At 33.7% G+C, this 60,948-nt stretch overlaps 2 protein-coding genes and 1 pseudogene across 2 annotated transcripts; 1 reads left to right on the forward strand and 2 right to left on the reverse strand.

Annotated features, from left to right (window-relative positions):
* Positions 1–3,997: 3,997 nt before the first annotated feature.
* Positions 3,998–5,377, reverse strand: LOC140887801 (cytokinin riboside 5'-monophosphate phosphoribohydrolase LOG5-like). The gene is made up of 7 exons (XM_073295290.1): positions 5,254–5,377; positions 5,030–5,127; positions 4,891–4,921; positions 4,702–4,801; positions 4,478–4,548; positions 4,235–4,378; positions 3,998–4,120 (listed from the first exon to the last, which is right to left on the reverse strand). Exons 1-7 carry the CDS (start codon positions 5,365–5,367, stop codon positions 4,010–4,012), a joined length of 669 nt encoding a protein of 222 aa, XP_073151391.1. The 5' UTR covers positions 5,368–5,377; the 3' UTR covers positions 3,998–4,009.
* A 32,918-nt stretch (positions 5,378–38,295) lies between these two features.
* LOC140891895 (uncharacterized) lies at positions 38,296–40,857 on the reverse strand. Its single transcript, XM_073300564.1, has 3 exons — positions 40,203–40,857; positions 39,169–39,288; positions 38,296–38,532 (listed from the first exon to the last, which is right to left on the reverse strand). Exons 1-3 carry the CDS (start codon positions 40,758–40,760, stop codon positions 38,515–38,517), a joined length of 696 nt encoding a protein of 231 aa, XP_073156665.1. The 5' UTR covers positions 40,761–40,857; the 3' UTR covers positions 38,296–38,514.
* Positions 40,858–42,019: 1,162 nt separating this feature from the next.
* Positions 42,020–45,175, forward strand: LOC140891011 (F-box/LRR-repeat protein 10-like; annotated as a pseudogene).
* Positions 45,176–60,948: the final 15,773 nt, after the last annotated feature.

Consider the following 60,948-nt stretch of genomic DNA (forward strand, 5'->3'; position numbering starts at 1 on the left):
TAATTATTAAAAAGATAAAATGATAATTTAGTATTTTTATATAAAATATAACCAATCAAATCAAACAAACCATAATCTATCAATCAAATAAAATCTTATATTAACTATCATTTTTTATTTATTTTTTATTATAATATATTACTTATCTTTATATTATTTATCTTATCTATCACCTCAAACGGACCCTTAGGCACCGTTTGGTTTGAGGTATGGTATAAGTAATATATACATGAGTAGTATAATGTAATAAAAAATAAATAAGAAATGATATTTAAAATTTTGATTGATAGATTATGGTTTATTTGATTTGATTGATTAAATTTTATATAAAAATGTTAAATGACTATTTTATCTTTTTAACAATAAATAAAATAAAAATTATATTATTTATAAGTGGTAATATAGTAATTTGAATTTAATGATTTGATTAATGTTAGATAAATAATTAATATATAGATAAATAATATAATAAAAAAAACGTAAGATGAAATGACAAAGAAAGTAATCTGATATAATATTTTCTGATTCAAAGCTAAAACCGCGTATTTTGCGCACCATAGTGTTTTTGGAATTAAAAGGAAAACAGCAGAGTCAGGAGTCTTCGAGTGACTTGACTTGGAAGTCTTCTCCCACTCAATCATACACACCTCTTTCTTTCCTTGCAATTTCTTCCCACCTTCCCTTGAGTATGGGACTTTGTCCTTTTTTGTCTTTTTAAAACGTTCACATGATATAAAAAGGGATAATGCTACATGTACATGGAGAGTTACATGTTGGTTTCACAATGTATTTGAAATTATATGATTATTTTTGCACTTTATTTAGAATAAATCTTTCAAAAATGCATGTAGGATAATCATATAATTTCAAGTACATTGTGCAACCCAACGTGTAACCCTCCATGTACATGTAGTATTACTCTATCGAAAAATGATAATATTTATAGACACCGATGTCATCTTCAATTCTACATTAACACTTGTTGGGAAAAAAAAATCAAATTAAGACTCTGAATTGACTAATATTTTAAAAAAAATGATAGACGGTACCACGGCTTAGTGATTAGAAGATTAGGCGGATCGTTTAGACTTTTTTTTTTTTTTTTTTTTTGTCTAATTTCTAATTATTCTTGTTCATAAACTCAAAATACATGAAATATTTATCATCTTCATCCGACACGAATTTATTGTAAAACATGTCAAATAATGTTTTTTTTTATTGTTCATAAACTCAAAATACATGAAATATTTATCATCTTCATCCGACACGAATTTATGGGAAAACATGTCAAATAATGTTTTTTTTTTAAAAAAACAATTTAAAAAATAAAAAAATATCATATATTAATCTAGACAGCCTTCTAAGTGAATTTCGAGCAGTCTAGCCGGCCTAAACGATCAATAAATGTAATAACATTCATAAACTTCAAATGTCTAAAAATCAGGACGACGGACAACCGCCTAGCGCCTAGGTGGTCCTAGGTGTCACCTTTTAAAACACTGAAATTGACGATAACTAGAGATGTCAAAATGGGTTAGGCTCGTCGGTTGGCCCGTCCCGCCATACAAAGTAGGTGGAATGGGTTGGCAATTTCTCAACCATTCTAAAAGATTGGTCGGTCCGCGCCGCGCCGCCCCGCCCCGCCCCGCCCCGCCTAATGGTGAGTTGTGGTGGATGCGTGTTGGCCCGCCAAATTATACGTAACTTCATCGGATTGACACGTTCCGTCACCTAAAATAGGTGGGTTGGATGGGGTTGGTGTTTTCTCAACCTGACTTAAAGATGTGTAAGCCCGTTACGCCCTGTCTAATGGTGGATTGCGACGGATTGTGAGTCTTCCCTATCCGACCAGCTCGTTTTAACACACCTAAGATAACATGAGCAAAATATAAAACATGTAAATGAAAAAACCAAAAAATGTGATAATTCAAAAGATTTCTCTCTAAAAAAATATATCTAAAAGATTTAAGATGGTGTTGATTTTAAAATCATCTCCATATATATTAAGGATAAAAGAACCGGTGTCTCTCGTCTATAGCTCTCGCTCGTCTTCAAACAGACCACTAAAATTATTATTTGAACATGTCTATTTTTTGTGAACCGACGAGTTCAGACCATTTTTAACGGTTCTAATATTAACATATGTGAACTATATGTAATACCAGCATCATGAAAATAACTACTTCCTTCATCCCAATTATTTAAGCTTCATTTACTTAGGGCAGACATAATTGACAAAATTTCCGACCCTTTCCGATTCCCAACTCGTTTCTGTCTCGAATTTTTTTCGTCCCGAGTGGTCGGGATCCGATCAATTTCGGGATCGGGATCAACAACTCTACCCGACGAAATTATTTTTTGATATTTATATTTATCTGTTTTAATATTAATGTCGAGTTATAAATTTTCATTTTGTTTTTTTATAATTATAAATAATTATATGTTTTAATTGTGTTAATCAAGTAGTTGTTACTTGTTTTAGTTTATTATTAATGTACTATGAAAATATTTTAGTTTTTAATGGTTATATACAAAGAATTTAACTTATTTTTATTATACTAAAAAATTATTTGAGTTTCTTCATAGATTTTTTTAAAAAAAATATATTTTCATAAAAAAATTTTTAAAAAAAATATGGTTCGATATTATCCTCTTCCGACTCGATGGAATTCCGAACATTCGGGTCCCGACACTTCTCGATAGATCGAAAGAAAAAAATTCTCAATTCTTGTCAAGATGAAAATCGAATAAAGGGATTACGGAACGAGTCACCATCCGATTTCACCCCTATTTACTTATCTCATCCGTTGTAATTACGTTGCCCAGTATTTTGAATATATAACATTCCCTCTTTTACAAATTTATCCATATTTATTAATATAATTAATCATATATACAAACTAATAAAATTTTTATCAAACAAGAGCAAAATTAATGGTTTTAATTAAGATTTATAAAAGTTATATTGTCAAAACATTTTCTTAATCTAAGCACACAAAAAATTAAATTAATGCTTGAGAGAAGAACTGTCAGAGCCTTGAGTCATATCACTCTGCGTCATTTTCTATTCCATTTATGATACCGCCTATTTCAATTTTTTTCTTACTATCAAAGCGACGACCTTGAAATCATACTTTGAAGTTGAATGGAGGATTCTAATTCATTGTTTTCAAATTCTTATGAATTGTAGCTAGATTCATATCTTCGTGTTAGGTGGAGTGGCTGCACATTAAATGCAGTAAACTGTGTCTTTTCCATGTTTTGAAAAAATATAAAAAATCAAAAATTTTATCAATGATTTATTATATTTTATTTATTCATATTGTTTAGCGCATTTAATTTTTAATAATTTGTGTAAACAGAATTTTTGTTAGTAAAGTGTAAAATGATTTGTAGCAGAAGATTTCGTTCCGCTTTAATTGGTCCACTATTTCCGATTTCTAAATTTTACGTAAACCAGGCCCAATATTAAGTTTCTTGGAACTTCATTCCCACCACAACACCGCCACAACTTCAAGTGTTTTACCCATGGACATGCATGGGACAATTACAGCCCATGTGGCTATACATGTGATATTGAATTTTGCATGCTCTTCGAATCGAACAAGTAAGTATTCACAGCCTTAATGACTACACATGATATGTTGAAACTAGATACATTAGGCTATGTAACAGTTGGGGGATGTAGGAAACTAGCATGTGGATGTACCCATAACCCACCAATCTAAGTAGAAGAAGAAGATGATGATGATGCTCGTATGGCATCATTCAACATCCATGAAACAATTCATTACCTTGAAAACATTGGCTAGATGAAATAAATCTAAGGCAAGCAGCGCCAGAACTGGCTACTGATGATAATCATATATAATCTTGAATTTTGAGTAATGAGAGGCAAAACCACATTGAATACAATACAAAAGACACATTAATGAGTTGCATATATATATATATGGTTGGATCAGTGATCAGAGCATATATGCCTCTTTTGGGATGTGTCATCTTTCTCTCACACCAGAGCAATTTCAGGGTGTTGCAATGCAGCGAACCCCACTTGCTGTGGCTGTTCCACCTCCCAATTCAACCCCATCACCACTTCATCTTCAACAGCCACGTATTCCTGTACATACACAAATGTTCATCATGATTCTTATCTTGGATTTTATAAAAATTAATACATATTTCAAACAAATGAGTGATCAAAAAGAGAGGTGATTGATTGTTAACCAATTACCTCGAGTTTCTGAATGAGGTCTTTGGCGTTTGGTGCAGACACAAAGATGTGACGCTGAGAAGGCTTTATGAAGCCATCATCCACTGCTTTGTCGATGAAAGTGAGAAGATAGTTGTAGTAGCCATCCACATTCAGCAGCCCCACCTGATCCCATATGAAACCAGATCATGTTCATGTGCTTAATTTACACTATTTCACACACAAACAAGAAGTCAAGAAAATGAAGAAAAAACACGAACTTACAGGCTTATCATGGATACCAAGCTGAGCCCATGTAATAACCTCCAACAACTCCTCCAGAGTCCCATAACCACCTGCAACGTCCGCAGCAAACCCACGTGAGATTGGACTAAAAAGAACCATTTCCCAGGAAAGGTGAAATCTTGCCAAATTCTATCATGCATGGATGGAAGGATACACAGTACAAAACAAATGAAGGAGCTAGCTAATTATGGTGTCCACCAAACCTGGCAAAGCAATGAAACAATCAGAGTGTCGGGCCATCTCGGCCTTTCTTTGGTGCATATCCGCAACCATTCTCAATTCCCCAACAGTCTCACCAGTTTTCTACATCACCGCCACCCAAGAGATAGAACTTTAACAGAAGTTATTTTGTCATAAAAATCAAAACTACAAGCTGGCAGTAACTTACTTACCTCTTTTCCAACCAATGGTTTCGGTATAATCCTGCGATTCAAACATAACCCAGAGTAATTAACCGGTAAGATAAAAGGCCAATGAAATCAAGAAAAAAAAAATCAAAATGCATCGGAAAGTATATATAATAATACACACCCAAGAACATGTCCGCCGCCTCGATGAACAGCTTGGGAAACCAGACCCATCAGCCCAATACTCCCTCCGCCGTACACAAGATCCAACCTTTTCGCCACCTTTATGTCAATAATTCAAACAACTTATGGGTAATCGCATTTCATGCATGCTGAGAGCATATATCAGCAGCTGAACATATATGGAGGTCAAAATAAACATGGGAATTGAAGTTATTATTCTAGTACCAGTTCTTGCCCTAGCTCCAGCGCTGCTTCGGTGTAGCATTCCCTCTTCCCCGAGCTGCTCCCGCAAAATACACAAACCCTTTTGAACCGTGATTTTGCATGGTTCTCCTCCATTGCTGATCTCTTGTTTTAGCTATGGTTTCGCCTCCTCTCACTGTATATTAATTAATAATTAGAACACACCAGCAACTATTTATAGAGTCATTTATTTGGAATAACTTTAGAACAAATTGGCCATAATTACAAAGATAGGTACCATGCATAATATTAATCACTGTTTGGTTTAAATGATGAAATAAACATAGATAAATAATTTTATTATAATAAAAAAATAAATAATATAATTAATTTAATTGATTAAATACAATTTTTTTTAAATTAAAATGATAAATTATTATTTTATTTTTTAAAAAATAAATAAAATATAAAATAATATTACATATAATTGATAATACAATAATTTAAATTTAATTATTTGATTAATGTAAGATAAATTGTTAATGATTTGTTTTATGTAAAATTAATAATTAATAGATAAATAAATAATATGTAGAGAAGAACGCAAAATTGAATAAAATAAGTTATATATATATTAACAATAATATCTACTAAACGGTGACTTAATATATAGTAATACCAACAACAAAAATAAAAATAATACAAACAAATTTACAAATAATAGTAATAATACGAAATGCAGAAGTAAAAGGGTATTAATATATGTTCCCAAGCCCCAAGTTACTAATTCGAGCAGCTTTTTTACATCATAGAAATTATTGGCATTCCAAAGTTTTTTTTTCTTTTTAAGGTATTGGCATTCCAAAGTTAATATATAAAAATATAATTTTTCTCAAGCATAGCATTTGAGTCGTTTGACTCCCTTGAAATTAATTATTGGCATTCGACTAAATGCCTGTAAATTATTCATTACTATTGTTATATATGTTGAAAAATATTATTATTATTAATATTATGTTGAATATTGAATGTTGAATGTTGAATATTGAGTTGTAAAATGTGGAAAATTAGTGTGTGATGATGTAGATGATAATGTATTTATTTTTGGACTAATCTCAAATGTGGATCTATAATAGGTCTTCATTTGTGATGAAAAATACAATTGAATTGAGAGAAAAATATTTGTGAAGTGTAGAGTTTGATATATTTTGAGTTTTGAAGTTTTTACTTTTTACCATAAATTTTTACTTTTTCACAACACGTTATCAGCACGATCGCTCGAAGATTTTCGACGCTCCAAAACACAAAGAGAAGATAAAAATATTCAACATGTAAGAATTTTTATTTTACTGTTTATATATTTTTATTGTGTATATATTTAATATATAATATCATGTTATGTTTTTTTTTAAAAACTTGTTATAAATCATGGGAGAATGTTAAGACGACATCCCACACTCCCTGTAAGGATACGACAAGTATAAAAGTCTCTAAAGTTTTTAAACATTATAATCATATTTGTATAATTTCACAATATTATATAAAAGATTATCTACGACACCGATCTTATAATAATGTGATATGATATACTATACCTGACTTTATACTAACTTTATTAGTATAATTTCATAATATTATATAAAAGGTTGTCTACGACACCGACCTTATAATAATGTGATATGATATACATAATTATTTAATTATGATTATCATTATATGCATTGCATCATTATCACAAAATTTTTATTCAACACATACTCGATTATTCTTACCCCCAACGGTCACAAACGGTCATAAACGGCTAGTTTTTTTTGCCTATATATATTATCACTCAAACTCATTTTCAATCACACCAAAATTCATTCTTTCTCTCAAAATATTTTATCCTCGGTTTTTTCGAAGATGGAGATGATGGCATTTATAAGGATATTTTTCATAACGACTATAATCATCATGCTCACGAGTTTTGTATTCACCGGCGATTTTCCACCACAGATTTTTTATCTATTTATATACGCACTTGTAATCTACGTTCTTCCATTATTTTGTATTGTCATACTAATAGAAATTAACTAATAAAATGCATTGTTATTTTTTTAGTACCACCATGTCAAACTTGACAAAGATTGAATTCGTTTCGCTCGATATCACCGGAAAGAATTACATGTCATGGACTCTCGATGTAGAAATGCATCTTGAGTCTTTGGGTCTATGTGATACCATAAAAAAAAATAATATATCATCCTCACAAGAAAAGGCAAAGTTTATGATTTTCTTACGTAGACATCTTGCTGAAGGATTGAAATGTGAGTATCTCACAGAAAAAGACCCAATGGTTTTATGGAAAGGTCTGAAAGAAAGATTTGAGCATATAAGGGAAGTTATACTCCCGACCGCCCGTGATGAATGGAATATGTTAAGATTCCAAGACTTTAAAAAAGTCAGTGATTATAATTCAGCGATGTATCGAATAATCTTACAATTGAAATTCTGTGGACTTGAAGTCACAGAGATGGAAATGCTTGAAAAAACATTTTCCACTTTTCACGCATCGAATATAACTCTACAACAACAGTATAAAGTGCGTGGATTTTCGAGATATTCCGAACTAATCGCATGTCTTCTTGTGACGGAAAAGAACAACGAATTGTTAGTAAGAAATCATCAATCCCGACCCACTGGATCAACGGCATTTCCTGAAGCAAATGTCGTAATGAAAAATGAAAACCAAAATCAAAGGCATAGACCAGATTTTGGTCGTGGACGAGGTCGAGGAAATGGGCGTGGACATGGACGTGGACGTAAAAATTATCGCGGTCGTGGTCGTGGCCGTGGATATGAAAACAATCGAGGTAGTTATTTCAATAACTCATCTCAAAAGAATGTCACGAATCACCCACCAAAAAGGCAGCATGAAAATACGAGTGAAAATGAAAATCACTCAAAAAGATCTGAGAGTGTTTGTTATAGATGTGGCACTCCAAGACATTGGTCACATATTTGTCGAACCCCTGAGCACCTATGTAAGCTCTATAAAGAATCGACAAAGGGGAAAGGAAAAGAGACAAATTTTGTTGAAGATAGTGACCGTTTAATTGGTTCAACTAGTTTCAATGCTGCAGATTTTTTGAATGATTTCGAAGATTAAAATATTGGTGGGACTACATTGTAACAAATTTGTATTTTTCATGCATTCTTGTATTTTAAAGCATGTTATATTTTGCATTTGTATTGTAATTAATTTTTCTTTATTGCATTTTTTGTGAAGTTTGATATGGAAAATGCTATGAGCAAACATGAAAATAATATCATGAAAATTTGCATACCAGATAGTGGTACAACACACTATTCTGCGAGATAAAAGATATTTCTTGGAAATAAAACCAACAAAAACAATGGTGAATACCATATCAGGCCCTGTAGACTTGATTGAAGGTTGTGGAAAAGCACATTTTTTGTTACCTAATGGTACAAAATTTCTGATAAATGATGCTTTATTCACCACAATCGAAAAGAAATTTGTTGAGTTTTAATGACATATACTCTCATGGGTATGATACTGAGACGATAACTGATGGAAATCAGAAATATATGTGTCTTACCACATATAAATCAGGAAAGAAATATGTGGTTGAAAAATTATCAATGCTCCCTACTGTATTGCATTATACACATATAAGGCCAATCGAATCAAATATGGTGGTTAATAGTTCTTCAATATTAACAAATTGGCATGATCGATTGGGACATCCTGGTTCAATAATGATGCGAAGAATTATTGAAAATACGCATGGTCATCCATTGAAAGACCAGAAGATCTTTCAGAATAATAAGTTTCAATGTAAAGCATGTTCTCTTGGAAAACTTATTATAAGACCATCGCCAGCTAAAATCCAAACTGAATCACCCATATTTCTTGAACGTATTCAGGGTGATATTTGTGGGCCAATTCATCCACCATGTGGACCATTTCGATAATTTATGGTATTGATCGATGCCTTTAGCAGATGGTCACATGTATGCTTATTGTCAACTCGAAATGTGGCATTTGCAAGATTGATGGCTCAAATAATAAAATTGCGAAATCAATTTCCCGATTATACAATCAAGAAAATAAGACTTGATAATGCTGGAGAATTTACATCCCAGACTTTCAATGATTATTGTATGTCAATGGGAATCACTGTTGAACATCCTGTAGCTCATGTTTATACGCAAAATGGATTAGCTGAATCATTGATTAAACGTCTACAACTGATTGTTAGACCAATGATTATGAAAACAAAACTTCCTATTTCTATATGAGGACATGCAATTTTACATGTTGCGGCATTAATTCGCATCAGACCAAGTGCATATCATAAATTCTCCCCATTGCAACTTGCATTTGGTAAAGAACCAAATATCTCTCATCTGAGAATTTTTGGATGTATGGTGTATGTGCCTATTGCACCACCTCAACTATAAAAAATGGGTTCACAAAGAAAAATCGGTATTTATATCGGTTATGATAGTCCATCAATCTTTCGATATCTTGAGCCTCAGACAGGCGATGTGTTTACAGCACGCTTTGCTGATTGTCATTTTAATGAAGAAATCTTCCCAGTGTTAGGGGGAGAAAAGAAATACATCGAAAAAGAAATCACATGGTATATACCATCATTGTTACATTTGGATCCAAGGACCAAACAATGTGAGAAAGATGTACAGCAAATTGTGCACATGCAAAGAATTGCAAATCAAATGCCAGATGCATTTGCAGACACAAAAGGGGTAACAAAATCATATATACATGCTGTAAATGCCCCTGCTCGAATTGAAATTCCAAAGAAACAAATTGAAGACACTCATGATGTCATAAAACGCTTGAAGCGTGGAAGACCAGTCGGTTCCAAGGATAAAAATCCTCGGAAAAGAAAAGGCATAGAGAAACACGACGATCATAAAATAGAAAATGGTGTTCCAGAAGAATCACCTGATGATGAAAATATTCTGTCAGAACCACAAACTGACGAGAATCATGAAATCTCTATCAATTATATTAATACTGGAAAAATATGGAACCGAAAAGACATAGAAGATATTGATGAGATATTTTCTTATAATGTGGCTTGTGACATCGTAAATGAAAATGAGGATCATGAACCAAAATCTTTTGGTGAATGTAAAACTCGTCATGATTGGGTCAAATGGAAAGATGCCATCCAGGTTGAATTGGATTCGCTGAATAAACGCAATGTTTTTGGACCTATAGTCCTCATACCTGAAGGTGTAAAACCTGTTGGATACAAATGGGTTTTTATTCGAAAGCGAAATGAGAAAAATGAAATAGTCAGATATAAAGCTAGACTTGTTGCACAAGGTTTTTCTCAAAAGCCTGGAATTGATTATGAAGAAACGTATTCTCCTGTTATGGATGCAATTACATTTCGATATTTGATTAGTTTGGCAGTGTCTGAAAATTTGGAAATGTGTCTTATGGATGTTGTTACAGCTTACTTATACGGATCACTTGATAGTGATATATACATGAAAATCCCTGAAGGATTTAAGATGCCTGAAGCACAAAGTTCAAAACCCAGAGAATTCTATTCTGTAATCGGCTAAGTGAGCACTTGATGAAAAAGGGATATGTAAATGATCCAATATGCCCTTGTGTTTTCATCAAGAAAACAACATCCGGATGTGTAATTATTGCTGTATATGTTGATGATTTAAACATCATTGGAACGAATAAAGAAATTCAAGAAGTTATGATGTACTTGAAGGAAGAATTCAAAATGAAGGATCTTGGAAAAACCAAGTATTGTCTGGGTTTGCAAATCGAACAAAAAGAATGTGGAATTTTTATTCACCAGGCAAATTATACAGAAAAGATCCTTAAACGTTTTAATATGGATAAATCAAATCCATTAAGTACTCCAATGGTTGTAAGATCATTAAACATAAAAAATGATCCATTTCGTCCATGTGGAGATGATGAAGTTATTCTTGGTCCAGAAGTACCATATCTAAGTGCCATTGGTGCCCTTATGTGTCTTGAAAATTGTACTAGACCTGATATATCTTTTGCTGTAAATTTATTGGCAAGATTCAGTTCATATCCAACAAAGAGGCACTGGAACGAAATTAAACATATATTTCGTTATCTACGAGGAACAACAGATTTTGGACTTTTATACTCAAAAGACACCAATCAAAGTATCATTGGTTATGCTGATGCTGGATATTTATCTGATCCACATAAGGCACGTTCTCAAACCGGATATGTATTTACTCGTGGAGGCACCGCAATTTCTTGGCGTTCACAGAAACAAACACTCGTAACAACTTCATCAAATCACGCTGAGATTATTGCGCTACATGAAGCAAGTCGTGAATGTGTTTGGCTAAAATCAATGACACAACATATCCAAAATTATTGTGGATTATCAGTAGACAAGAAGCATGTGACGTTGTATGAAGACAATGCTGCATGTATTGCTCAAATGAAAGAAGGATACATCAAAAGTGACAGAACAAAACATATACCCCCAAAGTTCTTTGCCTACACTCAAGAGCTTGAGAAGAATATAGATATTGATATCTGTTATATTCAATCAAGTGAGAACTCATCAGATCTCTTCACAAAGGCACTTCCCACGACGATATTCAGAAAGCATATATACAACATTGGGATGCGCAATCTGCGGAATATGTGAAGAATCACTCATGTTGACATGAGGGGGAGTTTACATGGCTGCACTCTTTTTTACTTACTATGGTTTTTATCCCACTGGGTTTTTCCTAGTAAGGTTTTTAACGAGGCAGTATAAAACACGTAATGAAGACAGTCATCATATCACGATCATCATCACAAGGGGGAGTGTTGAAAAATATTATTATTATTAATATTATGTTGAATATTGAATGTTGAATGTTGAATGTTGAGTTGTAAAATGTGAAAAATTAGTGTGTGATGATGTAGATGATGATGTATTTATTTTTGGACTAATCTCAAATGTGGATCTATAAATAGGTCTTCATTTGTGATGAAAAATATAATTGAATTGAGAGAAAAATATTTGTGAAGTGTAGAGTTTGATATATTTTGAGTTTTGGAGTTTTTACTTTTTACCATAAATTTTTACTTTTTCACAACAATATATATTTTTCAAGTACAAGTGTAATATTATATCAATGTAATGAAATTGTTCATACAATTGATGGGATTTGAACATAAACTCGAGATATGTAATAAACTGCGAGTAAAGTCAATGAGACTTGAACATAAACTCTAAACTTGCTTATATCAAGCATATAAACTAATAAATCTACCTATTTTAGCATAAAAACTACTAAATCTATCCAAATAAATTAGAAAATCTACCCGCATTCAATGTCTCTAACAATTAGCGACGCAAATGTTAGAACCATCGCATATTGCGACGGTTGTGTCATAAACCGTCGTTAATTTCTAAATATATTTCTGAATCTGCGCTCATTTCTAGCAAACCCTACCCGCAACTTAATCACCTAGTCGGCGATTTCGGAGCGCCCTACGCCATCCGTCATTTTTCGAGGTATTTATTTGTGTATCTACCTATATACATGTGTTTTTATACAAAATATTACTTTATACATCTTATATTTCTTCAAAATTGTGTATTTAATTATTTATTTATGATGCATATATATGTCTTTATTATCACAAATTTTAGAATTTTAATGTTTGTACGTGTTTTTGCCATGGATCTTCCCCTTTGTTGTTGCCGTAGCGTTTTGAGTTGTTTCTGCCGCTTGTTGCCGCCGCCGTAGAAGTTTGTGCCAACGCTGCAGCCGCCCTATAGTCGCCACCGGAGGTATATATATAATAAGTATAATTAAAATTAAAAATACTCAAATATATTAATTATAGTATGATATTTATATATTTATTTTGTATTATTATGATATAGGTGTGTTTGTCTTTAGTTTGGGAACAGATATTTTTTTCAATATGCAATGTGTTTGTTAAATTTATTATGCGTTTTAAAATTTTGAAAGCTAAACTATAATTAATTTATTGTTCAATATATTTCATGTGTACTTGCATGTGTATATATTATGATTTAAAATGTATTTGTGTGTATATATATTCGATGCTATTTTTTTATTTATGAAACTTGTTTTTTTTATTTTTTATTTGTATATGATTTATTTACGTAATGGCGAATAATAACAAAAATTGAATATATAATTGGGTATAAAATGGTTTCATATATAACGGTTGAGTTTTTTGCAAGTGTAGAGTCGTTTGTAGAGTTTGCGAGAAGGCATCCACTGTGTTTCTCAGGTTAAATGTGTTGTCCGTGCAACCACAAAAAATGTAGAAATAGGCAATGATTAGACGAGAATATAGTTAATGTACACTTAGGTCAACATGAATTTATACGCGGATATTTTTATTGGATCCACCATGGTAAAGAATATATTCGCCCTTCTCTTCTATATGTTAATTCCTCTGAGGTTTCCTCTTCCTAAATAAGTCTAAATGTTCAAAATGAATTTGTGGCCGGTAATTATGCTTAAAACATCTCTCATATGTCTATTGATAATGTGAGTTATTACAATGATCATGCTGATCCTTCTTACTTTTATCAGAATCTTAAATGCCGAACAAGATAATTTTGGTTTGAATTATAATTTTATCAACGTAGAATCTGAATGTGAAATTCACAATGATTATGCAAAAAATATTTATGAGACACTTGCATCGGCATCGGCAAAGATATGGGAAGGAAATCCTCACGAGATTACCCAGTTGTCACTTGTTGCTGAAGTCCTTCAAATAAAAGCGCAATGGAACATGTATGAGGGTAATGTTGATCAAATGTGTCGATTAATGGCGAAGCTTTGTCCTAGGGAGAACAATGTGTCGGATAGTTTTTAGAGTACAAAGAAATCATAAATTAGAGACTTGGGGTTGTTGGAAATAATGGATGGTAGATAAATTGGTGAATGAGGCTTTCATGCTCATTGTCCCACATTGATAAAATGTGGGAATGGATAACACAATATAATGGCCAAGGTTAGACAATGGGTTGGGGTCCCAAGGAATACCCATGTTTGTTAAGGGGAGCGGACCTAGTCTAGGCTAGGTTCGAACCATTAACCACGCGCGTGCCGCCGCTGCCGTCTGACCGACCGGCACGGGCTTGGCTTTGGCACATGTTTTAATTTTATTTTCTTCCGGAATGATTCTGCATGTACTGTCAGAGTGCATCTATTGTGTCCAAAACCAGTGTATCTTTTCGGTCCAAACGTGCATCTTTTGAGGCCGAACCAGTGCGTCTTACCAACTGAACGTGCGCGTCCCTTCGGTCTGAACCAGTGCATCTCGTCGCCCGAGTGTGCATCCAACTGATGCATCCGTCCGCATGCAACTGTCCAACGTCTATAAATAGACAGCCCCACTTGCATTCATTCTCACTAATTCACTCATTCCTTTCTTCTCTTGTCTTGCATGGAGAGTTCTGATCTCTCTCATTTTTCTTCATTAAAGAGTTTCTTCAAAACACTTTGTGTTCGAAGTTCTTTGAGTTTGTAGTGTTACTACTCAAAGTTGTCAGCGTTCTATCTTGGGAGACATTTTGCGCTAAACCCGTAAACACCTAGGCGGGGCAAATCTTTCTTAAAGATAGAGAGTTAAACTCTCGGCTCGCTGTTATTGTGCTATTGATTGCGTACTGAGGTTGTTCGTGATAATTTTGCTAACAAGGGTTGCCCGTTAAAAATTGATTCATGTGAGAATAATTGTATGATATATTGGGGAGTTGATTCAAAATTAATAGAGTGTAAGATTTGCCAGCATCCTAGATATAAACCAAACCGAAGTCGGTTGAAAAAAATGTTAATAAGCTCATTCCATTCAAACGAATGTATTTTGCTCCTGTCACATCTCGTTTGCAAAGGTTGTATTCCTTTGCTAAGACTGCATATCATATGCAATGACATTTTAACCATGTGTGTGACAGTGAATTGATGACACACTCTTCTAATTCTCTAGCATGGAATTCTCTGGCATGGAAACATTTTGATCAAACCAACCAAATATTTACTTTGGAGTGCTTGAATGAGCGATTAGGATAGTCAATTGATGGTTTCCAAGCGTTTGGTCAGTCTGGACAACAATACTCATCGTGACCTGTGATATTGACGCCATACAACTTGCCACCATGGATGTGTATGAATATTGAGCATATGTTCAATTCAAAATATTAAAGGATAGGGGGCTTATAATTTTAGACTAAAAATAATGGGTCCGCCATTGTACAGAGCCTTCTAATCCTAAGGATAAGTTGGATGTTTTCCTTCAACCTTTGATATCAGAGCTTCGATATTTATGGTACAACGGAGCTGTGACATGCAACTTGTGCATACAAAATCAAATTTCATTATGAGAGCAGCTTTGATGTGGACGATTAGTGATTTTCAGCTTATGCCATGCTATCTGGTTGGAGTACGGCAGAGAAATTGACTTGCCCATACTGTATTGAAACTTCGGACGCTTTCTCGTTACCTTACAGACATCTTGAAGTTGAATATTTTGGACTGCCGATGGCAAAAACGTGTTTATTCAAGCGTTCATGGTATGATCCAAATCCAAGACAGGGTACACATGTCAAAATAAGTACAAGCTTGTCAAAAATAACCAAAAACGCATACTTCAATATTACGAGCCTTTTGTATTCGCGGTATAGGCAATACAAGTTGTTTACTTGACGTACCCTACAAATAAAAAACAATAGGTGATTGGATGTATGTAGTGAAATTGAAACATGTTTTTACCCAGGATAAAAGTTAAACAACAACGAGCTAATATACAAAATATAGATGCACTCTAAAATCAAGAAAGTGAACACCATGCAATTGAAACACATTTTATTCTATCTACCAAGAACTCATGGATGTCCGTGTTTTGTACGAAAATTGACGTAAAGTCAATAGCCAGTGAGAATAAACTATTTGGAAATTAGAGTGAAGCATCTGAAAATGATACTAATTCAGACTGAATTAGTGTTAATTGCAATGTACCTTGATGCTAAACGGAAAATTATTATCATTTTCAGAATAAACTATGTGAAAATTCGAGTCAAGCATTATGATATTTATTCAGATTGAATTAGTTATAGCAATGTACATTGATGTTAGACGTAAAATTATTATCACATTCTTAAATATTCAAAAAATGATGCTTATTCGGATTTGCATTATTGTTGTCCATGCATAAATTGTCTTGAAATTAATGCACAGATATGGCTGAAAATGAACAAGAGCACATCGAGGACGACCCTGCAGAAGGTGTAGACCCAAACGATCCACGAGAGTTGATATATGTTGTTTCTGGGAAGTAAGTTGAATTTTTAATTTATTATTAACTATTAATAATACTTTTTATACTCAATTAATTAGTGTTAAAAATCAACTTAATATTCTATGCGGATAAATTTTGCAGATTGCAACCGAACAGTCATAGGATATCTGCTTTTATCACTTCGCAGATCAAATTGAATATTTGTGAGGAGGGTCATTCTTGGAAGTATGTTAATGAGGCTCAGCGTCAGTGGTACTGGGACCAGTTTGTGGTACGTGTGTTATTCAATTGCACAAAAAATACATACACTATAAAGGTTAATGTTGTCGTGAGCTTCAGTTTTGAAATGTGCAGGCTGCATACAAATGGAGTCATTTATTTGACACCAGAGTGAAGAATTCATATAGTCACACTATATCAACACAGTATCGCAAAACGGTGCATGGATGGCGAGAAAAAGATCGAAAACCGGAGTGCTTAGCGGCGAACGTGTGGGCAAAGTGGAAGCAGGTTTGGAGTAGTGGTGAATGGCTGAAACGATCAGAAATATACGCTGGAAATAGACACAGTGAACCAATAGGTCCGGGGACCGGAATGACAAAGCATACCGCTGGTTCACGTTCTTTTGTCGATACCAATCATTATTTGGTATGAGTTTTTTTTTTTACATTTTTATTCAAATAAATGAATAATATTTTAATTAAATTTTGTTGTATATCAATAGCGTGCGGAACTGGGTAGAAAACCCAACTCATATGAGCTTTTTTACAAGACGCACACCAACAAAGCAGGCGATTTTGTTGATGAGAGATCTAAATCTTTCTCTGTAAGTATTTATTAAATCATAGATGTATTTTAAATATTAATATTTAAATGAAATAATACCTTAATCAAGTTATTCATTGACGTGTACCATAAAACAGGCTGAATTCGAACGTCAGCATGCTATACTGACATCATCTAGGTCTGGTGCTGGCAGCTCACAGCAAGCCCCCATCTCAGATGCGGAGATTAATAAAAATATCTAAATACTGCTCGAGGAGTGCAGAAAGGGGGGAGAATATATGGGTTGGGGAGTCAAGCGTCTGGTTTTTATCCTGAGATCACTACACCACGTGGGACTCTGAGTGGAAGTCGGAGCACTGCTACCGCTACGAAAGAAAACATTGAAGCGATACGAGCAGCAGCACGAGAGGAGATGCAAATTTATAAGGATGAAAATTCAAGGCTCCATGATAGGATTGTGTTGTTGGAAGAGACCGTGCGCACCTTAGTTGCCAGTTTGGAACCCAAAAAGAAAAAATGTACCCCATCCATGGCACCTACACGAAAGTTGCCTTCGTCATCGAAGGGTAAGAATCGAGTAGATAATTACTTTACTCACGTGTCAGGCACATATGGCGACAACGACGACGACGTCGATTTCCTATTGTCTGACGAGGATGCTGAAGATGATGACAAGACACAACCCCATAGCGCCTAATATTTTGGATTGTATGATATTTTATGTATTTGCATGGTCAAACATTAAGTTTTCTCTAGTTTTTGTTATATTTATGCTTGGATTGGAATTTAGTAAATGATATATCTATATATGTAGTGTAATTGTTGATCACAAGACCGCTTATTAAAATTTAAATATATTGAAATAATATTATAAAATAAATATATTCATAAAATAGCCCTTGAAATTTGCAGCAGTTTTATAAAATTGTCGCTCTTGTTAGGGACGATTTGTATAAAATTGTTGCTGTTATTAACGACGGTTGTATTAAATCCGGTTGTATTTAAATCATCAATGTTATTAGTGGTATTTAATTAAATCTGTATATATATATAGAGATGACAATGGGTCGGATATGAGTAGGATAGCATGTCTTCATCCTCATACTCATTTATTAAATTCATCTCCATCCTCATACTCATACCCGTCGAATATTCAATTTTATCTTCATCCTCATATTTTGGAATATCGAATATTCATACCCTATCCATCTCCCATTTATTGTATCTACCTTATACAAATACATTTGTTTAAATTTGAATTATTTTGATAAAATTATACTTATTTACTAGATTTTATACCAAATTTTTAATAGAAAAATAATAAAAAAATGAAAGATAAAAGAAATCGGTAACCTATTAACCTAAGAATTATATAAGAAATAACAAAATATTGTAAATATCAAAACTCTACGTACTGACAAAGCAATGGAATACCAGGACTCGGTCCTTCTCCATTTTCTTAAAAAGAAAGGAACCATTGTCCAGCGATCCTGCCCACATACATCCCAACAAAATGGTCGCGCCAAACGCAAACATCGTCATATCCTAGATTCTGTTCATGCCCAGCTTTTGTCTGCTTCATGTCCAGAAAAATTTTGGGGTGAGGCTGCACTTACCTCTGTTTATACCATTAATCGTCTTCCCACACCTATACTTCATAACATTTCTCCTTTTGAACGTTTATACCATAACGCACTTGATTACTCCAATCTCAAAAGTTTTGGTTGTGCTTGTTTTGTTCTGCTTAACCAGCATGAACACACTAAACTGGAACCTCGTGCTCGTCTTTGTTGTTTTCTTGGATATGGGATAGAACATAAGGGCTATCGTTGTAGTGACCCTGCATGGAATCACCTACTAACTGGCAACTAATAGCATGCATTAAACTTAATACAACAATATATAGAACAGAGTAAAAAAAACGTGCGGAAACATAATCCATAATTTACATATCAGCTTAGTAAATAATCCAGGCTTAATACCGTAGTGATACAACCAAATCGAAAACTTAAACATTATATAGCTATATCGAATCCTGTATAATAAAATCCCCAAGGCTCCTGCTCCCTAGTCCTGCCTTGAACTACCAGCTCCGTCCATCCTGTGACCTGCCCCATGAAATAGGGTGTCCAAGATAACAACTAGGACGTGAGCGCTAACGCCCAGTACATAGACATGAGTAAACATATGTATATAATGCATGCAACATGATGACTGGTACAGGGTCATCTGAAAAGTCATGCTCAGAACCAGCGCCACATGAGTGCTGCCACCGCACGGATCAACCTCTGGGTGCAACCACACTCGTCCAGTACACCAGAGTAGACAGACATAAATGCCCCCGCCGTCGCGGTACTCTCAGTGACAGACTATCGAGTATAGAGCTGAGCGGCTCTATAGTCAGGTATAACAAGGTATAGGCTCAACGTGTATATGCACATAACATATGAGTATAGAAGACGGTAAAGCATACATCATGCCATATAATAATGCCAAATAAATGCAATATATAAACATGTATACTCGCTGGCAATCTCAGTCAATGTGTACGTACCTCTAGGCTAGTTCAAGTAAAGTAGGATCCTAGGTTCCAAGCCTATATTCAAAAGTTCACCGTATTACTACATAAATTCTATAAGCCTTAACTAAGCTAATAATTACTCCCAAAACTTAAATAGATTCCCGAACCATACCTTCGTCCGTAGTTAGCCCTTTGGAGTCGCTAGTCCCGGATGACTATAACCATACCTTGGTTATTTCAGAACCTCTATTATAACCGATAGGGCCCTCAAGTGTATATCTCACACTATATAACTGTAGAAGGAAACTCGGAAATTCGTATTTCAAAATGAAATCGAACGAGCCCTATTTATAGGCAAAATTCCCAGCCAGGATCGGAACTTCCGATTTTGGGATCGGAGCTTCCGATCCAGCTCATTGCGTGCATGCAGGACACGCCAGGATCGGAACTTCCGAACCGACGATCGGAGCTTCCGATCTCACCCCCGATCAACACTTGTCAAAACTCGCGGCTGAGTCATCGGGCAAAGCTGACAGCCGGAGATCGGAACTTCCGTTCCAGGATCGGAGCTTCCGATCTCTGTGCTTTCGATGAGCTTCCGAAGTGGCTAGGATCGGAACTTCCGATCTGGGTTCGTAGCTTCCGATCCGGCCCAAACTCAAAAGCCCATATTCTCTTACGAAGTCCAATAACACTCCGAAATTACTAACCCTTAATCATGTTTAACATATTATTATCTTAAAATGGAATCTGGGTTACTACATTCTCCCCACCTTTAGATATTTCGTCCGCGAAATAACATCTAAAGACAAAATAAAGATAACAATATGAAACATTAAACAATGGTTTATTACAACAACTGGAATTACATCTTACATGGTAAATCAAAAGTACAAAGCAAATAACTCAGGATATTCCGCTTGCATACGACTTTCAGTTTCCCAAGTTGCTTCTTCAACGCCTCGGCGCTGCCACTGTACCATCACAAGTGGTATAGTCTTGTTCCGAAGAACTTTCTCCTTCCTGTCTAGGATACGGATTGGTCGTTCAACAAAAGACAGATCTGACTCTAGCTGAATATCAGTAGACTGAATCACATGAGATTCATCAGCTATGTACTGTCGAAGTAACAACACATGAAAAACATTATGTATACTGGAAAGATTTGGCGGTAAAGCCAAACGATATGCAACATCTCCGATCTTCTCCAGTATCTGGAAAGGCCCAATGAAACGAGGAGACAACTTGCCTTTCACGCCGAATCTCATCACCTTTCTGAAAGGTGATACTTGGAGAAATACATATTCACCAGGCTCAAACTGAAGTGGCCTGCGGTGAATATTAGCATAACTGGCTTGTCTATCTTGAGCAACTTTGATCCTATGCTTGATCAAATCTACCTTGTCTACAATCTGCTGCACCAATTCAGGACCCTCGACTTGTCGTTCCCCGACTTCATCCCAGAATAACGGAGTATGACACCGTCGATCGTACAATGCCTCGAAAGGTGTCATATCAATACTACGATGATAAATGTTATTGTAGACAAATTCGATCAAGGGTAACTGATCCTGCCAAGATAAGCCAAAATCCATGACAGAAGAACGTAGCATATCCTCCAGCGTACGAATCGTCCGCTCTGACTGCCCATCAGTCTCCGGATGATATGCAGTGCTCAAACTCAGAGTGGTACCCAACGCCTCCTGAAAACTACCCCAAAATTGTGAGGTAAATCGCGGGTCTCTATCACTGACTATGCTCACTGAAATCCCATGTAATCGCACTATTTCTTGGATATATAAACGTGTCATGCGATCATAAGAATATTCCCGGTTATAAGGAATAAAGTGTGCTGATTTTGTCAAACGGTCAACGACAACCCAGATAGCATCACACTGACGTGACGTCATAGGCAAGTGGGTAACAAAGTCCATAGTCACATGCTCCCACTTCCATTCGGGAATCTCAAGATTCTGCAGTAACCCACCTGGTCGTCGATGTTCAGCCTTGACCTGTTGACAAACCAAACATCTCGAAACAAATTGATACACACTCCTCTTCATCCCTTTCCACCAGAATCTAGTTCGCAAATTCTTATACATTTTCATGCTTCCAGGATGGACTGATAATCGACTCCTGTGAGCTTGAGAAAGAATATCGTTCCTGAGCTCCGCATCATTAGGTACAACCACTCGATTAGATAGGCACAATAAACCATCTGCCTGAAAATGGAATCCAGATGTATTAACTCCATTGGCTAGACGTGCCAAACGCTGAGTCTTAACATCAGATATCTGAGCATCTCTGATCCGAGAATACAATGCTGGCTCAGATAGAATAGTATACAAACGAATCTCATTCCTCCCTTTCTTGTGCTTGAGCGTAAAACTTAATGAACAACACTCTTGAATCATATGAGATATTTCACTAGTCTGAAGTGCAGAAAGTCTCACCTTCCGACTCAAGGCATCAGCAGTCAGATTAACAAACCTGGATGATATTTGATTTCACAATCATAATCCTTCAAAAGATCCATCCAGCGTCTCTGTCGCATATTCAAATCCACCTGAGTGAATAAATACTTCAAACTTTTATGATCCGTGAATATCTCAAATTTATCGCCATAAAGATAATACCTCCAAATCTTGAGCGCAAATACAATGGCGACTAACTCGAGATCATGCACTGGATAATTACTCTCATGCGTCTTCAACTGTCGAGAAGCATAGGCAATAACATGTCCATGCTGTGTCAAAACACATCCTAACCCCTGACCAGAGGCATCAGTATAGACAACATAACCTCCTGATCCAGAAGGTAGAGCTAGCACAGGTGCAGTAGTAAGATGTCTACGCAGCTCATGAAATGACTCCTCACAATCCGAGGACCAAATGAAGGCAACATCTTTCCGTGTAAGCTGAGTCAAAGGCCTTGCCAACTGTGCAAAATTCTCGATGAACCGACGGTAATATCCAGCTAGACCCAATATACTACGAATCTCAGCAATCGTCGTCGGTCGAGACCAGTTCAGCACTGCCTCTATCTTACTAGGATCAACAGATATCCCTTCATTAGAAATCACATGACCGAGAAACACTACTCGATCAAGCAAGAATTCACACTTGCTCAATTTCGCATACAGCTGCTTATCTCGTAACGTCTGTAAAACAATCCTTAGATGTTGTGCATGCTCATCCTTGTCATGAGAATAGACAAGAATATCATCAATGAAGACGATGACAAATCTATCCAGATATTCTCGAAATATCTGATTCATCAGATTCATAAAGACTGCCGGTGCATTCGTCAAACCGAATGGCATCACCAGAAATTCATAATGCCCGTATCTGGTTCTGAAAGCAGTCGTAGATATATCTGAGTCTCGTACCCGCATCTGGTGGTATCCAGATCTCAGATCTATCTTTGAATAAACAGAAGTACCCTGTAGTTGATCGAACAGATCATCAATCCGCGGCAAAGGATACTTATTCTTGATGGTGACACGATTCAATTGCCTATAATCAATACACAATCGCATCGATCCATCCTTATTCTTGACAAATAAAACAGGTGCTCCCCACGGAGAAACATTCGGACGAATATATCTCTTATCAAGCAGATCCTGTAACTGCTGTTTCAATTCCCTCATCTCGGACGGTGCCAGACGATAAGGTGCTCGGGATATAAATGTAGTTTCTGGTACTAAATCAATACCAAATTCAACCTCTCGCACCGGAGAAAAACCAGGAATCTCATCAAGGAATACATCAGGAAACTCGCTGACAACTGGTAACTGATCAATACCCGTACTACTCGTGGACATATCAACTGCATAGATGAGGTAGCCCTCCCCACCTGACTCCAAGACATGACATGCCTTCAGAGCCGAAACAAGTGGCATCGGAGGTCGCGCACCCTCACCATAAAAAACCAGCTATCACCCTCATCCGGATGAAACTGTACCAGACACTGATAACAATCCACAGTAGCGTGATACAAAGTCAGCATATCTATTCCCAAGATACAGTCAAAATCTGTCATCGCTAATATCATCAAATTAGCTATTAACACATTACCCTCAAACTCCAGAAGGCAACCCATCACTAGACGTTTAGTTACTATCTCTTGCTCCAACGGAGTAGATACAACTAAATCCATATCTAATGATACATAAGGTAATCTATGTCTCTTAACAAAGCGACTAGAAATAAAGGAATGCGATGCTCCAGTATCAATTAATACAAGTTCAGAAATACCACATAACAGAAAGGTACCTGCCAACATGCGATTGTTTCCCTCTGTAGCCTGCTCCTGAGACAGAGCAAACACCTGCCCTTGAGTCTGTGGACGATAACCAGAAGAACTATGTGGTGATGGCTGCTGACGTGGAACAATAGAAGTCTGAGATCCAACCTGTGATCCCGATCCACTAGCAGAACCCATGCGCTGAGGACAATCTCTCCATAGATGTCCCTGCTAACCGAAAATATAGCAAGCACCAGTAGCTCTCCGACATGAAGCTGCAGGATGCTTCCCTCCACAATGGCTACAAAACTCCTCCTTCTTCTTCTTTCCCAAAAGGGAACATACCTCGTGAACCACGAGATCCAGATGAAGTAGTAGGAGTAGAAGAAGACATAGGTCCAGATTGCACAACAGATTGAGCTCGAGGCTCAAAAGATCCACTAGGCTGTGCTGGCATCATCAACTGTGCTCGTCTGTTGCTGGTCTCCACAAGACGGCAACGGTTTCACTAAAGTCTCAAAAGATACCGGATCATCACAGACGACAACCTGAGAGTAGATATCTTGGTTCAAACCTTGTAGAAAGATATCATACTTCGATGCATCACTCTCATTAATATGAGGACTGAAAGGTAGCAGATCAAGAAATCGTTGCTGATATTGATCAATAGTCATTGATCCTTGCCTCAAAGTAAGCAACTCCATAGATCGTGCTTGGCGAACAGCCGGAGGAAAATACAATTTCTGGAACTCCCGACAGAAACCCCCCCAAGTCACCTGTCCTCTCTTAGTACGTGCCTGAGCAGCTTTGACATCCCACCAAAAACGTGCTCGATCCTCTAGAACGAATTCTAGAACTTTCAATTTCTGATCCTCAGTACAATCGAAAGCACGAAAAGTACTCTCGAGTTTAGACATCCAACTCCTCGCCTGTTCAGGATTCTCCGCCTCCCACCAAAGGTTTCGGTCCTACTTGCATGAACTTATTAATAGAGTAGCGACGTCTACCCTCATGATGACGATGTTGATCACCATGATGGCGATGATGACGATGATGATGACCACCTCCCGGGCCAACACTACCATGACTCTCGTCAGCCATATCCTGAAAAGAATTGCACATTAAAATCCCAAATGCGCAAGAATTACTCAAGACTAAACTAAATCTCAAGTACTAATCCCAAAATCTAAGCATGCTCTGATACCAAAAATGTAGTGACCCTGCATGGAATCACCTACTAACTGGCAACTAATAGCATGCATTAAACTTAATACAACAATATATAGAACAGAGTAAAAAAACGTGCGAAAACATTATCCATAATTTACATATCAGCTTAGTAAATAATCCAGGCTTAATACTGTAGTGATACAACCAAATCGAAAACTTAAACATTATACAGCTATATCGAATCCTGTATAATAAAATCCTCAAGGCTCCTGCTCCCTAGTCCTGCCTTGAACAACCAGCTTCGTCCATCCTGCGATCTGCCCCATGAAATAGGGTGTCCAAGATAACAACTAGGACGTGAGCGCTAACGCCCAGTACATAAACATGAGTAAACATATGTATATAATGCATGCAACATGATGACTGGTACATGGTCATCTAAAAAGTCATGCTCAGAACTGGCGCCACATGAGTGCTGCCACCGCACGGATCAACCTCTGGGTGCAACCACACTCGTCCAGTACACCAGAGTATACAGACATAAATGTCCCCACCGTCGCGGTACTCTCAGTGACAGACTATCGAGTATAGAGCTGAGCGGCTCTATAGTCAGGTATAACAAGGTATAGACTCAACGTGTATATGCACATGACATATGAGTATAGAAGACGGTAAAGCATACATCATGCCATATAATAATGCCAAATAAATGCAATATATAAACATGTATACTCGCTGGCAATCTCAGTCAATGTGTACGTACCTCTAGGCTAGTTCAAGTAAAGTAGGATCCTAGGTTCTAAGCCTATATTCAAAAGTTCACCGTATCACTACATAAATTCTATAAGCCTTAACTAAGCTAATAAGTACTCCCAAAACTTAAATAGATTCCCGAACCATACATTCGTCCGTAGTTAGCCCTTTGGAGTCGCTAGTCCCGGATGACTATAACCACACCTTGGTTATTCCAGAACCTCTATTATAACCGATAGGACCCTCAAGTGTATATCTCACACTATATAACTGTAGAAGAAAACTCGGGAATTCGTATTTCAAAATGAAATCGAACGAGCCCTATTTATAGGCAAAATTCTCGGCCAGGATCGGAACTTCCGATTTCGGGATCGGAGCTTCCGATCCAGCTCATTGCGTGCATGCAGGACACGCCAGGATCGGAACTTCCGATCCGACGATCGGAGCTTCCAATCTCACCCCCGATCAACACTTGTCAAAACTCGCGGCTGAGTCATCGGGCAAAGCTGGCAGCCGGAGATCGGAACTTCCGTTCCAGGATCGGAGCTTCCGATCTCTGTGCTTCCGATGAGCTTCCGAATTGGCTAGGATCGGAACTTCCGATCTGGGTTCGTAGCTTCCGATCCGGCCCAAACTCAAAAGCCCATATTCTCTTCCGAAGTCCAATAACACTCCGAAATTACTAACCTTTAATCATGTTTAATATATTATTATCTTAAAATGGAATCTGGGTTACTACAATCGTTGTTGGGATCCTATTTCTGGACGATTACGAATTTCAAGACATTTCACGTTTTGGGAACATACCATGTTCTCTACCTTGTCTAAATTTCACACCTCACTTTCCACATCCCATTCATTCTTTACTGACCCTTCAACCGAGTTGTTTCCTTCACCCATTACAGAACCCATAGATGAGCTCACTAACTCGAATACCACCTCAGCACCAGCATCTACAGAATCTGCTCCTCTTGATGATCCTGGACTTCACCCTCGTCGCTCCACTCGCGTAAGAGATACCCCTCATCACCTTAATGATTATCATTGTTTTTCGGCTATTGCTTCGTTACATGAACCTAGTTCTTATCGTGAAGCTAGTACTAACCCTCTTTGGCAGCAAGCAATGTCTGAGGAACTTCAGGCTTTAGAGAAAACACATTCATGGGACTTGGTGGACCTTCCTCCAGGAAAATCTCCTATCGGGTGTAAGTGGATCTATAAGATCAAAACTCGCTCCGATGGTTCTGTTGAGCGCTATAAAGCCCGATTGGTTTCTCGAGGTTATACTCAGGAATACGGTATAGATTATGAAGAAACATTTGCTCTCGTTGCTTGTTTAACCTTTGTCTGTAGTCTTTTAGCTTTAGCTGCAGCTAAGCATTGGCCCCTTCTCCAGATGGATGTTAAAAATGCTTTCCTCAATGGTGATTTGGATAAGAAAGTGTATATGCATCCTCCTCCCGGATATTCTCATCCATCTCAGAAAGTTTGTCTTTTGCGTCGAGCTTTGTATGGCCTTAAACAAGCTCCCCGAGCTTGGTTTGCAAAATTCAGCTCCACAATTACACAATTTGGTTTTACCTCAAGTTCTCATGATTCTGCTTTATTTATTCGTCGGACTGACAAGGGTATCGTACTTCTGTTACTTTATGTGGATGATATGATTATTACAGGTGATGATCCACTAGCTATTTCGGACTTGAAAAACTATCTCAGTCAACATTTTGAGATGAAAGGCTTAGGGTCCCTCAGTTATTTTCTTGGTCTTGAAGTCTCTTCTACTTCTGATGGTTATTATTTGTCTCAAGCCAAATATACTTCTGATTTGCTCTCGAGATCTGGTCTCACTGATTCAAGTACTGCTTCTACACCATTAGATTCGAATGTTAAGCTAACTCCATTTGATGAAAACACCTCTAGCAGATCCTACTCTGTATCGGCAACTTGTTGGGAGTCTAGTTTATCTCACCGTTACTCGTCCTGATATTGCCTACGTTGTACACATTGTTAGTCAGTTTATGGCTGCTCCTCAGACTGCTCATTTCACTGCAGTCCTTTGCATTCTCCGATATGTCAAAGGTACTCTTCTACATGGCCTTCACTTTTCTGCTCATTCCTCATTAATATTGAGTGGATATACCGATGCCGACTGGGCTGGTGACCCTACTGATCGTCGTTCCACCATTGGTTATTGCTTCTTCTTGGGTGACTCCCTCATTTCATGGCGGAGTAAGAAAACAAACAGTCACTTCTTCGCTCTAGTACTGAATCTGAGTATCGTGCACTGGCCGATGCTACCTCTGAATTACTTTGGCTTCGTTGGTTACTTGAAGATATGGGTGTTACACACTCCTCTGCTACCATTTTACATTGTGACAATCGCAGTGTCATTCAAATTGCTCATAATGATGTATTTCATGAACGCACCAAACATATTAAGAATGATTGTCATTTTGTTCGTCAGCATCTTCAACGTGGAACTTTACAACTTTCCTCTATTGCTTCCGTTGATCAAACAGCTGATATTCTTACTAAAGCTCATCTCCCCGGACGATTCACATTTTTACTTGGCAAACTCAAGTTGGTTTCTACTCTTCCACCTTGAGTTTGAGGGAGGGTGTTAGTATACTATTAATGTACATAGATTCTTTCGGAGTATTCTTAGCCATAGTTGCCTTATTATGTGAAATTAGGTTTATTTTCCTTTGATTCACTTTCCTATTTTAGATAGTTGGTGCTTATATAATTGTATATCCTCTGTACAAAGAATTCATTCAATAAAGAATCTCTTTATCACAAACAATCGCGATGTGCGTAGTTTGCTATGTAAAATAGTCAGTGTTGTACTTGGTTACAGCATCAGAGACAACGCAGTTCAACGAAAATAAATGAGTAAATAAATAACTCAAGAAAATAATTATGCACAAGTGAATAATACTCGTGTGAGTGCATTAACGCTAAATATCATTAGAAAATAAGTAAATCAGTTTTACAAAGTAATACTGGTGATTTTACGAAAAATCAATAAATTCTAAATTTATCAATAAGTTGATAAATCAAACTTGCATACTAAATAAATCATAGTAAAACAAAACAAATAGATGCAACTCATGTATCCTAAATTTGAGAAGACAATAAAGATATTTGAACAACACTATTCGCACAGTGTTGTCTCAGATGTCTTCAACACCAACAGCAACACGGGGATATGCAATAGCGATGATTGAAAAATTCGGCTTCAGCAACTTTCAAATTCAGGACCAGAATTCTTCTTTGGATGTTATGTGAACGTACGTATGAAGCCCTATCAAACTTAAGCGTGGGAATCCTTTTTTACAGATTAGAGTCCAAGAAAAGTTGATTTCCATAAATAGAGTTCTACAAAAATAAAAAAATATCAAATTATATATCGATAATATCATATAAAAATATATCTAAAATTTTCCAAATCAAGATATATTTAATCATTATAAATATATTTCAAATAATATTCGAATTGCACACTTAATATTTACCAAATCAAAAATTAAATAATATACAATATTCTAAGGCTCAAATATCCCAAGGAATTAGTTCCTTTCAAACACAATTTGAATCAAGACTTCAAATATTTGAACATGTTCGCAAACCATTCATGGATAAAAGAATTCGAAATTTATTAATTATTTCAATAAATAATTAGTATATTATATTTGTAACGTATTTATTTTATTAAAAAAAACCGTGAATGTGCGATTCACACGCAGACTATTAATTAGACAAAATAAATTTATTTCATGTTTAATCAATTTTATCATAATATTATTATATTTATTTATTTTATGAACTCGTAAAATGATATGGTTTTCCGATGTCGCTCTCAACCTCCATGCATACACATCTGAATCAAAAGGAATAGTACACTGTATATCGCTGCACCACAGAAGAAAAGACGAGATTCAAGACGAGAAAGTATATTTTAAGTTTATTTTTTAAATTTTCATTTTATATATTTTAAGTTTATTTTTTAAATTTTCATTTTATTTAACTTTTAAGTATTTTTTTTATACAGTGGATTAATATTTGAATAAATTTTATTGCAATCAAATTAATTTGATGAGATCAATATAGGTTTGCATTTTTAATGAATATGGGAATTTTGTGAGCCATATTTAAAATATACCTTATCCAATCACATAAAATGCTTATCTAACACCCCGTGCTTAATAATAAAGCGTTATTTATTTAATAACTTTTTTAATTGTTGAATTTCACGCAATCACAGTACTTTGATTATTGGTTTCCATTTATGTACTACGTATTATATATTGTCAAGTTAACATAAACAAACAATTAAATAACATCAAAGTACGTCTTTTATACTTATAAATTGTGATGGTAAATATAAATTATAAAGTATTTAAATATATATAAGTAAATAACATATTTCCTTTATTTAATCATTTAATTGGAAAATTACATATTATATAGTAAATTAATTTCGAGGTGGGGAGGGAGTCAAATTTCAAATTCCAGAGGCTCTGTTACAAAATTTAATGCAAACGCAATCATTTTGATCAGACGCCGACACACACATAATATACGTGTAACTTTATTTTCCGCACAACGCACACACAGTTTTATTTTTTTATTTATTTATTTTTATTATATTATATTATATGAATTTATACAGTCGCGGTATTTAATTCAAATATTTTATTTATCTTTCCCATATATAAAAAATCTTTTCTTAGACAATCTTTTATTTTATCAAAATTATTCTCTCTTTTCTTTTCTTTTTTTTTTTCAGTTTCAATATTTTAAATCACATTTTAGTCTCTCGATAATTTTTATAATTGCAAATTAGTTCCTCAATAAGTTTTATATCACATGAATAAAAAAATAATGTATAAGCACACATCGCGTGCACCAATAAACTAGTATAATATAATATCTTTTTTCCCCGTTCGTAAAAGGTCGTGAATATGTGATACGAATAGGATTTAGCTAGGTGAAGCACAATCGTGTTCTTTTCAAAAAGATATGCTTTAAATAATAGATTTGAGCTAAAATTCAATTTCTTCAGATGTTGATATACATATTGGCATCATTCTTATTTATTGTATTTGACACTAACATACCTTATCAAATGCAAAGTTAATATCACGCATGGAAAGTAAACCTCAAACTCGCTAATTTCATATTTCATATTTTGGGTGTGATTTTTTGTTGGAATCAAACTTGTATTTGAATTTTATATCTCTCATTAAAATTATAAATGTTAATGTGAATATAGTGAAACATTCAATAAATTCAGTAATTTGTAGTGTTTTAAAGTACATGAAAAGTCGAAAACGCAGCTTAAAATATCATTTATATAATAATAACATGAAAAGTCGAAAACGCAGCTTAAAATATCATTTATATAATAATAATAATTATTATTATTATTATTATTATTATTATTATTATAAAATAACCAAGTTTTTATATTATATAAAAAACTATAATTTTGATATTTTATGTTTGTCGCTGTAATTTTTGTAGTCTATATTTTGGTTGAGTAGATGATGCTAGCATGAGTGTAGTGTCCTTGGGCACCGTTTGGTTTGAGGTATGATATAAGTAATATATAGATAAGTAGTATAATGTAATAAAAATAAATAATAAATGATAGTTAAAATTGTATTGGATTTGATTGATAGATTATGGTTTATTTGATTTGATTGATTAAATTTTATATAAAAATGTTAAATGACTATTTTGTCCTTTTAACAATAAATAAAATAAAAATTATATTATTTATAAGGGGTAATATAGTAATTTGAATTCAATGATTTGATTGATGTGAGATAAATAATTAATGATTTGATTGATGTAAAATAAATAGTTAATATATAGATAAATAATATGATGAAAAGAACGTGGAATGAGATGATATGAATTATACATATATTAGTAAAACCGTTAACAGAACGATGTCTTACACTACATCCAAGTGTTCAATTTTCATTTGAACATGTGGAGACCGTTTATTTTCATGTACCCCATATGTCTAAATCAAATTTGAACCTTGGATATAGCATCTGGGTACTATATTTCAGTTTAGTTTTGCATGTTTCGATTTTTAAAAATTTTAATTTTTTTATTCGAAAATGCTTACATGGCCATATACACATTAATTTTAAATCAACATTATATTAATATCACATCAACGCCGCATAAAAAAAATTAAAATTATCAAAAAAAAAAATAACGTACTAAAATTAAAATAAAAACATATAAAAAATCAACGTGAACAAAATGACAAACAAATAAGATTAAAAAAAACAATTTTCACTATATTGTGAACAGTATTTTTCTAATTGGTATTTAATATTATTTATGAAACCTTGCATTTTAGATTTCACGTCAAATATCGTGCGACTACCATTAATGACTGAATCTGCTACTAGTCTACTACTCATTACGTTACATTGTATTTGTTTGTGTTCATTCATTATGACCATTATTATTATTTAAATGAGCATCCCTTATCACATCGCCCAGCTACTTGCTATTACGTTTTTATTTATAATAATAATAATAATCATGATGATTTACACATCATATCATATCATAATAAATACAGCAGACTTATTAGAACTCTTTATACCTACAATAGGCATAATCATAAATAAAAATAGTCATTCTTATATATATTAATAGGTATTCATTTAATTTACATGCCATAATTGAATCAGATGCGTCCGACTTTTAATTCCAAATTGTCACTTACCATATTCCGGAATTTGTTCATGTTGTCGTATAGGTATTTGTCCCAAGTAATTAAGACAAAAGGCCTCGTTTGGTTTCAAAATATGACAAAAAATATGTTTTTTTAAAAAGTATTTTTCAGTTAATAAGGTGTTTGATTGACCAAAAAAATACTTAAATAAGCACTTTTTTAAGTCAAAATTGGAGCTTTTTTAAAAGCGAAAAATTATACCTTTTAAAAGCAAATATTTTAAAAAATCTCTACAAAATCCAAACAGGCTCAAAGTAGATTTGTCAAGGGTCGGTATGCTAATTTGGGATTATTTTATGCTACACCTGGAGTACTTCTCCTCTCATGATGTGGTCAAATATCAACCATTGGATCATCAAGACATATGTCAATTTCCATAAAAATATATGAATCCCACGTGATCTCATGATAATGAAATAGGGGAAAAACACTCCTGATATAGCATAGACTAACCCGCTAATTTGGGAGTATATATCTTAACTTACATACTAATTTTCTTATTAGAATTGTTTTAATACTTGCAATTATAAAAAATTCCATATATATAATTTCAAAAAAAAAACTTCCATATATATGGTATGTAAAGAAAGTATAATTTACCATGCTTAAAAAGTAGTAATTAAATAAAAATATACACATTTAATGTGGATATTGTTTAGGGGGTGAATTTGGTGGCATTAAACAAGTGAATTAAATTAAATTAAATTTATGAAAAGAAAGAAGAGAGGTGACAGAAGGTACGAAAAATCATTGCAGTTCAGTTCAGGGACCTTTCATTGATTTTTCTCTAACGCCGCCAGCCGTGTTTTGTGGCCGTTACAACTCCTCCCTGTCTTTTAATTTATTGCATAAAATGGCAAAAGACGTCGCCAGAAAGGATCGAATTGTGACAAATGATTATAAATTTGATTCTTTCCCACAATTTATTCTCGGATTAGCTCTCGTCAGAGATATTTAAGTGAGATATTTAAGTGACGTTCAAGAGAATTTTTAGAAAATATTTATAAAATTTTTTAATAAAATTTTGAAATTTAGAAAATTTTTGATAAAAAACTGACAATGATATGCGCTTGGATGTTGATGCTGTGTTTAATATTGATTTAAATCGGTTTGCGATTGGTGGGATCGTTCGGGATCATGCTGGCAAGATTGTTGTTGCTTTTGGGAGGACCATTGTCAGTCCTCCTTCTATTGTTTATCCAAAATTGGTGGCAATTCGGGAGGGTATCAAGGAGGTGCAGGATCGAGGATTAACCATTCAAATTATTTCTTTCGATTTTCTCTTTGTGGTGTAAGCAATCATTTGTCCGAAGATAGATCGGATGAGCAATAGTGCTATTGCAAATGATATTAGATTCCTTTTGAATCGCTTTTATAATGCGACGTTAATGCGCGTGCGTCGTTCGGCTAATGAGGTCACTCATGCTATTGTTCATTTTGTTTCTACCTCCCAAAGTTCTTTCACATGAGATAATGAGAATTTTTCTTTTTGGTTGGGTGATCTTGTAACTGTAACGTGCATAAAAAGTTTTACGAAAAGATGCAACACTACAAACAGTGACCGGTCTCCATACGAACACGCCAAAAACTACTACTAAAATAGCAAACCTGAATAGACAACTTAAAATCTTAAAAAGGTAAAAGAAAAACGAGTTTCAATACAATAAACTTAGTGCGAAAAAATAATTTATAAAACATTCATGAAAACCAATGCAAAGTACAAACTATCAGATGAAATAATCAACTAAAAAGATCATAACTTAAAATCATTGAAATTTATCGATACGAAACCGTCATTGAAAACACTAAAACCTAATTTTTCTTTAACACTGACCTTTACGGTCGTGCAACGAATAATTTAATAACAAAAGAGTAATAAACATATAAAAAAAACTCCTTGCTTTAAAACATTTGAGCTTCGAAACGATTGTGTCATGCAATACATTCGCCTATAGAACTCTTCAATCTTTCCACCGCAACTTTTAAGCATCTCATATCTAACTGCATCAATCAAGTATAGTGAGTTTAAAGACTCAACAAGAATCCTAACTTACATAGCTACTACAAATTTAAAAATCATCATGCTTTGAACATACAACATTTGAACATAAACATCATACAGTGAATGAAATAAAAGTAAACTTAACTAAACATAACATAAAATTGTCTTATAGTTGGGATGAAATATGTGCATTTGTGGTAACCGTCGTATAAGCCGTGTTTGGAATGGTCATCCCCGGAGCTCATTCCAGAGAACCAGTTCCTCTATCTCTTGAGTCGTGTTTGGAAAGACCATCCTCGAAGCTCATCTCAAGGAGCCTTTAACACATTATCTTGAGCCGTGTTTGGATATGCCCTTCCGGAGCTCATCCCGAAAGTCTAAATCCTGCCATTTTCGTTTCGTTTTGCCAGCACAAAGTCACATTGACGCCAAAATATTTTCATTCATGCATCATATCATCATCATAACTTCGTCATTCGTTCTCATCGTAACATCGTCGTCATAAAATTTTAAACTTGATCATGCTTTCTCATCGTAACTTTCTCATAACTTCATTGTATCAATAATAAAACATTTGTATCATAAAAAATTTTCTCTCTCATAAATCATACTTAAAAATATCTTAAAAATATCATGTCATCATGCAACATGAAAATAAATTGAACTTGAAGCTAACATGTCACGCTCTACAAAATCCTTTCATGCTTGTAAATTATGCGTGCTTAATTAAATAAAAATAAGAACGTCATCGTTACATTCATAACATTTCATGCTTTCATAGTGAAAATAAATTTCATTAAAAATACTAGCATGCAATACATATCCACATAAGTAGTTTTTTCTGTTCTTGACATTAAAACTTGAAACTCTTTGCACAAGAACTCTTAAAAATACTTTAAAAACCTTAAAATATCATAAAAGTTCCCTTAGTACGTTCAAAAATGATCTTAAAAAAATCAACGTTGCCATCACGCAGCTGCATTGCTGCCTCCTAGCAGCGCTATGCATCTTCGTAGTTGCAGCGATGTAGCGCTTTTGCTACGAATCTGCACTCGTGCTGCTTTAAATCTTGATCCTCTATGCTTCAAATCCACACATACATCTCAATACTTAAAAGTTTGATCAAACACGTCAAAACCTCAAAGATTTGAAAGAAAGAAAATCAAATCACCACAACTTTCGTAGTTGCATCGAAAGTACTTTTAGCTTAAAACTTTAAATATCATTAAACAGTTTGAATTAAAATCCGCATAATGGCCTTATATCTCTTTAAAATCCTTAACTCTCGTTCATAGGCTAGTCTCAATTTCTTTCGTCACCTTAATTAAATTCATCTTGAAACACGTTGAAACCAACTTGAAACTATTAAACATCAGATAAATTACATAATATTAAATAATTTAACACAAAATTAAACACGATTTTATTATCTCAAAAACTCACATTTGAAATATAAATCTCATGCACTTACGAAATCTTTTAAACATATTTTTAAATAATTAATTAAATAAAATAAACTCATTTAATTTAAACAAAATCTTTAAAATCACGATTAAATGAAATAAACTCATTTAAAATTTATTTAAATTCTCAATAATACTCGTGAATGAATTTATGAATTTTTCGGGTATTATAGTTGATGTCTTTGGGTGTCATTTCACTAATCAGCCACCTTGACCTCTAATTACTGTTTAGGCAGCTAAAATTCGTTTAAGTGACCGTCTAGATTAATATATATTATATATTTTTATTTTTAAATTTTTGTACTTTTAATAATTGGTTTGAAATATTTTTCGATCAGTTTGTATTAGATAATGATTAAAATATACGATGAATTTTGAGTTTGTTTCGATAAATATCGATTGTTGAAAAAATATTAAAATGAACAAGAAGAATTATATATTTATGCTGAAAGACAAAAAAATATCTAGAGCGAGTTATATATTTAGGCTAAAAACTATTTAAACAAATTATATATTTAGGCTAAAAAAATCGCATCAACCACGCTTAAACGTTCACCTAAGTGTCTAGGCACTAGACGGTGAATGATCGCTTACCTACCACATAGTGTTTTTAGAGCATTTACTTTTTCATTGATGATCTAAATAAAAAACTTGTCACACAAAATTAACCCGTGAAACCGTATTAAAAGAGTTCCGGGTTTTTATGTAATATGAAAATTGTTTTTTTTTAAAGAAAAAATGAGAGTGGAAAGGTTTTGTTTTAACAGGAACTCGAATCTGTCTTTGCCCTGTTTAGAAATAGTTATGTTACTATTTAGCAAGTATGATGACACTGAAAATGGGATATGGATAGAAGATTGCATTTTCCATCCTCTCATTTGTTTTAGCATATTTCTATTTCTTTTAGTGCTCCATTGCAAGCATCTTTCTTTTCAGCCGCTATTTTTTTCCCCGTTGCATGAAGTTTTTCTATTTCGAGCCCCTCGATCGGGAATTCTGTCTCAGCCTCAAAGTGAACGTGTTTTGTATGTTTAAGTTCCCTATTGGTCCTTATATATTTGTGTGTGTAAAGTTATCATATGTTTATGGAGTAAAAATTATTTTGGTACATGAACTATTGATAAAATGTCAAATTGGCACATGAATTATTGAAAATGGTTTAATTGGTATATGTCCAAACTCAAAATTCAATTTTACCATTTACTTAAATTACTTTTAAATTGAATATTGTTATTAAATTGATTAATTGAACTACAAACATATTTTTATCTTTTAAATTATTATATTAATTACAATTGTAAATATAAATTCATATTTACTAATTACTATACTATAAATAAATATTATATATCATTATACGAAAAAGTATTCAACGTAAAATTTATAGATTATAAATGAAAGATACACACATATATATAATTTTTAATTTAATTAATATAAAGAATAATATTATAACATTGATAAACAAAAAATATATATATATTTTATTATATATTTTTAATATATATTATTTTTAATGTATAATTTATCAATTGTTATATATATGTGTATGCGCATGTTTGTATTAATAAATATTTACAATGTTTCGTATAATGAGTATGATCTCTTTTCTATAATATAAAATTTAAATAAATATAAATTTATGTTTATAATTTTATTAATAAAATAATTTTTAAAAATAAATTGTGTATCTATTTTAATTTATAAAAATATTAGACTTTAAAATAATGTAAAGATTTTAAAATAATGTAGGTGAAGGATAAAATTAACTTTATAAGTTGATTATGTACCAATTAAACCATTTTCAATAGTTCATGTACCAATTTGACATTTTACCAATAGTTCGTTTTCAATAGTTCATGTACCAATTTGACATTTTACCAATAGTTCGTGTATCAAAATGAATTTTACTCTATATTTATGTCACATATTGCAAAATTTATTGACAATATATCCATAACATATTCCAGAAAATTAAATAAATAAATCGCCAGATCGGATGTTGATCATTCAGTCAGCATGCGGAAAGTAAAATCCAAGATATAAGGTCTAATGGAGAGGCACCAATATGTTCAACCACCATTGGGATTATATCCAAATACAAATAGTAGACATTTTTTCTCGAGTTACATAGGATGTGTTTCTTATTTGAACTTACCAAAGCCAAGCTAAACTGCACATTGCACACTGAGGCTGAGTGTGAACTTTAGCCGAATGAAGCATATTACGCAAGTCTCAAAAAACTTGCGTGCTTCTCTGTAATCAATCCCGTTCGGCAATCTATACATTCAAATTGAAGATATATCATATCTAGTTGGAAGCACATCCCAAAATATGAATTATAACCAAATGCAACTGGAAGACTCTACCTCCAGTTAAAAAGTATATCAAGCTTGAAAAAAATTGTAATGTAGAAGAGAACAATAAACTCAAAACAGCCATTTTATGGAATTGCATTTCATGCTCATTACTAGTAGTAAGTGTTTGTCGAACCAGGTTTTTCCCCCAATTACTCGGTATCTGTTCAGTCACCTCTTCAGTGCAATCAGAGTGTACAGGACATCATTTAGGTTAGATACCATTCACGAACATATGGTTCAGACACCTCTTGTTATAGGTTACCAAAAATCCAGTCAGCATGCATAAATTAGAGTGAAAGACACAGCAAACCCAGACTAGTGAAATGCAGGTTTCGGTTTTGATTTGCTAATTGTCTCATTTGTAGCAGACACGTTTTTCCATCAAATTTTATCCTTGATGATGAGTATGTAACCTCTCAAACTCATCTCAAGATTTATCATTGAATAAGAACATTGATCTAATTGCTATTTGCTTAAAAAATTGTTTCCTAGTATGATGTTTGCTTGTTGCTTAGAAGTCAAAGGGGAGATCTCAATTCAATAAACCATCTTTCACCTGGTTAAGGGGGTTGTCTGGAGATTTTTTCCATAGTTTCCAGATCATGTCCTTGTATTGAGTGTGTGTAAGGCCCGGTTTCTCTTCCTTCAAACTTGGAAGCTCAGCTTCTTCAAAAGCCTAAAAGCAAAAAAATTCACAAAAGAATTAAGCATGTATAAACAAGTAAATATGAAACGTCAAACGATGAGCACAGATATTATTACAAACAAATTATAAACAAATGAAAGAAATCGGCGAAAAAGAAAATCAGGAATTGTTTGTGGAGTTCAATATAAATGAGTTCAACAAAAGTAAAAAATAAGCCTCTGCAAAATAAAACTTTCCCCTCACAAATTTCCCCATAGCATCTACCAACTGAAGAAAGATTAAAAAAGGAAAAAAAAAATGGAAAAACTTCCACGTAAGAATGACAATGTAGGCAATAGAACAGAAAAGGAAGTTTTGACTTGGGGAAGGAATATCATATTCTCAAATCAGTTCAAACTAAATAAGTTGGTTTATATACGTCTCACATGATCTCCCATGAATCAGAAATCTGGAAATTTTCACAAGACAGTAGTTTGAAATATGATATGTATGCAAGCTCCCCATTTGCTAGTGCACAATACCTTGTACGATCGGCCAATACTCAACCAATCCCAACTTGTACATCTTGGACATTAATGCTAAATCTGGGCCTACCCAAAAAAGGGGTTGAATTATATAATCAACTCTATCTTTTGGGAAAATTTGATTCTAACAACTCACTGACCGAAAGAACAAGCCTGAACTGCTATTATAATGCGGTGCCTTGTCCGCAGGAAAACTAATCAAGTTCAATTTGAAAATTAAAGTAATACAGTTCCACGATAAAAAGTAGTCTCCTGAAACAATTCAAAATGAAGTAATAGGTAGAGAGACACTTATCCAGCCCATCTGATTGGCTTCAGCATAGAAAATCAATAGCTATTACACTATATATTACCTCACATCAAGCAATTAAACAACCGAACAATCTTTAATCGAAATCAACGAAAACTTTAAAAGAGTACCTTAAAAGAAGCTTTGAGCCTCTTCTCAGGATGCTTATCCACAGGTAAGCTTTCCGCCACAGCCATCTGGGCAATCGCATCCTCCACAGTCCTAGCCTCTATGATTGTATCATCACGATTGGTGTTAGCAACAAGCAGCATCCTCTCGTACTCCTCCTCATCGGTTAAGCGGCTTTGCTTTTTCTTTTCCTCCTCCGCACGCCGCTGGATAGCCGCCTGCTCCTCTTCCCTACGCTGCCTCAACTCCAACTCCGTCACTTTCGGGACGGGGATGGAAACACGGTTCGCCTTCTTATCCGGCTTCCTCAGGCTTTTGTCGAGTTCCTTCTCCTCCTGCTCGGCCAATCGGCGCGCCTCCGCTTTCTTAGCGACTGCCTCGGCTTTCTTCTCGGATTCCTCTTCACGCTTCTTAGCGGCTCGCGACTTGGCTCCCTCGGCTTCACGCCAGTACTGATCTTCTTTCTCACGTGATTCACGATCTTTCCGTTCGGATTCGATTGCGGTTTTTCGAGCCCTGGACGCCTCTGATTTGCTGTTAATCCCCAATTTCTTCGGCATTTTCCCCCCACTTTGCTTCGATCAAATCTTAGCTCGTGAAAATTCTGCTTTCGAGAAGATCAAATCAAATGGGGTGTTCGTGAAATTGGCTTGCCATTTATTATGTGCGGACCGATAATAAAATGGACGCGTAGTTGAGAGAACAAAAATCGGATAAATGGGCCAGAAATCCTTACCCGGATTTCGTATAACTGTTAACTATGGCCCAATATAAGTCATTTATTTTATAGGCCCAACTCATAGTTAATTTTATTTTATTATTGGTTTTTTAGGAAGACACATTCATCATGTTTTACGGCAGTAAAACATTAATTCTCAACTGAATTGCAATCGACAAAATCGGATGCTTCGATGCAGTCCTCTTGCAGGCGTACTGTCTGTAAATGATTCAATGGCCCAAAGTCGCCTATAAAAAAATATGATTCCTTGGATTATCTTTGCAGACTGCCTGCAGGGGCAACATCGAAATTTTAGGTAAAATTTAAGTTCTTTGACATTAACATTATTAGTTCTACACGAACAATGTCAGATGAATGCATCACGTACTTGTGAGCAAGCGGATCTAACTCCCTCCATCAAATGAGATTCTAAAGTGAAGAGACCATATTCAACGATGTTTAATTGCATATACACTGTGGTTGGTTAATGAAGTTATCCCAATAAATTGTATGGAGCAATCTTTATGAGTTCCCATCCATCGGATGTTGTCATATAAACAAATAAACATTTACATATAATTTTTAGGAAAAAAAATTTCAATTCTACATCTCAAATATATGTGATGACCTATCATCATTTATCATCCTACAAAATCTAATGCACATTCATATATGGATGTGTATATACGTCAAAGTATGAGAATCGATAATTTTTCATGAGATCTGATAGATATGGTTCCAAAAATAATTCATCAAACGTCATTTAAACAAATACAATGTGATAAAAGAAAATGTATGATCTTGAATGTAAGACGTTTCTGTGTCTAATTGTATCGATTGAGAAAAAAAACTTTGTGGTTTTAATAGATTTATCGTGATGTGATAATATTAACTATGGATGATGTTGTATTTACTGAATTTCCATACATCTTACCCAGAAATGGATATGATGTGATTATTTAATTCATACATGCACTATAAAATAATATTAAAATCTAATATATATTTTTTCATGTATCGATTTTTTTTAAAAAAAGAAACTTGATAAAATTAAAATAACTAAGTGTGACTTCAAAAACAGCGATGACCATCGTCGTCCACTTCAACTATCCACTGTCCCCGTGGAAAAGCAAACGTGGGGGTAAGAGTCCGTGAGAAAAAAAGGGGGAATGGCGAGCCCGACCCAGGATCCGGAATCGATGAATCCGGGTCTGGAACAACTGCCCTTTGCCCTTCTCGCCACCATCATGACGAAGCTCGACGTTCCATCGATCCAATCGCTCGCCTCCACTTGCAACACCTTCCGCTCATGCGCCGCGCACATCCTGTCTTTCCTCCCCTGCTTCCACCTCCTCGTAATCCCATCGGATTTTGATTGCTTTCAAAGATTAAAGAATGGTTTTTTATTTTTATTTTTTGGGTTGGTGTCTGAATATATACAATTTTTTTTGGTAACGATGTTTCAGGACATTGCTCCGTCGATGGATTTACTCAGCCCATTGCTGCGTCTGAACAATCCGTACTTGAGGAGCCTGAAGGTGAACTGCACGCGCCTCGATGATTCTTCCCTGGACTTCTTGGTTCGCCCTTCTCTGCAGGAGCTGTGCCTCCGTAATTGCGCCGATTTCAGTGGAAAGCTTCTTTCTGAGGTCGGCCGGCATTGCAAAGACCTGAGGTTCGTATTTGAACTCACCAGTTTTCTTTGTCCACGGTGATCCATCGAGTTCTTCGTTCTTGGTTTGGTGGTATGCATTATTGGTTGTGGAGAGAATTTTATTGTTAGAAGCGTAAATCTGAATTTGTTATCAAGATTTGTCCCATCTTTTGTGGGAGCTTTAATGATTCGTGGTTTGATGCATAGTGTTGGGTTTGAAGTAGGTTTGGTTTGTTAGCATTATTGTCTTAATTTGTGTTGCAGGTTTCTGTATTTGAGTTCTGTGGCAGAGAAAAGGGGTCGATCAGTTGATGTATCACATCTGGAGGAATTGCTGAGTGGTTGCACTCAATTGGAAGTAAAAGTTCACTTCATGAGTTATTAGAATAAATATTTGCATTTAATGTGGAATATTCTTATTCATATTATTGAAGGCATGAGGATGCTCTTCGTTTAAAGTTGGGTTTGCTGTATGAATATTAAGCATTTGAAGCGGGGTAGGATAAGTAAGTCATACATGTTTGAAGTTTCGGGTGATTTCGGAAATAAGTAGTGAGAAAGGTGTCATTTATTGACTGATCACACTTCAAAGGGCCTTGAGTATTTACTGTACTTTTGTTTCTTAATTTGGCAGATAAAACCTATCACAGCTTGAGCTTCTGTGCTTTTAGTTTCTGAATTTGGCCGATGATGTTAATATTTCAAATAATTATCATTGAGGCAGAAATTAGAGTCTGAAATTCGGTTTTTTATTTAGTTGCAAATTTGTTGGAGCGTTTAAATTTGGGATCAGAATGTAGTAGTTATAGTTGGGATTTATTTGCCAAATTTAACAATAAGGTGAGAGACATGGCTTGTCAATTGTTCCTAGTTTAAGCTGATTCACTTAGTTTGTATAAATAATGTTGTTATGTGTATGATAATAAGCAGGAACTAATCCAAATTTTTAATTATTCTCTGTAGGCTCTTATCTTGATGTTTGATGTCTCTATATTTCTGCGACATAATTTTGCTCGTGTCTGGATCCTAGCCTCTGAAAAGCTCATTTCGCTTGAAATCGGGTACATTTCTTCAGTAATGGTGACAGAACTTCTCAGCCCTACTGTAGGCCTCCATCAATCAGCTAACCAAATTCACACCCCTCCATATTGCCAAATGTACAGAAACTATGTCTTTCCGTGGATTATATAACCGACACCATGATCAACACAATATCTAGATATCTTACTTCATTGACCTGTCTAGATCTTCGAGATTCGCCTATAATGGAACCAAGAATGGCTTTTGACCTTACAAATTCTGGCCTTCAACAAATTAATGCACGTGGAAGGTTGAAGCACCTTTCTTTGGTAAGAAGCCAGGAGATTGCTCCTACGTACTTCAAGCGAGTCAATGATCTCGGTATCCTTCTCATGGCTGACAAATGCTCGGCCATGGAAAGTATCTGTCTGGGTGGGTTCTGCCAGGTGACTGATTCAGGATATAAGACAATTTTACACTCATGCTCCAAGTTATACAAACTCAAGGTTTTTCATGGGACCCATCTGACCGACCTGGTTTTTCATGATATAAGGGCAACATCCCTTTCACTGAAGCATGTTAGCCTAAGGTGGTGTAATCTCATAACAAATTTGGCTGTTACATGTTTGACTACTAATAAAGATCTCTGTGTGCTTGATATGAGAGATTGTAGAAACCTCGGAGATGAATCCCTTCGAGCTATCAATGAACTTCCTAAGTTGAAAACACTTATGCTGGATGGCTGTAACATTAGTGACGTGGGAATATCCCACCTAAGCAGGGGGGGTGAATAGTCTCGTCTCGTTGTCTGTAAGAGGGTGTAAGAAACTTACAGACAGATGTGTTTCTTACCTATTTGACGGCAGTTCGAACCAGGAACTAAGAGAATTGGACCTTTCCAATCTTCCTAATCTGTCTGATACTGCTGTACTTATCCTGGCAAGATCTCGAATTCCAATTTCCCAACTACGAATGAGACAATGCCCCCTCATTGGAGATACTTCTGTCATTGCGTTAGCCTCTATGAAAGTTGACGAAAACGTGTGGCGTGGGAGTACCTTGAAGCTATTGGATCTCTATAACTGTGGGGGGATCACTCAACTCTCTTTTCGTTGGTTAAAGAAACCATATTTTCCAAGATTAAGATGGTTGGGTGTGACTGGCTCTGTGAACAGGGATATGGTGGATGCTCTAGCAAGAAGTAGACCGTATCTGACCATTTCTTGTCGTGGGGAGGAGCTAGGTGCGGACCAATGGGATGACTTGGACGATACATATTTGCAAGACAGTGAAGAAGTTGATGAACTAGAGCAGTGGCTTCTGGGAGGAGAGAACATGAGCGATGATGAGATGGAAGATGACGAGTTATTCGAGTGAGATTGGTGTAGCAACTCTTGAGCGCTCATGTCAAGTGTGTTTGATGTTTCCTATATCTGTTCTGTACATAATTATGTAAAAGCTATGATCTTGACTCGATTAAATTTGGTCGAGCCGTGTGGTATGATATGTAATTGCAATCAGAATTTATGGTGTTTAAGCGTGTCTGACTCTGTTAAGAGAAATTGCTTGTATTGTTTGATTTACTGAAAGGGTTGTTTGTGCGTGATTTGTTGTATTTGTTGTGAAAAAGTAAAAATTTACGGTAAAAAGTAAAAACTCAAAAACTCAAAATTTATCAAATTCTACACTTTATAAAATTTTTCTCTCTTCACAATTGTGTTTTTCTACACAAATGGAGAGACCTATTTATAGATCTCAATTGGAGATTAGTCAAAAATTAATACATCATTAATTACATCATCACACACTAATTTCAATATTTTACAACTCAATTTTCAACTTTCAACCTTCAACATTCAACAATAAATAATAATATATATTTATATATATTTTCAACACTCCCCCTTGTGATGATGATCATGATAGAATGACTATCTCCATTACGTGTTGTATACTGCCTCGTTAAAAACCTTACTAGGAAAAACCCATTGGGACAAAAACCATAGTAAGGAAAAAAGAGTGCAGCCACGTAAACTCCCCCTGATGTCAACATGAATGATTCTTCACATATTTCGTAGATTGCGCATCCCAATATTATAAATGTGTTTTCTGAATATCGCCGTGGGAAGTGCCTTTGTGAAGAGATCGGATGAGTTCTCACTTGATTGAATGTAACAGATATCAATATCTTTATTCTTCTCCAGCTCTTGAGTGTATGCAAAGAATTTAGGAGGAATATGTTTAGTTCTGTCACTTTTGATGTATCCTTCTTTCATTTGGGCAACACATGCGGCATTATCTTCATACAGTGTGATTGGATTCTTGTCCACTGATAATCCGCAAGAAGTTTGGATATGCCGAGTCATTGATTTAAGCCAGACACATTCACGGCTTGCTTCATGTAGTGCAATAATCTCGGCATGATTTGATGAAGTTGTAACAAGTGTTTGTTTCTGTGATCGCCAAGAGATTGCAGTGCCTCCACGAGTAAATACATATCCGGTTTGGGAACGTGCCTTATGTGGATCAGATAAGTATCCAGCATCAGCATAACCAATTAATCTCTGATTTGTATCTTTTGGATACAAAAGTCCCAAATCCGTCGTTCCTCGTAAATAACGGAATATATGTTTAATTCCGTTCCAGTGCCTCTTCGTTGGACATGAACTGAATCTTGCCAATAAATTTACTGCAAAAGATATGTCTGGTCTAGTGCAATTTGCAAGATACATAAGGGCACCAATGGCACTTAGATATGGTACTTCAGGACCAAGAACAACTTCATCATCTTCACATGGACGAAATGGATCCTTTTCTATATTCAATGATCTGACAACCATTGGAGTACTTAAAGGATTTGATTGATCCATATTGAAACGTTTAAGGACCTTCTCTGTATAATTAGACTGGTGAACAAAAATTCCGCATTCTTTTTGTTCAATTTGTAAACCAAGACAATACTTGGTTTTTCCAAGGTCTTTCATTTCAAATTCTTCCTTCAAGTACATCATAACTTCTTGAATTTCTTTATTCGTTCCAATGATGTTTAAATCATCAACATATACAGCAATAATTACACATCCGGATGTTGTTTTCTTGATGAAAACACAAGGGCATATTGGATCATTTACATATCCCTTTTTCATCAAGTGCTCACTTAGCCGATTATACCACATTCGGCCAGATTGCTTTAACCCATATAATGATCTTTGCAATTTTACAGAATAAAATTCTCTGGGTTTTGAACTTTGTGCTTCAGGCATCTTAAATCTTTCAGGGATTTTCATGTATATATCACTATCAAGTGATCCGTATAAATAAGCTGTAACAACATCCATTAGACGCATGTCCAAGTTTTCAGACACTGCTAAACTGATCAAATACCGAAACGTAATTGCATCCATAACAGGAGAATATGTTTCTTCATAATCAATTCCAGGTCTTTGAGAAAAACCTTGTGCAACAAGTCGAGCTTTATATCTCACTATTTCATTTTTCTCATTTCTCTTTCGAATAAAAACCCATTTGTACCCAACAGGTTTAACACCTTTAGGTGTAAGGACTATAGGTCCAAAACACTACGTTTATTTAGCGAATTTAATTCAACCTGGATGGCATCTTTCCATTTTGACCAATCCTTTCGAGTTTTGCATTCACCAAAAGATTTTGGTTCATTATCTTCATTTACGATGTCACATGCCACATTGTACGAAAATATCTCATCAATATCTTGTACATTCTTTCGGTTCCATATTTTTCCAGTATTAATATAATTGATAGAGATTTCATGATTCTCGTCAGTTTGTGGTTCTGACAGAATATTTTCATCATCGTGTGTTTCTTCTGGAACACCATTTTCTATTTTCTGATCATCATTTTTCTCTATGTATTTTCTTTTCCGAGGATTTTTATCCTTTGAACCGATTGGCCTTCCACGCTTCAGGCGTTTTATGACATCATGAATGTCTTCATTTTGTTTCTTTGGAATTTCAACTCGAGCAGGGGCATTTACAGCAGGTATATATGATTTTGTTACCCCTTTTGTGTCTGCAAATGCATCTGGCATTTGATTTGCTATTCTTTGCAAATGCACAATTTGCTGTACATCTTTATCACATTGTTTAGTTCTAGGATCCAAATGTAATAATGATGGTACATACCATGTGATTTCTTTTTCGATGTGTTTCTTTTCTCCCCCTAACATTGGGAAGTTATTTTCATCAAAATGACAATCAGCAAACCGTGCTGTAAACACATCGCCTGTCTGAGCCTCAAGATATCTAATGATTGATGGACTATCATAGCCGGTATAAATACCATTCTTTCTTTGAGGTCCCATTTTTGTTCTTTGAGGTGGTGCAATAGGCACATACACCATACATCCAAAAATTCTCAAATGAGAAATATCTGGTTCTTTGCCAAATACAAGCTGCAATGGGGAGTGTTTATGATATGCACTTGGCCTGATGCGAATCAATGCAGCAGCATGTAAAATTGCATGTCCCCATATAGAAATAGGGAGTTTCGTTCTCATAATCATTGGTCTAGCAATCAACTGCAGACGTTTAATCAATGATTCAGCTAATCCATTTTGTGTATGAACATGAGCTACAGGATGTTCAACAGTAATTCCCATCGACATACAATAGTCGTTAAAAGTCTGGGAAGTAAATTCTTCAGCATTATCAAGTCTTATTTTCTTGATCGTATATTCGGGAAATTGATTTCGCAATTTTATTATTTGAGCCATCAATTTTGCAAATGCCACATTCCGAGTGGACAATAAACATACATGTGACCATCTGCTAGAGGCATCGATCAATACCATAAAGTATCGAAATGGTCCACATGGTGGATGAATTGGCCCACAAATATCACCTTGAATACGTTCAAGAAATATGGGTGATTCCTTTTGGATTTTAGCTGGTGATGGTCTTATAATAAGTTTCCCCAGAGAACATGCTTTACACTGAAACTTATTATTCTGAAAGATCTTCTGGTCTTTCAGTGGATGACCACTTGTATTTTCTATAATCCTTCGCATCATTATTGAACCAGGATGTCCCAATCGATCATGCCAATTTGTTAGTATTGAAGAATTTCCAATAACCATATTTGATTCGATTGGACTTATATGTGTATAATGCAATCCAGTAGGGAGCATTGATAATTTCTCAACTACATATTTCTTTCCTGATTTATATGTAGTAAGACACATATATTTCTCATTTCCTTCGGTTATTGTTTCCGTATCATAACCATGAGAATATATATCATTAAAACTCAACAAATTTCTTTGTGATCGTGGTGAATATATAGCACTATTTATCAAAAATTTTGTACCATTAGGTAACAAAAATTGTGCTTTGCCACATCCTTCAATCAAGTCTACAGGACCTGATATTGTATTCACCATTGTTTTTGTTGGTTTTAATTCCAAGAAATATTTTTCATTTCTGAGGATAGTGTGCGTTGTACCACTATCTGGTATGCAAACTTCCAGTGCATTATTTCCATCTTTGATCATAGCATTTTCCATAATGATCTTCAAAAACAATATGCAATAAAATGAATTAAGAAAGATACATGCAAATTATAATATGTTACAATTTAATTGCAGAATAAAACAATACATGCAAAATATAATATGTTTTACAATATAAAAATTACATTGTTACATTCTTTTCCCACCAGTACATTTAATCAATATCTTCGAAATTATTCAAAAAGTAGGCAGCATCTAAATTCATTGAACCACTTGCATGGTCAATGTTTTCAGTAAAATTGGTCTCTTTTTCTTTCCCCTTTATTGAATCTTTATAGAGCTTACACAGATGCTCAGGGGCTCGACAAGTTCTTGACCAATGTCCTGGAGTGCCACATCTATAACAAACACTCTCAGTTCTTTTTGGATGATTTTCATTTTCACCCGTATTATCATGCTGCCTCTTTTGTGGGTGGTTCGTGACGTTCCTTTGAGGTGAGTTATTGAAATAACTATCTCTTTTATTTTCAAATCCACGGCCTCGACCACGACCGCGATCATTTCTACGCCCACGTCCTCGTCCACGACCTCGACCAAAATCTTGTCTATATCTTTGATTTTGGTTTTCATTTTTACTTACGACATTTGCTTCAGGAAATGCCGTTGAACCAGTAGGTCTGGACTGATGATTTCTCATGAGCAATTCATTATTCTTTTCCGCCACGAGTAAACATGCGATGAGTTCTGAGTATCTTGAAAATCCACGCACTCTATATTGCTGTTGTAGAGTTATATTTGATGCGTGGAATGTGGAAAATGTCTTTTCAAGCATTTCCATCTCAGTAATATTATGCCCACAAAATTTCAGCTGTGAGACAATTCGATACATCGCAGAATTATAATCACTCACCTTTTTAAAATCTTGGAATCTTAAAGTATTCCATTCATCTCGTGCGGTCGGAAGTATAACTTCCCGTATATGCTCAAAACGTTCTTTTAACCCTTTCCACAAAATCATTGGGTCTTTTTCGGTCAAATATTCACATTTCAACCCCTCATCAAAATGTCTGCGTAAAAATATCATCGCTTTTGCTTTATCTTGTGAGGATGATATGTTATTTTCTTTGATAGTTTCGTTAAGACCCAATGACTCGAGATGCATTTCTACATCGAGGGTCCATGGCATATAATTCTTTCCGGTTATATCAAGTGCAATGAATTCGAGTTTCGCCAAGTTCGACATGGTGGTACTAGAAAATAACAATGCATTTTATTAGTTAATTTCCATAAATATGACAATACAAAATAATGGAAGAACGTAAATTACAAGTGCGTATACAAATAGAGAAAAAATATGTGTTGGAAAATCGCTGGTGAGTAAAAGACTCGTGAGCATGATGATCATAGTCGTTATGAAAAATATCCTTATAAATGTCATCATCTCCATCTTCGAAAAAAAACCGAGGATAAAATATTTTGAGAGAAAGAATGAATTTGGTGTGATTGAAAATGAGTTTGAGTGAACATATTTATAGGGCAAAAACTAGCCGTTTTGTTACCGTTTGTGACCGTTGGGGGTAAAGAAAAAATTGAGTATGTGTTGAATAAAAATTCGTGATAATCATGTAATGCATATAATGATAATCATAATTAAATAATTATGTATATCATATCACATTATTATAAGGTCAGTGTCGTAGACAGCCTTTTATATAATGTTGTGAAATTATACCAATATAGTTAGTATAAAGTCAGGTATAGTATATCATATCACATTATTATAAGATCGGTGTCGTAGACAGCCTTTTATATAATGTTGTGAAATTATACCAATATAGTTAGTATAAAGTCAGGTATAGTATATCATATCACATTATTATAAGATTGGTGTCGTAGACAACCTTTTATATAATAACATGAGATTATACAAATATGGTTAGTATATAAATACACAATAATATATATCATATCACGTTATTATAAGGTCAGTGTCATAGACAACCTTTTATATAATAACATGAAATTATATATTAATATAGTTAATATATATACATAATAAATATATCACGTTATTGTTTAAAAACCTTAGAGGCTTTTATACTTGTCGTATCCCTTACCGGGAGTGTGGGATGTCGTCTTAACATCCTCCCAAGATTTATAACAAGTTTTGAAAAAAACTTATTTTTTTCATAACATGATATTATATATTAATATATACACAATAAAAATATATAAACAGTAAAATAAAAATTCTTACTTGTTGAATATTTTTGACTTCTTCTTGTATTTTGGAGCGTCGGAAAATATAGAGAACCTTCGAGCGATCGTGCTGATAACGTGTTGTGAAAAAGTAAAAATTTACGGTAAAAAGTAAAAACTCAAAAACTCAAAATTCTACACTTTATAAAATTTTTCTCTCTTCACAATTGTGTTTTTCTACACAAATGGAGAGACCTATTTATAGATCTCAATTGGAGATTAGTCAAAAATTAATACATCATTAATTACATCATCACACACTAATTTTCAATATTTTACAACTCAATTTTCAACTTTCAACCTTCAACATTCAACAATAAATAATAATATATATTTATATATATTTTCAACAGTATTAACTTTTTTTTTTTTTTTAAGTAAACAAACAGTCCATTAAGAAACAATACTCAAATCAGTGAGCCACTAAATTTGACGATCTCCGCATATCTCCGCATATGTTGTAACCATATGTTGTAACGAAATAAAAGTTGGATTATCAAGGAGCGCTCGAATTTCCAAAGCTATAGCACCAGTTGGCCCAAAATTGTGATAGAACAATAATAATAATTCAAGTAAGGCTCAAGTTTCGGTTAGTTCCAATTTTGACTTCGGAATAAACTTTAAAACCAATTCAAAAAAATAATAATAATAATAATAATAGTACAAGAGAAAAAAAAAAAAAAATTCCGCTCTTCAGTTTTATTTACACCTTCATATAAAATCATAAGCCATTAGGCCCATTACACCCAAATTGCCGCCATGATTCACACGGGGCTTGAAATATAAGTGCATGTGATGCACCTAATTGTAAGAGCCATTCAAAAACAATTTATCCAACATCATTACATTTCCATGTAAAGAAATTCAAAAACAATTTTAAAAAATGATTGAACAAATTATGAATATTTGTTGAAATATATGTACTTTAACAAGTATGGTTGAAAAAATGCTAATGAAAATGTTGAACACATTTATGTATTTTTTGTTTACTGATTTTTATATTATAAAACATTTTCCATATCATTATAATTCATTAATATTTTTGCATTAAAAAATTAATATATATATTTTTTAAAAAACACACACATAAGCGTTTTTGCTTAGGCATTTGGACGTTAGGTGGTAAGTGGGTGCGTGGCCGTCCGCTACCCAGTGACGGAGCCAGAATTTTTAAAATATTCGCGCTAAAATTTTAAACTTTATAGTTATTTAATTTTTTCAATCGAACTATTCGGACTAATATCAAATTAATTCAAAAAATTTCAAAAATAATATATAAAAACTTTTAAAAAATTTCGCCTGAGTGATATTATATGTGGCTCCATTGCACCTAGCGCTTTTTAAAACCTTGATTATATATAATTATGTTGCCTATGAATTATAACACGTCTCGCACTAATACATTTGACACGAGTTATTAGTTTGATACCCAATTATTATTACAATAGTTATGTTAAATGCACAACGAAAGTTACACATTGTATTTGACGTACTTTACAAAATTATCTAAGATTTATTTTTGAAAAAAAAAAACTATTTTTTCAAATAAAATGTCGAGATAACTTTTTAATTTCAAAACGAATATATAACTCAGCATGTAACTCTACTTGTAAGCGAAACATTTTTCTTATAATTATATATGTAATGTTTGGAAGAGCTTTTAGAAACCCAATTGCTGAAATAGAATGCAACGAAAAAGTGAAAAATGTGGAGGGGGTGGTCCAGGTTCAATGAACTTGTTTTTAAATCTTCTGGTGTGAATAAAAACAATCAATCAGCTAACGGGCTAAATGCGTTGTCGATGCCAGTGGCCCATTAGATTTCTTTTATTTATCCTATCACGTTTTTTTAGTTCAAATACCTCAATTAATTACATTTTTTAGTTTTTTCAAATCTTGTGATTATTCACTTATTACTTTTAGACCAGATCAAGCAGAATTTTAATATAAAGATAAAGTATGATAAATTAATCAACTTAACAAAACAATGATGTGTGATATTAAATTCTTTTAGAATTTAGGTTGAATATTAAACAAAGTAAAAATGAACAATCAACCAATATATTATCATCGACCATATAAAATATTATCAAGTTGGTGGAGTAGGTAAACTCTTGGCCAGAATTCAAGAGTTCGATTCCCCCTACTAACACCTTTTTGGACTAGTCTGTCACACAGAGCTTGCCTAGTATGATTTACCTGACTAACGTAGTTTGCAGGCTATTGCGTTAGTCCGGGGGTTTACCCAGTGCGCATCGAAGGTAGCGACTGCGGGTTCCCACATCACAAAATAAAAAAATAAACTGATTAATTAATTAGCTACTTTAATAAGGAGACAATTTTTATTTTTATTTTTATTTTTTGTATTACAGTTTCAATGTGTGAGGATAAGATTTACACGACATTGCATTTGCAGTACAATAAAAGTTGTAGAGGAGGATGTACATGTACTGCATGCTCTCAAAATTTCATGTCAAAATGATTTCAACAACATAACAAGTAGTTATAATTAGGTATATAGAGTTCTTTTATGGTGCTCAACATTATATGCCCACCATGTACAATAGATGAGTTAACCGGTACAATAGATGAGTTGACTTGTACATGGTGGGCATAAAGTGGGCATATAGTGTTGGACACCATAAAAGAACTTTAGGTATATATATATATATATATTCATAAATTGTATCTTTTAATCATAATTTTGTCTTTCAAAATATAAATGGCTAATTATTGTTTATGAATTATATTGTACGTATGTTTTGTAAGATTTTAATCGTTGATCTTTTATGACTAGCAATGTAATTCTTTCAGATCAAGCCAGATCATCGCACGTTCTCTGCTACATCTTTCTTTTGGGTGACCTGATTATTAAATAAGGATCGCGAGTTTTCTTTCTCAAAAAACATAATCTAATCATTTTCAAAAGTTATGTTATAAATTATGCATAAATTGTTATTATTAAAAAAAACCAAGAAAAAAATAATAATTTATATTATATGTTAGTAGAGATAAACACGAAGGTGTATAATTATTTATGAAAGTATCCTTTGGATTTCCCAAAGGCCGTTTTATAAATTTCGGCCACGTGGACGACATCCAACTCACATTCCAAGCTACGAGGATTTTTTTAAAGAAAAGTCAAATGCCATTAAAGATCACCATCGTTTTATCCAATTTTTTTTCGCATGTGATCCATGGCATTATTAAGCAAAAACTTTTATGAAATGATTTTAAATATTATTTTTTAAATGGATTTTTTATATGGGTTATTCAATAAAAAATATTATATTTTATATCAAAAATATTATTTATTATCATAAATATGAGTAGGGTTGACCCGTCTCACGAATGAAACCATCTCAAATGAGTGTTACTCGCATTATTATTATTATTATTAATCATATGCATGTGTTATGTTACTTGTGTACTTGTATAACTTATTTTTAGCGAAATTAAAAAATGATGAAATAAAAAATATAAAAATGACATTTTCGTATATAAATATACACAAAAAAAGATAATATTTTTGTAATTAAAGAGTTATCAAAGGAGTGTTAATTAATTTATGATAAATTTGACTTTGAAATGACATATTATTACACTGAAAGATCTCGAGTAAGTAGATATAGATTATATTTTGATTTCGACACTTTGTCATTTATCCACGTAAACAATTGAGTAGTTTTATAGGATAATTTTGATTTCGACATCTTTGTCATTTATCCACGTAAACAATTGAGTAGTTTTATAGGATAGATGTGTCATTTGACGTTTGGGTAACTTTGACATATCAAATCGATTAATATAGATTAGGGGTGTTATCGAGCCGAATCGAGCTCGAATAGCACACTACTCGAGCTCAAGCTCATATTCTACTACTCGAGCTCGAGCTCGAGCTCGATAGAGTAGTAAAATATGAGCTCGAGCTCGAGTTCGGTTGTAATTCGAGTACTCGAGCTGAGAATCATGGGAAGGTTCGATCAAAATGGAAATAATTATTATTTAATCTTTTTATTTTACAAAAAATATATATATAAGGAGTTTACCGAGACTAATTAAGTAGATCAAGATTCAAAACAAATACCCACAATGCTCTAAAGTCCTTTCAAGGCAAACACGAGCTGAAGGGTAGTACATGAATCTGATCTACTTAATATTAACCTCGAACCTTATAAAAAATATTTAACCTTCCTTTAGATCCCCATAATATCTTAAACTATTACAATACCATGGTCATTTCGTAGGATAATTATGATCTAGCAAAGAGAATTTAGCCTGTCATTAGGCTGAATTAAATAAAAAAATAGAAATAGACAAAATAAAAAGAGAAATACTTACAAAAATTGTAAACAGAAACTTCAAACTTTTATTTTCAAATAGACTTTTATTACAAGAGAGAGAGAAAAAGGGAGAAGATAGAGAGGCGAGCAAACGCAAGCGTGCCTCCAAACTTACAAAATACACCTATAAATAGGAAGAGCCGGACATCAACCCCGGATTCCAAGCTAAACTTATAAAACTACTTTTATTAAAATAATAAAAAGATGCATTATTACATCTTGAAAAAGTAGAATAACTTCTGACAAACTTTATAAAAGTTGAAAGTGATATATTATCTAAAGGATTCTTTTTTCATCCAATCTTGGACTTTAGCGATGCTTTTAATTTTTCAAAAGTTTCATCAATTTGATTTTCTTCAAGATCATCATCTTCGGGATCCTGTCCATCTTGCATATGCATTAATTTGATAAACTGATTGTGGCTGTCAGTTGAAGTAATGGACTGATCAGATTTTGTATCAGTGTTGCCAATATTTTTAAACAAATCTTTTTTCATTTCTTCAACATATAAGTCGATCATTTGTTCTTTTGAGTAGATTTCTTGATATTTCTGAGTAATAATTTTGAAGGGACTTATCACATCAGATTGTTTTCCCTTCTCCTGTTGTGCAAAATCATTCTTGTATTGAGATATATTTTCTTCCATTTTTTGTAATATCTCTATGCCATGTGGTTTTCCAGTTTCAGGATCATTTCTGAGCAATTTTTCCCAAAACTTTGATAAGCTCTTCCTCCATAAGCAAGGAATTCCATGATCATTATAACCAAATTTTGGTTGTCATTACCAGATACATGGGATACCGAATTCAATAAAAAAATTGCAGGATAAATTATTGTTGACCCAATTTGTAGTCATGTTCTGTATAACTCTTGGAGAGAATCTGATCCAATCTTAAAAGTAATTTTTGAATTCTTCAAGTAAAATTTTTGATGAAGGCCCAAAGAATTGCCACCAGTTTATGAACCAGTTGGGAATATTATCATGTGAATTATTTTCACATGTTTTCAAGAACCAATAATGTTTTCTTTTTGAATTTTCATAGAATAGAGTTGTATAAAAACTCTGTATGTAATTCCAGTAATTATATTTAAAAGTAATTTGTTTTTGAGTAGAATATAATTCTTTTTCTGCTAGTGGAGAAATTCCCCATTCTTCAATAGATATAATTTTCTTAATAATAAATTTGAAAAAGTTATAACTTTCCGTTTGCTGAGTATTACTCTGAAAATGGGTAATTTCCACCGTTTTTGTAGAGATTAAGAGGGTTTCATAATATCCTCTTGGCTTATAAGCACCATGAACATATGATGTATGTGATAGATATCTATCCATGATAATCCAAGGAGTATTTTTCCACTGCTCATATTTTTCTTCTACAAGAAGAATGATTTCTCTATTTTTATTCTCAGTATATAATACTGAATCATTTTCGTTTTCTTTTGCAATATTTGCATAAGATTCTTCAGAATCAGGAATTACTTTATTCTTACCTTTTTGTTTTAAGAATTCTTGAAACTCATCATATAAATGATCATTTTTTTGGATAGTATTACTATCAGAAGAACTAAAAATATGTTGGTCTATGAGGCGTTGATTTCCAAATTGAGCTATCAGCCTTGGAGCATTGCCAATATAATTTGGGGGTTTTCCTCTTCCTCCTCTTCCTTTATAAGAGGAAAATTCACCACGACCCCTATTCATTCCTGCCATCATTAGATAAATATTCACGGGTTAAGAAATTAGGAAGATAATTTTCTTCTCCTTTTTTATAAATAATTTCAAAATCAAAAGGAGCTAAATTAGCTTGCCATCTAGCAAACATTTGTTTAGAAACATCATGTTTAAAATCTTTATTAAACATATATTTTGCAGACTTGCAATCTGTTTTAATAATAAATTTCTGATTGTAAAGATCATCCTGAAATTTCAGAATACATTTAACAATAGAAAGAATTTCTTTTGCAACTGTAGAGTAATTTTTCTGAGCAGAATTCTACTTTCCTGAATGAAATATAACAAGATATTCTTCTTTACTTTGGGGTTTTAATTGTTTTAAAATACCTTCAAAGCCTATATCAGAAGCATCTGTTTCAACAATTTTCTTTCATCTAGGATTAGAAATCATTAAGCAAGGAATATGTTTAATTTTTTCTTTAATTTTCTTGACAGAATTGGTATGCTGATCAGTCCAAGGGGAATGATTTTTCTTAAGTCTATCATATAAGATAGCAGTATCATTAGCTAAATTCTTAATATAGGCAGATATATAATTTAAACTACCTAAAAATCTTTGTAATTGAGTCTTATAAGTAATAATATCTGGAAATTTATTACCAAATTCTATACTTCTTTGAATAGGAATAATATTACCTTTATCAATATTATGACATAAAAATTTAATATTGGTTTGAAATAAAACCATTTTGGGTTTAAAAATAACTAATCCATTTTGAATAATAAGAGTTTTAAATATGTTTAAATGTTTAAAATGAGTCTCAATATTTTTTGAGAATATAAGAATATCATCTATGTAAACAATAATAAAATCACTATAAGGGGTAAAGATATCATTCATAATCTGCTGAAATTCTGAAAGAGCATTCTTCAGACCAAAAGACATAGCATTCCATTCATAATGTCCTATCGGAACATTAAAAGCAGTTTTATATCTATCATCCTTATTAATTTGGATCTGCCAAAATCCCGACTTTAAATCAAATTTAGAAAATATTAAGGCATGTAATAGTCTATCAAGAAGATCTTTTTTATTAGGAATAGGATGCCTAATCCATTTTAAAACTTTATTTAAAGGTTTATAATTTATTACTAGACGAGGAACACCTCTTTCAATCTCAGAATGTTTATTGACATAAAAAGCAGTACAAGACCAAGGAGATTGAGAATGAGTTATTAACTTTTTATCTAAAAGATATTGAATTTCTTTCTTACATAATTCTAAATATTCAAAATTCATCTGACAAGGTCTTGCCTTGGTAGGAATATTCTTTTTATCAAAACTTTCTTCATAAAGAAGAGGGGAAAATTGCAAATTTAGTCCTGTATGTTTGTTACTTTGCGATTTTGGTCCTTTATGTTTTCACATTTCAGTTTTAGTCCTGTATGTTTCGATTTTTGGCAATTTCGGTCCTTTTTCTTCGAAAATGCTGACGTGGCACTGTACACGTCAGCTCCACATCAGCATTGAATTGGTGCCACGTCAGCGCCACATCGGAAAAAGGACTAAAATTGCCAAAAAAATAAAGATAGCGGACTAAAACTGCAATCTAAAAATATAAAGGACCAAAATCGCAAAGTGACAAACATACAGGACCAAAAGAGCAATTTTCCCTAAAGAAGAGAAACAATATGTTTCCTTCTATTCCAAAAAGCATTGGGAAAATCATTACAAATTTATAAAGAGAATTGGTTATGAAGCAATTTAATTTTATCTTATAGTTTAGGATTTTTCAAAGTATCATCAATAGTTAAAGAATTTATTTCTTCTTTTAATGAATTAATATGAAAGATTTTTCTGTCAATATGATCTTGGATAGAATTTAAAATTTTTAAATAAGGTTTAGTAATAAACTGAAAGTGAATATTCTTACCTTCATAAGTACCAATTATACCTGTAGGATTTATAGAAATAATAGGATAGATTTTATAAAGAAAAGGTAAACCAAGAATGATTTGAGTAGAAAGGTTTTTTATTAAGAAGAAACTTGTTTGAATACAAGTCTTATTTTTACAAATATAAGCTTTTGGTAATTTATAATTAACCTGTAATTTTTCACCTCCTGCATGAGAAAGAGAGTGAGAAGTTTTATGAAAATATTTTGAAGGTATTATTCCTTCTTGAATAACATTTAAATCTGCTTCACTATCAATTAAGGCAATAAAGTCTTTTTTATAATTATTATGAATTAATCGTTTTTGTTTTTTCAATATTTGTCTTTCAGACAAATGTCTCTTCCTATGAGGTTTATCTAAAGATTTATGAATCTTTTTCTTGGGTATATCAATCCCAAATTGATCACATAAATGACCAAGCTGTTTTCTTTCAAAAATATTTGGTCTTTTTAACTGATTATTTAGTTTTAAATCATTACATAAAGATAAACCTTTCTGAATACAAGTACTTATTAAGTTACCGTAAGTATAATTATCATACTGAATAGAAATATTATCTTTACGAAGAATTTTTCTGACTCTTTCAGCAAAGAGATGAGGAAGACCATCAATAAATTTGGCTTTCCATTGATTGTTATTAGAATCCGGTAATTCATAAATTCTAGAAAGAAAAGTATCTTTATACCATCTGAAATCAATAAGAGTCTTACATTTCATATTACTCAAAAGAGTTCTAATATTTTCACTATTATCAGTAAAACGACAAGTAAAATGTTCAATAATAGTCATAATAAGACTATAAACAACATTTTCAGTCTGATTATTATTCTCTATTTTAATAGAATCATAAATATCATTTTTCTGTTGTTGAGATAAATAATTATCCCACCAACCTTTAAGTTGGCCTGTAAAACCAGAAATAAGCATTTTTGCTATATTCTTATCAGTATTACCAGCACTTTTACAAACAGTACTATACATAAGCATTCTATGAGCAAGATTATAAATCTTCTTATCTGTTAAACCATCAGCATTCCATTCATAAATGCTTTTCCCATTATAACTATTTGTTATAATGTACTCTTGTTCTTCATTAAGAACATCCAAAGGAGTAGGACGAGAATAGTAATAACGATTTTGAGTTGGCCTATCAGCCCATTTCATTTTTTGAATTTTATCTGTATCATCATCATCAGTATTATTATTACTAAATGATTCATTATTATTAATAACAGAAATATTCATATTTTTAAATTTTTCTGATAAATTTTTTTCAAATTCAGAAACAGAAGATTTAAATTTAAAATCTTGTATTTTTGGAGGATATTGACTAGAAGAAGAAGCTATAGAAACTATATTTCTATCTTTTTTTTCTTCAATGTGTACATTAGACTTGATCTGTTGTATGACCAATAAAATATTATCGATATTTTTTTTTAAAGAAGTCAATTCTTCTCCTAAAAGAATAAGATATAAATTAGTATAATTTTGCTTTTCAAAAAGTTGATTAATATGATTAATAGTAACAGACAACATATCATCCTCAAATATTTTTGAAAACGCATTAAAATTTAAAACTTTTTCATTCTTTTCTATTTGAAAAGAATTTTGTGGATGATACACAGATTTCTTCCCGAAG

Source organism: Henckelia pumila, chromosome 3 (assembly GCF_033568475.1).
Source record: "Henckelia pumila isolate YLH828 chromosome 3, ASM3356847v2, whole genome shotgun sequence".
Lineage (NCBI taxonomy): Eukaryota > Viridiplantae > Streptophyta > Magnoliopsida > Lamiales > Gesneriaceae > Henckelia > Henckelia pumila.

What these genes read in the sequence shown, in the direction of transcription:
- LOC140891895 (XM_073300564.1), bottom strand. Translation starts at nt 40,760, where the DNA reads ATGCCGAAGAAATTGGGGATTAACAGCAAATCAGAGGCGTCCAGGGCT. An exon ending in GGCTCAAAGCTTCTTTTAAG is followed by an intron (nt 39,289 to 40,202) that starts GTACTCTTTTAA and finishes TTTTGCTTTTAG; the next exon opens with GCTTTTGAAGAAGCTGAGCT.
- LOC140887801 (XM_073295290.1), bottom strand. Translation starts at nt 5,367, where the DNA reads ATGGAGGAGAACCATGCAAAATCACGGTTCAAAAGGGTTTGTGTATTT. An exon ending in TGGAGCTAGGGCAAGAACTG is followed by an intron (nt 5,128 to 5,253) that starts GTACTAGAATAA and finishes ATTGACATAAAG; the next exon opens with GTGGCGAAAAGGTTGGATCT. An exon ending in AACCATTGGTTGGAAAAGAG is followed by an intron (nt 4,802 to 4,890) that starts GTAAGTAAGTTA and finishes GCGGTGATGTAG; the next exon opens with AAAACTGGTGAGACTGTTGG.